Source organism: Pleurodeles waltl, chromosome 3_1 (genome assembly GCF_031143425.1).
Source record: "Pleurodeles waltl isolate 20211129_DDA chromosome 3_1, aPleWal1.hap1.20221129, whole genome shotgun sequence".
In the NCBI taxonomy this organism is placed as follows: Eukaryota; Metazoa; Chordata; class Amphibia; order Caudata; family Salamandridae; genus Pleurodeles; species Pleurodeles waltl.
In genome coordinates this window covers 411,726,393-411,798,481 of record NC_090440.1, presented here as the reverse complement: position 1 = coordinate 411,798,481, position 72,089 = coordinate 411,726,393, and the positions used below count along the sequence as shown (strand labels likewise).

The 72,089-nt window shown below is 46.8% G+C and overlaps 1 long non-coding RNA gene across 1 annotated transcript; it reads left to right on the top strand.

The window, feature by feature from the left end:
• Positions 1–14,347: 14,347 nt before the first annotated feature.
• On the top strand, positions 14,348–50,903 carry LOC138284164 (uncharacterized). The gene is made up of 3 exons (XR_011201354.1): positions 14,348–14,363; positions 19,046–19,117; positions 50,891–50,903. It is a non-coding gene; the product is annotated as an uncharacterized lncRNA (long non-coding RNA).
• The last annotated feature ends 21,186 nt before the right edge of the window (positions 50,904–72,089 follow it).

Here is a 72,089-nt window from a genome sequence, read left to right as displayed (position 1 = left end):
GATGAGATCCATGGGGATTTCAGGTGCCCTTCAGGCGTCACTAATGAACATGCCATTTGATGGCACTAGTCTCTTGGGAGACAAGGCAGGCTCAGCCCTGGAAAACTTCAAAGAGAGCCGAGCCACAATGCACTCCCTTGGCCTTTCTGCACCCATGTGGCAGTATGCCGAGTAGGTTTGGAAGAAGCTTAGTGCAACAACAGTGCCAAGGTCCACTTGTGCAAAAACAGGAATTGAGATCCAGTCCACAATGTCCAGGCCCTCCGGTTCAAGGTGGTCCATAAGTATTTTCAGTTTTCTGTACTCCCGTCAGCCTCAGCAGCATCCCCTGGGTGTTCACAAAAGTGGTATTAATGATCGCAGCACATCTTCAGAGGATAAGAATATCAGTCTTTCCATATCATGACTACTGGCTACTGAAGGTAGTTTAGCCACAATCAGCCATAGGCCACCTCCAGACAATTGTGCACCTCCTCACATCTATGGGGTTCTCGATAAACATGCCAAAGTCACACCTGACTCTTTCCCAGGGGCTCCTGGTCATTGGAGCTATTATAGATACAGTGCTCTTGCAAGCCTTTCCTCTCACTCAATGAGTGCAAGACATTTGGTCTATAATCCTGATGTTTCAGCCTCTATCCTGGGTCCCGGTGAGAGAATCTGAGGCTTCTTGGTCTTCTTGGCTCCTGCATCATGCTTGTGGAACATGCTAGATGGCATGTGCAGACTCTGCATTGGAATCTGAAGTCTCAGTGGACGGATCATCAAGGAAGCCTGTTGAATTCCACCCAGGTTTAGAAGGAGACTGTGAACGGCCTACCTGATGGATGCTGACTGCAACTGAACTGATGACATATCCCTCTCCCAGCCCTACCGAGAGTTAACATGGATGCATCACTGCTGGGTTAGGGGCTATCCAGGAGGGCTGGAGATCAAATGAAAATGGTTTCCAGTGGAGACCTGCATCCACATCAATTGTTGGAGTTGCTGGTGATTCAGTTGGCACTAAAGGCATTACTCCCATTCATCAAAGGGGAGGCTCATTTAGGTTCTCATAGCCAACACCAAAGCCACGTGGAACTCCAAAAAACAGAGCAGAGTGGGTCTCCTCCTCTGCAAATGGCTGAACCACCATGACATCTCCTTGGCAGCCAACCACTTGGCAGGGTCTTGCAATGCCTGGGTGGACAAACTCAACTGGCGTTGCCCATCAGATCGCGAATGACAATTACACTCAAAGGTGACGCAGGGCATCTTCCAGCAATGGGAAGAATCCTGGCTCCATCTTTTTGCCACTGCTGAGAAGGTACAGTGTCCACGTTTTTGCACATTGGAATTCCCAAGACAATTCTCCCTCAGGTGCACTTTACAACTAAATTGGAGCTTGGATCTCCTGTATGCCTTCCTACCTCTACCTCTCCTGCCCAAAGTTCTGAAGAAGATCAGGAACAAATGGAGTCAAGCCATCTCAGTGGCTCCGTAATGTTCCAGGAGAGTATGGTACCCAGAACTTCTGGTGATGAGTGTTAGACCTGGCAGCGTCAGGGTGGTCTTTCACCCTAAATGTTTGCCTACCTCCTCTACTTTTCTGACCTTGTTTTTTCTGGCTTTAGGACTCTTTGCATTTTCCCACTGCTCATGTGCTTGTGCTCTCTCCTTAAGACATGGTAACATTGGCTGAACCCCAATTGCATATCTAATTTACTTATAAGTTCTTAGTACAGTGGTATTGCATATACCCAGGGCCTGTTGATTAAACACTACTGCAGCACTGATTGTGCCACTGTTGCTCAAATGAGATTTTACCTTAAAAAACAAGAGACAAGAGGCATCTGGAAAACAGGAAACGATTTGTTTAAATAAACAGTACGGCCAAGAGAGCAGTTACAGCACTGGGATCTGAAGACTGTCTCTTGTAGAACATCGAAAGGTCACTGTGTGTGCTGTGTGTGTGCTGTATCCTAATTGGCTGAGTGTACCTAGCTACGTGTGGCATCTGACTTTATGGTGTTTTGGGAATGCATGTGTCCCTCTGGCCATTTGTGCCTTACTGGTGCCAATCTTAGGGGACCATTGTAGTGTTGCTTCCTATCTGTGGTATCTGATCTGAGCCTGTGTGTTTGGTTGTCGGCTAAGTGTTACTCCACCTATGACCTGTCAGTCCTTAACCTTCAGTACTGGGTCACAGAGCTTGTCTGACCACGTACCTACATGCTGGGGTTGACGCAGAGTTCATGACAGGGGAATCCAACAGGGGTAATGTGACTTTGTTCATGTATGAAAGTGTATCGCTCGGGTATAAAGGTTTTTTGTTATCGTGTATAATGAATGATCCGATCTCAACACTGATGTTAACATTCCCCCTCTAGCTGAACTTTCAGCTACACCATCAAGCACCATATGTCAGTGTTCATACTTTGTTGTTCCACCCCCCTTGATACTTGTTCCCTACCCAATTTGGGGACTGTGTTTTTACAGCAGAAAACTCCCAATTGTACGAAACCACACAAAAACAATAACATGAAGAAAATGGGCAACAATGGCGTGCACAAATGTGCCAGCCACCGGAGAAGCCAGGAGAATCAGTTTGTGAACCATTCCTGCTCAGTGGCACCTTCCTCCTCACACATGTCTCTCTGCAGTCGGTTCAATGCTTGAATGACAAGTATCAAAGTTCCATTGTCCATATCATTGCCAGGTATATAGGTGCAGCATGGTGACCAATCTTGGCACACATCCCACCCCCCATTGCGGTCATCAAGTCCAAAACATACCAATGTTGCATCACCATGAGGCGATTGGCTCTTAGCTCTTCTCTATTGGCATTAGGGACGAGCTCAGTACTGTTCATAATTTTGAGCATCTCTCACTGTGTTATCTGCAACCAGCAGGCATTTACTTTTGTCTGCAAGGTGAAGAAGGGTATAGACCCTCCCGCTGACACTTGCGCTTCAGTTAACCATCTAAAATCCTCAGGAATGTCCTTGTATGGAGCTCAACCATAATAATCAGCACGTCTTCCCCTTCAAGCCTAATGCGACAATGTTGTTTCCTTCCTCAGCGGGTGTTGGAACAGTTCAGACAGATCTTCTCTGGGGATGAACAGGCTTGCAGTGTGTATGGTGACAAGGGAGCAGAGGTCACGCCATCCAGAGATAAGCTGGGTATAAGCGAACTTGCCGCACTGCCAGTAGGTGCCCATCAGCATGGAGGTGCCCCATTGTAGATCCAGAATGTACAGTATCATGCCACAATTCTAGTTCATGACCAGTGGAATAGTTCCTTTGCCTCTGAAACATAAGGAATACAATGTGAGTTTTCATACAACAAAGGGTTGCCCCTTCCTTCTATCCACGTGTATCTGCCTACCTCAATGTCTCAGCTCTCCTGACACTGGGTGTCTTTGCTGTTGTTTACCCCTTCACTGCGAGACCCATTTCCCTTCATGTCATTGAGGTGGATGGGCGTGCACTGAAATTCCATGTCTGGCGTCCATTTGTTGTTAATGAAGACAGCCCCAGACACGATAAGAGTAACCCTAGGACCGTAGATAGACGTGGGAGCGGACATGTTTGTGCACAAGTTACGTGGTTTAGCTACCACCAAGAATCTCTTCTTGTGAAAATCCCTGGGCCAAACAGTGTCCTCCTCTATAGCTCCCCTTCCTACCTATCAGATCTAGCTAAGTTTGGATGGCGCTAAACTCGGTCTGAAAGTAAAGCACTGTAGGATTGGAATCATAATGGGTCATATATTTACTACTATCCTATGGGGCTTTACTCTAGTAGATTGCATTGTAGCTCTAATTCTACCCAGGTGAAGATGAAGGAGGCATTTTGCATTTTCGGGGGCTACCTCTTAGGGTAAGTACAATCTATCTGCATCTAATGCATGTGGTATCAGCGAACAGACATAACATGACCCGGTAGACATCTTAGAACCCACGGCGGACATGTGCTGATACCGCGTGTTGTGTAAAAAGAGCACTGTGTAGTGCGTATGAGATTCTAGTGTTAGGTGCAGTGTAATTAAAGGTAATGCGAGTGAGGTCCCTGAGAATGCATGACAACTATTGAATAGACTTCAGTAGATCAGACTGTTCATTGGAAATACATAGATGCGGTAGCATCCCTAGAAACCAGAGTATGTATAAATGCAATATTGCACATAACTTAGGCATCAATGCAGTTCTTGAAGTGAAGCTGAGATGGCTTGTGGTTTCCAAACAGCTACAAAAGGTTGAAACAGTGCTTGTGGCAAGGTGTGGTTTGGAACTCCGTTCGGGGCATGGATGTTAGTACTCGGGTGTGTTGTGGCTCTTTATCCTTTTGGATGCGAGAGCTCTTTGGAATGGTCTGTGTCTCTTGATCCTGCTGGCCATTCCGGTGCAGCTGCTGAGCAGATGGTGATCCAGTGTAGGGTGGTGCACTTATCGGCTCGACTGCAGACCTTTTGGGCAAGAGCTATGTTTGATCATTATGAAAGAAGAAACATTACATATCTTTACATTGCTTCTTGACCCTAAAAAAGTTCTAGGTTCTCCATGTATTTTGGTGTAGCACCGGGAGCTAGGAGACGTTGGGGGTGACCTGGATCGAGTTACCTCATTCTGGAGAAAATAGGTTATTTATAAAACATTTCATTTTCACACATCGTCAGGTCTCCCTCCCCCTCTGTGCTTTGCTAAGTATATGTTTGGATGGTGTGTTTTACTGGGTTATTCTCATGTAACAGGTGATTTGTAACCTTCTAATTGGTGCTATGTTTGTGATGCCAGCCCTTTAGTGCCCTGGTGTTTGCACAGGGCAGAGTCAGCGATGCAAGGTGGTGTTTCTAGCCTGCACGTGTGGAGGGATGCAAAAGGGAGGGTTTCGCACTGAACGTTTGTTAATGAACATAATGTGCCCTGAGGCCACATCTGCACCCCTTTGATCTCAGCTTGTGGTATGCCCTGTGATCCTACCAAGTAGTGCTAGGTGTCCTAACCATGCCCTTTTTCTCAAGGCTTCCTTTGGGCTAGCTATGGGCTCCTTCATTCTGTCCTTGGGCATTTCCCCAGGCCTCTGAACTTTTACTGCCATGTGCTGGTGGGGGTCAGAGTGTGGCTCCGTGGCCCTTGACTTGGACTTGTTGCTTCCTTCGAGCAGTATGAGGGCTCGTGTGTGGTCCTATTGCTAAATCTGCTGTGGTGTGAGCGTACTCCTGCATTCTGCTCTGCTCTGGGCTGCAGCAGATGTTTTGGACTCCCCACCCTAGCACCCCCCCCCTCCCTTGGACCACATCTTTTTAGGCCTGCTGTTCCTTGCTGCTATTTAGGAAGCCCTGAGGGTAACGAAGAGGCAACAAACATTTCTGTGAGGGGAGTCTGGAGCAAGGCTGTAAACTTGTTGGAATTTTTTGCCAACATTATGGTGATGGACTGGGGTGGCTGGGTGGCCCCTATCTGCTCATTCAACACCGTGTTGTGTTTTGTTGGAGCGCACATGTGCGCTGTGAGTGTCATATGATCTTCACTGTCCCGAGCGCATGGAAGGCCTGGCTTCCGACACTAGAGAGACAGCTTCATTTTGGAACAAAAACGGGGGCCCCCATTTGGCTGGGGGCCATTGAGGACGCTATTGCTGCTGGGGTGACAAAGGAACTAAGGTCCAGGCTGGGGGCCCATGAATAGGGACCTTTTGAACTGGTAGTCGGAACCTATCACATTTGCTTATGGGTTCAAGGACCTGGGGTGTCCACCATTTAGGTGACAGTTGGGGAGCCGCCCTGCCCCCACAAGTCAGACTGTCCTTCCCCTGGGCAGTGGCGGGCTAGCACTGCTCTGAGGGACCAGCAGCGGAGCGAGCCCAGGTTCCAGTGGGCACCCCAAAAATGATGAACTCCGGTGCCGATTTCTGATTGACAGCCGCACAGCATCCCGGGATGGCAGAATCTACCAAGGACACCTGGTCGACAGCCAAGCAACAACCCTGAGTGTCCCAAGTAGAAGAAAAAAGTTGAAATGCCTAGTGTTACTCTCATTAGCCTTTTATTTTGAATCCTACTAATGTAATACATTTTCAGATGTGCTCAAAATGTAAACTATGTATTAGGGTGCTAAGGCTCACTGCGCATTTGGCTTTTGTGTCTGTGCATAAGCACTGCTTCCACAAACTGTTACCCCTCCCTGTTGCAACTGCAGCCTGGATCCATGATGGGCCGAGTTCTCTGGCTGATGCTGCCATGCGCTGGCCCAATTTCCTGATCCCTGCTGCGGTGGTGTGGCAGTGGACTCATTTCTATGCGACTGAGTATAAGGTGCTGTTACGTTTCCCTGGGCCTGAATCTGTGGTTGGGAGTTCTGCAGGGCCTGGCCTTGGCTCATTGACTTCTGCACCTGGTTTGCTCTTAGCCAGTATTTGTCGGCCATATGGCCGATTCTACAAGTAGCATTGTATGCTGCAAGCTACCCCAATTTGCATTGCTGTAGCCATTTTGGAACCCTTGGGGGTCCTGCACCGGAGTTCCCTTCATGACTGGTGCCATTTGCACACTTTCTGCCAATGTGGCCCTCTTTAAGGCGGTCTTCCTTAGCTTATGTTGGATCAACTCAGCTTTTTTTCCCTCTGGGCCTGTTCCTGCTTCTCCTTATCTTTCTCTTATTTCCTCTTGTGGAAGTGCAATATGTGGTCTTGTATTTCTCTCCAAGGTTTAGTTTCTAGCCCTACTACATTGTCCAGACCGTTTTTTTATGTAGGAGGGCAACCCCTTTTTGAGGATGTTATAAAAGAAAACAACTTGAGGGCCCGTGTCTGTCCACGGTTTTCCTGTCTCTTGTCCCCAACATTTTCTAATCCTATCTAGAAAGGATATTATGGTCACACCAGGTCTCAGTTTCTGTCATTAACCCACCTACGTCTGGGCAGTGTGGGAATATTTCCCTCAGGGACAACCATATCTATAAATAATGTATGAATTAAATGCGACCCTGTCATGCTCCAAGTTGGTCAATGTGGCTGACGGGATGCGAGCACGGGCAAACACCATGTTGGTCTGCTCACTGATAATGCTACTTAGCAGACTCTTAAAATCGCCTGTCGCTAGAGTGATCCCTGCGGTGCTGTTTGCAAAACATGAGATCCATTTCCCGGCTCCATCCAACAATGACGGTAGCTTGGCTCTTAGCCCTTCCTTATCCACTTGAGCCTATGGCACATAGATAGTCTCTGACGTGCCCTTCTGTAGTAACTGGCATATTCTTGCTCTGGACATCTCTACTGGTTTTCCCTCTACATAGTGTTCCCATCTCCTCAGACACTCCTGCATGTAAGGGAAGTTCCACTTGGGATCTCCCCCTCCGTGCAGGATGCAGTCTTTGACAATCCTTATGTCCTCTGGTTCGAAGGATTCCTCCGGCCAGGGCCTATCGCACTGATTACCTTTCTCAGTCCAGGCTAGCTGGTGACAAAGGGGTCGGGCGAATATTTTGCCTTTTTCCTGAGCTACTATGTCCCTTGGAATTGGTTTACCTGTCCTTCGTTTTTGGGGGGAGTAGGTAACATCTTCATCGTTGATCTCCTTGTGTGCTTGCAATGGGGCCATGTTGGTCCTCCTGTGTCTAAGTTGGGTCCACCCCAGGCTGCTTTGGTCCTTAATCTCCTGGTCAGCCCCTCTCCTTTGCTGGTGCTCTGATGAGGTATGGACCCCAGTTAAACGTTTCCCTTCTGACTCTAACTTGGATTCTTTCATGACTGGGGTGCTTCGTACCCCTACTCCCACTCTCCTCAGGTCGAGGGTGTTCTGCTCTACTCTCTCTCTGGGCTTCCAGAGTGTGAATTCTCTCTATTTCCTCCATTCACACTTTTTCTCTGATTCTCATCTACACTGTCTCCTTCGCTCTGAGCTATGTTTTGTCCTTTAAAGTTGGGACCTGCTCCCATGCCGCTCTCTGTGCTTTTCCCAGCTATCTGAGTGTACCTGTGGCTCCTTCCTCACTGCCAGATCTTGGAGAGGTGTGACCTCTCCCCTCACGCTCTCTAGCTGTCTCGCTATCCAAGACTGTAATAAATCTTCCCTTCACTCAGGTGCATGCTCCCCGTGCTGCAGATGCCCTGTCTGCCAACTGCGATGGATGGGGAGGGGGCATTGAGCAATGGGGCAGTGCAGGGAGTGTCAGGGCCTGTTGGTCTGCCACACCAGAACCTAACAACCTGCTGTTCGGTAGGGGCCTGCTGTGCTCCCTCAACCGGTGGGTTAGTGTATCTCAGTGCAGGCATAGCAGGCATTGGGAGAGTACCTCCATACCTACATGTGGCCGGGGAAGTGCGGACACCTTGCTTACCTCGAGTTAGTCAATACTACACTTCCTGAAAGACAGCCCATAATTCCAGCAATGCTACCCTTCTTTCTTTTGCTCTGTGTATTTTGTTTGCACATATGTTATAGTGTGCTCAATGGTGCTGGTGTCAAATTTTCCCTCTTTGGGCCAGGGGAACATGTATAATTCATGGCAGAGCTTGCTAAGCTTTTTGGTCGGCGTGGGGAACTTACTCTGCATGTGTTCTAAAGGCGATCTCATGGTGTATTGGAGTAGTCTTTTCAGGGGACAGTTACTCTTCTGGGCTTGTGCTCTTTAGGGGATTTTAAGTTACACGCATTCTAGTTTTTGTTTTTTTAATAGGGTTTTTCTCTCTTTCTAGTTGCTGACTTTTCTGTTTTTATAGGTTTCTAAAGTTTACTCGGTGATGGGAAAATATGTACAAGGGTATCACTGGATCTTTCCGGTAATGGGAAACTATGTACACAAGGGGTTTACCGAACCTAATCCAGTGGTGGAGGACATACATATGGGGATTCCCAGATGAGCTCAATGCTATTCACAGATGCCTTAAAATAAATATTCAACAAACACTTCATGAAAAAACGTAACCCTAGGAAAAGAGTGCAATTGTTAGTTTACAAACAGCCTGCAATTTGGCAAAAAATAGTGAGTCTTACTTTGGCATCAAACAACAATTTGCACAAATCAAAAAAAAAATCATGTATACATTAAACATTGACAACAACCCAACACTCAACATTTAAGACAAATATAGCGACATTGGTCTACCAGAGTCATAATATCAAAACAACACCATTTGAACTGGCAGGGGAGATGCTGACTAGGCCCCAACAATATCAGGGGAACAGCCTGCCCACAAAACTTTAGCCCTGCCCACAACTAGTGCATGTTATGTGACCAAGGGAAGCTATGCGCTGCATGAAGCTAGGGGAGCCTGATGATCTTTGCCTATTACAGATCAGGGGAAAAGACTGCAAAAATGTTAGTGCAGAAAGAAAGGACTTATTTCAATTACCTTAGACCCTTCTTAGCAAAACACAGCTATGCCTAATCTCCGGGATCCCAATCGTACCAAATTCCCCCTTGGTACGACAATCTGTGTCACACCCAGCAGTCCAAGTGAAGCACGCATCTCACTCCTTTCAAATATCTCCAATGGCACTAAGAAATCCAAGATAGACTAATAAGATTGAGATGTGGGCCCTATATAACCCCCAGAGCCTATGCGTACCAACTGCACCATACCCAGTGGTCCAAGCAAAGGCACTTCTTAAAAAAAGAGAGCTGGCCCTATGTCACACCCAGAGACTTATGCGTACCATCTGTGTCATGCCTAGTGGTCCAAGCGGGCACCAACTCAAAAGCCCTGTGTTACACCCAGGGGTCAAGCACACCTTGACTACCTCCCACCTCCTTGCTGATGTCAGGCCGTTCCGGTCAGAGGTATGGACCTGCACTCTCCAGAGTGCCCCTGGGGTACTCTGAGTCTGCCTCCTTCTCTCCTGACACCCGTGCCCCGTCACAGTTGTTCACCCCAGCGAGTGGCTGTTTGAGCCACAAATCAGTAGGGTATCTTGACAAGAAATCTGCATTGGATATTAAGGAGCCTGGGGAATGATTCACCTGAAACATAAAAGGTTGCAACGATAAGAACCACCGTAGCACCCTGGCGTTCATATTCGTATGTCTGGACAACCAAGTCAAAGGAGCGTGATCAGTGAGGAGAGTAAATGGTCTCCCTAACAGGTAATACTGGAGGGATTTGATAGCCCATTTGATAGCTAGACATTCCTTCTCCACGGTGGGATAGTGTCTCTCTCTAGGCAACAGTTTCCTGCTAATGAATAACACCGGATGGAACTGCTTATCCTCCCCTTCCTGTGACAACACAGCCCCTAGACCCTGATCGGAAGCATCGGTTTGCAATTGAAAGGGCTTCTGAAAGTCAGGACAACTCAAGATGGGTTCGATGTAAGAAGGTGTTTGAGGGACATAAAGCGTTAATGCTGGAGATCAGAAAGTTTAGCTATGTTGTTCGGCCGACCTTTTTCCAGTAGAGCTGTGAAAGGGGCGGCTATGGTAGAAATAAGGGGAATAAAACGTCTATAATAACGACCATCTCTCGGAAGGCCCTTATATCTTTTTTTTCTTTGGGGCAGGAATCCGTCTAATGCCTTCCACTTTATCCATTTGCGGTTTGATCAACCCTTTTTCTATCACATAGCCCAGGTAATTAGTTGAGTTTTTCTCTATTTGACATTTTTTCGGGTTGGCGGTTAGTCCGGCTTTTTGTAGGGCCTGTAGGACTGCTGAAAGCTGATCTAGATGGTTCTCCCAGGTACTACTGTATATCAAAATATCATCTAGGTATGCTGCTGCATATTTCTGATGGGATTTCAGGACAATGTCTATTAGTCCCTGAAAGGTAGCTGGGGCCCCGTGTCAACCGAAGGGCAAGACAGTGAATTGATAGAGTACCGAGGGGGTGGAAAATGCAGTTTTCTCCCTATCTGATTTCAGCAGAAGAATCTGCCAATATCCCTTTCTTAAATCCAATGTGGGCAGGTAACGGGCTTGTCCTAATTGTTCGATTAGCTCGTCGATTCGGGGCATAGGATAGGTATCAAAATAGGACAAGGAGTTGAGTTGTCGAAAATCTATGCAAAAACGAATTGTTCCATTTGGTTTGGGAACCAAAACTACAGGAGAACACCAAGGACTGGAAGAGGGTTCAATAATGCCTGCTTTTAACATCTCAGTGACTTCCTTCTCTACAAGCTGTTTCATAGCTTCCGGTATGCAATAGGGTTCTTGTCTTGCCACCTTCCCATCGATGGTGCGGATGTTATGTTGTACTAGGTGGGTCTTATCAGGATTTCTAGGGAAAACTCCCCTACTTGCCTCTACTACATCTTCTACATTCTTTCTTTGGTTTGTGGTAAGTTCTATGCCATATTTAGGATCAACTACTTGGTCAGGTTCGATAAGGATAGGAAGTACTGGAATGTCCAGAGGTTGGGTTGTGGTAATGCACAAGTTCAACCCATTGTTCCCATTATGTTCCTCATCCTCATACCATGTTTTCAACAAATTAATGGGGTATACCTGGCTCTTGTTGGACCCTGCTGCGATTTCGATCCGGTAGTTACCGGAGTCACCTTGTCTATTATTATGTATGGTCCCTGCAATCTGGCTAGCAGTTTATTCTCCATGGTGGGTAAAAGTATTAATACCTTCTGGCCTATGGGTAAATCACGTAACTTTGTTCCTAAGTCATAAAGAGACTTCTGTCTCTTCTGGGTCTCCTCAAGTTGGGAGTGTACTTCCTCTCACACTGAGTCAAGGGTCTTTTTCAGTTCTCTGCTATAGTTAAGAATGTCTTTAGTTTATTCCTCAGTTTCTTCCCACTGTTCTGTCGTCGTGTTTAATATAGTCTTAGGCTGTCTTCCAAACAGTAGCTCAAAGGGACTATGTCCAGTTGATGATTGTATATGATTTCGTATTACGTATAACACTAAGGGTAGCTTTTTATCCCAGTCTCTCCCGGTTTCATTTATGGATTTTCGTAATAAATTCTTGATCGTTTTGTTATAGCGTTCTACGAGTCCATCGGTTTGTGGATGATAAACTGATGTTGGTATTTGTTGGACGCCCAGGGTTTGACATATTTCAGTCATTAATCAAGACATAAATGGAGTTCCCTGGTCTGTCAGAATTTCTTTAGGAAATCCCACCAGGGAGAAAAACCCAATTATAGCCTGAGCTACACTCTTAGTCGTCATGCTGGACAGGGGTATAGCTTCTGGATATCTGGTAGCATAATCAACCAGAACCAAGATAATTGGTGACATTTGGAGGCAGCTATTGGGGGACCCACCAAATCCATCCCTACTCGTGTGAATGGGGTGTCTATAATGGATAAAGGGAGGAGAGGAGCCTTTGGCTCTGATTTAGGGTTCAGTAGCTGGCATTTGGGACAGTGCTGACAATGTCTACGTATATCTCCATATACCTCTGGCTAGTCAAACCATCTCAATAGGTATTCTTCAGTCTTCTCCCGTCCGAGATGCCCTCCCCCGGCCTGCCCATGTGCTAAATGTAAAACCTGAGTCCTGTATACCTTGGGGACTACTAACTGAGTTTTCTCACTCCCTTGTTGGGTGACACCTCGATACAATAGATTGTTTCTGATCAGGAAATAAGGACCTACCGGATTGCTTGTATCTGTGAGGGCTGTGTGCCAGGCATTTTTGAGGGTAGGGTCATCCCGTTGGCATTGTCTGAACTCTCCAGCGACGGATAAGACCCTCTTCACTTGGTTAGTAAGTTCCTCCTCCTTTTTACTGTTCCCTATTTGATATGTTTTCTTCTGAGCTCGCTTCTGGGCCTTGGTCAATTGTTTCTTACACAGGTTTTCCTCTATCTCTTCCTTACAGAAAGGGGCTTCAGCCTACCAGGATTCTAAAGTGTTATTCAATGTTACGCTGTCTAGAAAGTCCTGAAATGCAACATAATCAGTCCCTATGATGACATCCTCTACTAGTTCTGGGATTCCCCCTACTACAACTCATTCTTTCTCCCGCCACTTCACCTGTATGGCAGCCCCTGGATATGTTTTACTGTCGCCGTGTACACAGTTGATGACTACATACTCTCCCTTCAACCACTGATCCAGTTGCACGTATTCTCTGTTTACCACACTCTGACTGCAGCCCAAATCTACTAATGCCTGTTGTACTTGGTAGTTTGCGATGAGGTTGTAGGTATACCGGGTTGTTGTATTACCCAACCACAAGACCCTCCCCTTGGCTATTGCTATTTCCATCGGTTCTACCTGGTTCTGTTTCTGTGGACAATAACGTGCAATAGGTCCCCATTCTGTGCATTGATAACACAGGTGTGGTCATGGGTAGTCGGAAAGGAGAACGTCTTTCAGTGTTTGACCCTGTCATAGGTTTTGTAGCGGGTAGATGAGAAGTGGGTTTGGAAGGCAACAGGAATGTTCTTGTCGTATTACCCCTAAACTGGGCAGCCCTATGATAAGCACAGGCTAATTCGATGGCAGAGGTGTTGTCCATACCGGGGTGTTGTCTAACCACGTTGCGAGTGGCTCACAGTAGGGCTTCCAATTATTGTTCCAGTACAATGGCTTGGAGCATCTCTTCTTTTGTGGTCGCAGTAGGCCATTTGCATGCTTCATGTTGTACTCTGTAATATAGGGTCCGCGGGTTCTCAGCGGTTATCCATTTAGTGCGTCGGAACCGTAGTCTATAGCTTTCATGATCGAGTCCAACCCTTTCCAGGATTGCCTTTTTAATGTCGATATATGGGGTTATACCACCGGGGTTTACCACTTGATAAACTGCCTGCAAAGTACCAGTAAGGAGAGGAGCGATATAGTGGCCCCATCGCTCCTGTGGCCAGTTAGTGGAACTCGCTACCCTCTCAAAATTTGTGAAAAATGCATCTGGGTCCTCTTCCTCCTGATATTTCTGTAATATGGTGCTAGGGACAGAGGGGTGGACTCAAGTGGTGGCAATGGTATCCATGAGTTTCACCAGAGCTGTTTTGTGTACAAGCTGATTGTTCGTGATGATTGTAGCCTGGCTTTTTAATGCAGTCTGTAGGGCATCCCGGTCTTCTCTTGCCTCTTTTATTTGTTTCTCTCATACTAGCTGTAGGTGTCTCTGGCCCTCAGCAAACTGGGCTATCCTGTCCGCCAGGCTTGGTTGTTCCTCCATATTATCTTCCTGTCTAGATTGTTTCTTTATCCCACTTCTGACACCACTGTGACAGGTATGTAATATGCCAGGATATTGCACCCCTTTCAAATCTGAACTCTGAATAATTTTTGGCACTGGTAGGGTAAGTTTTCTGTGATATTTGGATTTTATTTCTCTAGTTATTAATCCTCTGCTCCTCTTTCTTGCAGGTTTCTAATGTATGTTCCTTCTGTTCTTCTTCCCAGGTAAGTTGTCACAACCTCCGGCACCTCATCCAAATCAGGAGAGAGAGAGAAAAGAAGATACAAAGCCTATATTAGGTAAGTGGATAGGTTGGTATGTTATTGTTTCTATTTCCCTCTCCCCTGAATGTTTCTCTTCCTGTTCTGTGCTTTTTGTGAGAATTGAGTTAGTAGGTATTGGTTGTCCATTGCTTACTTCGTTAGCAGTGTGACATTTCTAGTTATATTATTTTTTCTTTTCTTTTTATTGTGGTGGTGCATCACCTTCTTTCTTTCCTCCACCTCGTGCTGCTTTCCTCATGTGTATTATCTTTTCTTTTTATTTTATGACATTAGTGCCCAACATGCTGGTCTCTCCCTCCCTTAATTTCTCCTTCCTCCCTCTTAAGTGGTTTCTACTCCTTCCTCTGCCCGCTCCCGTACCTGTGTCAGCCACGCTCCTCCAGGAACGTGGCTGGCTTCTTCGCCTGTCTCTCTCTCTCGTCTTCTCTGAGGACAGTCCCCGCTCCTCGCGGTGTCCTCGTCCAGTCGTCTTTTGTCCTTCGTTCTCCATCGTCTCCGGCACGTCTTCCCTCCACGTCCCATAACCTTCTCCTCCCTATCCCCACGTTGGCTTCTTCTCTGTGTTCACACAGCTCCTCCCACCTCCTGGCTGACGTCAGGCCGTTCCGGTTGGAGGTATGGACCTGCACTCTCCAGAGCGCCCCTGGGATACTCTAAGTCCGCCCCCGTCTCTCCTGACACCCATGCCCCAACTCACTCACCTTTCTTGTTTACGCAAATGTGAATCTGTCCAGAGTGGGGTCTCCTTCCTTTGGTCGCAGTCGAGTTCCAAGAACCAATCATCTCCTATGTGGCTCACCAAAATTTTGCTCAAATGAGATTTTACCTTAAAAAACAAAAGAGAGGCATCTGGCAAAACAGGAAATGGCTTGGTTAATTAAACATTAAAGCAGGGAGAGCAGTTACAGCACTCAGGTCCGTGGATAGTCCCTCGTATAACATCGAAATGACCCATGTTTTATATATTGATTTGACGGCAATAACCACATAAACATTCTTTTCCTGGTGAAATATGCAAACTACTTATAAGGAGTCACAGATACAATATCCAGATAAGGATTGCAGGTGGGCCTTGATTTGGTGTGGACACCATGTGTGCCAATGAGTACATATACAGATGTCTGGCCTGAGGGGCATGTGGCCACTGTGTACCTAGCTATGTGTGGCATCTTACTTTAAGGTGTTTTGGTGGGAATGTATCCCTCTGGCCATTTGTGCTTTATGGGGGATCAATCTCTACCATTGTAGTGTTGTTGCTATCTGTGGGTTCTGAACGGAGCTTGTGTGTTTGCCTTTTGGCTAACTGTCACCCCATTCTGTGACCGGTCAGTCATTAACTTTCAGGCCTGGGTCACAGAGCCTGTCTGACCACATACCTACAAGCTGGGTTTGACTGAGAGTTCATGAAGGGGGAATCCAACAGGGGTGATGTGACTTTGTTTGTGTATGAAAGTGTATTGTTCAGGTAAAGGTGTTTTGTCATCATGTGTATTGATTGATCCAATGTCAACACCGTTGTTAACATTACCCACTTAAGTAGCCCTCTAATCATGCCATTGCAGAGCTTGTGTGCACAGTTTTACACTGTCATGTTGACCTGGCAAAATAACCCTTTTGCCAGGCCCAAAGCTTCCCTTTTGATACATATGTCACCCCTAAGGTAGGCCCTGGACAACCCAAAGGGCAGGGTGAAACATATTTAAAAAGCAGGACATGCACTTTTTAGTTTTACATATCCTGGTGGTGAATAGCTCCCAAAGTCATTTTTCACTATAGCTAGGCCTATCATTCCCATAGTATAACATTGGTACTACTTTATTCCATCTTTTAGGGGTAACCTGTAATTTTGAAGAGATACATCTTTTGAGTTTGGTGTCTTTGGAAATCACAATTTAAAATCCTAACTTATGGTGAAGTTGGATTTTAAATTGAACTTTAGCTATTAGGTGTCGGCTGCCTGTCTCTGATAACTTGTCGGGGTTGGTGACAGCTGGGCTGCTGGGCTATGTGTATTACTCCTAGACAGTCGCAGCTTAGGTGTGACATGATGGGCCAGGATAGGAGAGAGGAGCTGGGCCCAGCCTCACTTACATCTGAATAGGATGTGTCCTGTCCCCAAACAAAGGGCTGCATTCCCCCCCTGTAGTGAGTCTGGAGCCAGGGTATAAGTACTGGACCTCTGACACCACCAGCTCAGTACACTTCTGGACCTGTGACTATTCTGCCAGGAAGAAGGATCGCTGCTGCTCAAGGACTGTCACTCTGATATACTGCTGCCTTGCTGGACTCCTGTCTTGCTATGCTGCCCTCCTGCCTGCTGTTACCCCGCCTGATGAGAAGGACTAGACTTGCATCACTTGAACCCACAGTGACTCCAGGGCTAGCTGACTGGCCTCCTGATCTGAAGTCTGAGGAACATAAAGGACTTGCAACCACCCTGCAGCTGGACTCTACCACCTGTGAGTCTGCTCTGCCAAGTGCTGCCACCCCAGTCCTGGACCCGTGGAAATGGGCCTAAGGTGTTTGCGCCAGCAGCGTCAACGTTTCTCCTCTGCTGCAGGAGCAGAATCAACGCATTGCAGCTGTTGCAAGGAACAGAACCAACACAGCAGCAGTACTGCGTGGTTGGAATTGATGCAACTAGACTTATCTCTGCTGCACCTCACATCTTGGGACTGGGGCCTCGCCTTCAGAACCGTCATAGCAATGCTTTTCCTAGCACAAGGTCCTTACATCCCCGTTGATGGCAGCTTCATCGATGATGGCAAAACTCCGCATAGCAGCCTCTGTGCCGATCAGAACAGAGGCATCGGCTTGATTGCACAATGCAGCCTCAATACCATTCTTTGCTTTGCAAACCCCTGCACCTGGTTGTTGACGCAGTAGGACCTCGCACCACAGCCTTTCCGCATTTCTGAGCAGACGCATGACCGCCGCACTGTGTAGCAGAACTGACAGATCGCCTCTACTGAATGTTTTTGTAACCGAAACAACGACTGGCAACCAGGCTTTAAGATACTTTGGTTAAGCAGGCGTAACTGGGTACCTGTAGCCGCCCATGCTCCATCATGGTTGGCCTGAACTTTTGACTTTGTCCTGGTCCAGTGCGACCAGATTTACCCCTTTAGCGCTTATTGCTTCTAAGCGCTATTTCACAGTTTAATTTAAAAAAAATCATAACTCAAGTTCTACTTATTGGATTTTTGTCGTTTTGGTCTTGTTTTATTTATTAAATCTTACTCTATCTGTCTAACCTGGTGTGGGGTTTTCACTATTTTGATGTTTGAAGTGTTGCACAAATTCTACACACATCGCCCCTTTTAAAGCATGACTGTTCTGTGCCAAGTTACCAGAGGGTGAGCACAAGTAAATTTAGGGTTTGACTGACACACCCTGACTAGGATTGTGGTTGCTGCTTGACCAGAACTCACCCCCAGCCAACCACAAACCCATTTTCTAACAATGGGCATCTGTCTACTGATCAGGCTGCTGCTCTAGGAGATTTTTCTGTCACAGCAGCAGGACAGAACCCTACGCCTGGGCCTGCACAGCCTACACTTCCAAACAATGGAGGTTGAGCAGTGACAGCTGACGGATATTGACCTCCCCCCCTCCCCCCTTAGGTAGTGGATGTCATCATGGCGGCCAGACATCTGTCCACAAACAACACTTATGCTGGAAGTTCAGAAAAGGTTTGTGGCTTGATGTACCTCTCGGGAGCTAGAACCGCTGAAAGCCAAATTGTCAGATGTGTTCCTGTTTGTGCTATCTTTGGCCCACAATTCTTGCTGTTGCCATGGTTAAAGTCAGTCTGTTGGCCTTTTTACTTTTACTAGATCAACAATAATTTTTTTAATCACTTATTATGATCTTTTTTCTAAAAGTGGTACTCCACATTTTCCCCTAACCCTTTTGTAATGCCACAGTGTGACCTTAATTTGGTTCTTACGTACTTGATGTGTAACCTATCTGAGTCAATGCAGTTTCCCTCTTCATCTTTTGACTCTGAAGACAATCTCTCATAGCGATAAAATCAGCTTGTCATGTGAGTTAATTGCAAACGTTGTCTGCCCGAACAACCACATTCCAGACTAGGGTGGCATTCCTGCCCAAAGGTGTTACACCTTTTCATGTCGGACAATCCATCACTCTTCCGACATTAGTCACTTAAGCTCATCCCTTGAAAGAAGGAGGAAAACTCATTTGTTTGGATCCCAAAAGATCATTAAGTTTTTATATAATTCGCACCAAACACCATCAGGTGCAAGATCAGATCTTTGTGGGGTCTGCAGGAGCAAAGAAGTGCAAGTAAGGCAGTGCAGAAAAGAACCATTTCAAGGTGAATAGTCTTCAGCATACAAATCTGCTATGCAGCTAAGAGGCAGCCCACAAAGGGCTTGAGGGCTCATTCTACCAAGGCCAAGGCTGCTACCACAGCATCGGCACGCTGAATGGACATCTGTCAGTCTGCAATGTGGTCATCAGTTCATAGTTTATGAAGCACTACTGCCTTTGATATCCAGGTCCATCAGGAGGGACACTGTAGCAGTGGGTCAGGTGATAATAAGGACTCGGATGCTTGGGTTGGTGAGAAACAGTGAATTTATTGAAAGTTCTTTAAAGTTATTTGCTTTGTTCAAAATTATAGGGGTGGTGTGCTCCTCCTCATAGAATGTCTCTTCTCTCTCTTTTCCCAGGTCCCCTCTTGACCGGCGAAGATTTTCTTCTCAGGCTCCCAGACGCACCGGAAAAGAGGAATGGAAATAAAGGTAAGTCTGGGTTGTATAGGGGTATAAGTCGTATTAAGAGTAGAAGAGGGAGGGAGGGAGGGAGGTAGGGAGAGAGAGAGAGAGAGAGAAAGAGAAAAAAAAAAAAAAAAAAAAACTCCCAGGGACGTGTGCAGAGTTGTGAAGTTAGCGGGTGCGTGAACAATCACCTCTTAGTATTCTTTCAGAATTAGGCTTCTATCCCAAGTGCTCTTTAAGTTTGGCTAAGTTAGGGAAGTCTTATGTCTTTAGCACCCTCTTCACCTTAGTCCTGCCCTTCTCCTTTCTGTCCTCTCCAGATTTTTCCCTCCCTTCTCCCCTCCTGCTGTCACTCTCCCCTTTTTGAAAGACACTGTCCTTTATGAAGGACCGTACCTTAGTTAGCCACGTCCCTCCTGGGACGTGGCGGAGTTCGCGCGTTTCAACTCTCTTCCTGGCCCAAGGTTGGCCGTCTATCTTCAGGGGAACCTCGCTGTTTCCGTTCCTGCTCCCGTCTTCCGTTTCTTTGCTCCTCTCCTTCTCGTTGTCAGTGTTTTTTCCTTCCTCCGCGCCCTGCTTGCAGAGTTCGTCGTCCTTTTCAGTACTTTCGGGATCCCGGATATCCGGATTCCCTAGGTGGTTTCCGGCATCCCCGTTGCCCTGGTAACTGGGCGAGTCGTCGTCCCCGCCGCAGGAGCGGAACACCGTTCTCGACTCTGCGTCGTCAGGAGCTGCGTTATCAGATAACCGGCTACAGACACTTTGCCTATTCAATCCTACAGGATGTTTTGGTCTGAGCTATTCCACAGACTTGTCACCTGGGAAGGTACTGCTTTTGTATCTATTTTAAGGGTGAAGGAATCTGCGGTTAAAAGAACCCATCAGAAGAACAACCGACTTGCCTTTGGTAATGCTCTTTCTGGTGGATATTCCATCTAACAGAAGATTCAGCACTGCCCACCCACCTCCCTGTTCTGTGGGATGGACTCATTCACCATCTTTAAAAAGGTACGTTTTAAGAGAGCTGCACACTGTAAATTCTGATCAGTCAGGGGTACCGTGTACAATGGTGTAGACACTGTTCAGAAAGAAATTCACATCCATCTGCAGGGGTAGCAATTATGTGTGGCTGCTATGAGATTTCCGGGGCGTGGTCTATGGTTTATTATGCTCACTTGCACCACTCCTTTCATGGTGTTTGCAGACAAACATATTCTTCCTCTTCAGCTGCTGTGTGGCCTGGCGCATTGCTTTCTGGTGCCAGCCTAGCTCCTGGCAGTAAATGCCATCCACCAAGAAAATGTTATGCCTGCACCGTCTCTAACACTGCACGTTAATTGCTCTGCAACTTCAGAATACTGAGCCACAAATATGTTTATAGTTTGGAAAAATCTTGTAGAATTTAGTTTCTCGCCAGGAAATTCTTCAGGGAATATCATACTTCTAATTAGTTATCACCTTAAATTACCAAAAGTAAAATGGTAATTTTTTCCTTCCTGTTGCTCCACAAGTTCACTTCCTGAATTGGTACTATATAACGAGTTCAAATTAGTTCCAACCTGTCTTTTGCCTATTACTCGCTCATTGGGCTCGTGTGATTCCTTTATTTCAGATTTTTAACTTGAATATTTTTATCTGTTTGTCCTATTGTTTGTCCTGCCTCGGTGGATGGCTTTTTTACTGTCTCCAGTATGTTTTTCCTTCCTGCTCAATATTTCTCCGAGTCGCAAGTCTTCACATTCTCTTGCAATCTGAGGTAGCCTCGGAAGGGGTTGGCCATTTCTACATTCCAAGATTAGATTCAAACCTTTAACTTAGAAGACTTGCCCTTGACACACTAGAGGTGCCTGAGGGAATTGTTGGAAATAATTCTCCGGATCCAGTCATGCGTTTACTCAGCTGTTTTGTACATTATGTTGCTGTTTATCTGGGAGTACTCAACCTTAAAGTCCCAAAGCTGTTTGGTACTAAAGTTCCATATTTATTATACACAGATGGAGCACTTTTAATTTCTATGAGAACAAGCTGATTAATAAATTAGCTAATTTCTGTAGGGAAAAGAGCTATCAGTGCGCCTAAAACATGTAATGTTGGTGACATATGCTGTATTTCTCAGAAGGCATTTCTCTGTGAATGGATTGTTACTTGAGAAAGTGGGTTAATTCAAGTATCAAGTGCTGCAGTGGGTTCTGCCCATTTAATCCCCCTAGATATTTTTGCTTTGGCTACCTGGTTTTTGGACTTATACTGTGAGTAAACCTTAATACCGGAGTCTCATCAAGGATTGGTACTGACCTGGGGTGGACCTTATGATGGGAGTGGGCATTCATAATGTAGGTCTGTAGTGTTTACTGTTTGTCAGTAACTTAAAACATCATGTAAAGAAATCTGCACTAAAGTACAATTTTACACTACTTAGACTTACGGGGTCCGGCAAGGTATCAATCTACGACTTAACATGCATTCTGAGTTTAAGGCAACAGCTCCTAACATCTCAGATATTCTCCTTCTAGCACTTTATGAGCTGTGCCAGGAAATTATGACGATTCTCAATCTGATTCTGGTCTTTTGTTCTCTCTACTAGGCTAAGTTAATAGTCTGGGCAGAAGGGGGGGGGGTCAAACGTCACCCCTGACAATAAAGCTATTAACAGTACTTGGCCCAGTTCCTGGGAAAAGGAAGTGGGGAGGAAATCTTCATATGTTAATTAGCTTGCCACACTTCAACTGGGCTGGGACTGCCCAGGCCCACAAAATGAAAGGAAGTCCAAACCTCTGGACTTCAACACAGGACAGGCATGCATTTTAAGTTTTGATGGGAAGCGATCGGGCAGCTGTGTCAGTGAGGGGGCAAAGCTAAAACTCTCAGGGAAGCTTTCTCCACAGACAAGATGAAGGCGCCATGTTGGAATGTCCTACAATGATGTACCGGAGGGTTTGAACAGAGATGGAGTGATGAGGCACCCCAGGATTGGCCAGGGGTGTCTAGCTTCTGGAACTTTCCACCCTACACTTAAAAACAATTACAAAAGGGATTGTCAGATGAGAAGACACTGGACCTACAAGCAGTGATGGCAAAAGGATGCGCAGCTGGAAGGAGAAGTCACCTGATCTCACTGCAAGGATGGACTAAGGGACTTTTGACTCCATGTGACCACCCAGGACTAAAATGGATCTCTCCAGGGCCATTGGTCCCTTATGTACATTGAGGGATAGCTTGGCTTGTGTATCCTGAGTGATCAGTTGGGGGATGGATCTGCTGGAGGCCTTGTAGGGGTTCCCTGAGACTTATGTGGACTGGTGTTGCATCTGGGTGACCCAACCAGGAGGATTGCCCATGACTCAGTTGGCAAATGGGTGCGCTGCAAGATGGCCAAAACTATGGAGCTTGAGGAGTGAAATAGGGAGGGTCTTCCCCTGGTTTACAGCAGAGGGGCTGTGCAAACAGGCCCACAACCAGATGAGGGCACCAGGAGCCAGGGCAAGGACAGGTCCTGCTCCCAGAGCCATACAATCAAGCTCTAGACAAAGAGTAGCCTTCAGAGAGCAGGATGCTCACAATCAGGATCAAAATGACTCCTAGATTGTCCAGACCGGTCCACTAGAGCTGGAGAAATCACCAGATGAAGCTCAGACCCCCCGGGGGACCAACCAGAGAATACCTATTTCTACATGACAGTCCTCTGGGGTAGGTGCATCCTTAGAAAATTACTTTTTATGGAGGACCCATACCCAAGTCAACTTTTGGCTCTGGGGTCTTTACCCACCAGCGCTTGGTGTCCAGAGAAAAGAAGACACAGGATGAGAGACACAGCCACACCACCTAGATAACTGTGTGCCGCCCCCTCTGCCCTAACTGCCTCACGAGCAGGAGAAATTGACTGCCGGCTCCCTTACCAACACCAGAAGAGGTACTGGCCGAGCAGGAAGTGGGCGAAGCACCGTGGCAGCGCACTCCCCATGCTGCCCTTGCAAATGGCACACTCTGGGTGCCTCGTTGAAGGAGGAAGAGGCACCTGGTTCAACAATTAAGCACAGTGCAAGGCCATCATATGAACCAACAAACACAATGTGAAGGCCACTAATTTAATTTATAAGGCCTCGGGTGAGGAACGCCCCATAAGCCCCGGTAAGGACTCCCAGTTTGCATATATCTCCTCAAGGAGCCCCACCAATGTTTATACATGAGTGTTTGTGGGGCTGCCCACTCAGAATGCTTTTAAAAAAAATAATTCTCACCCCAAGTCTCCCAGACATAGAATCCCTGAACCCAAGAGAGGTTTGCCCGACGCTCACAGCACTTCTAGAGCTGGAGCTTTTGGTTATATGTTCTGGGCAGTGACAACTCCTATTGGTTGGTCCCAAAGCTGGTATAGCAGTTATTAAAAGTGGAAGGAGTCCGGGACACATTATTCAGTTTAATGTTTTATTGACAAAGTTAATGGTTGCAAATGCAAAGTCTTACAATATAAAGAATAATACAGAATATTGGTACTCCCCCTATTAACTTCAATGGTGGGTTATTACATGCAATTGCATATTGGTAGTCTTTGTATCGCAATGGTGAAATATCACACGTTGCTGCTTTTACTGAAGTGGGGACACGCTGGAAATGCCAATACGCCTGCCTTATTGATAATGACACCACCCTCTTACATTGTAATATTGTATCTAGAATACATAGGAGTTATTGTGATCATATGGTTTAGGACCCGCTAGAGGTGTAAGGTGATAAGAGTGTGTCACCAGAAGTATTTACATCTACCTAATTATAAATATTTGTATCTTAATGCATTATATTTAGTAGTATGAGTGTAATAAAATTACATTTGCTTTTTAAAAGAAAAAATAATTACTTGACAATCGTTTATTGAGTGTTGTTGTTGTGTCCCAATGAGCAGGGGTTGCTAGCCCACACTAATGCCCCGAATAGGCATTGGACTGCTCTGCTTCGCTACCCAGAGAGTGTCAAATGCTACAAGCAGGGCATCGTTCCAAGTAAAAAGACAACTGCAGACTTCTTGATTGTGAATCACTAACATCCTTTGCAACTAATGACCCAATTGGTTGTCCTAAGTATTAGGTACCATGCTAACTTCACATGCATAAAAAGCTGCAGTTGTACTAAAAGAATCTTCTAGCGCAATTTTGAGGTTTGTAAATAAAGCTGCTAGTCAACCGCAAAGTGTAATCTTGCAAGTATATGTGCAAAAGGCACTTGTGGTAGCATTGTAAGTCACTGGGATTTGGGGTTACACCAAAGCCAAAGAATTACCAGTATTACAGAACAAGTTGTTGCACCCGCTGCTAAAGTTGGGTATGGCACAGCTTTAATACCGTTGTATCTGGAGCTGGGTATTAAATCTATCTCAGATATGATTGCCCTATACCTAGTATCATACTGATCTGATTGAATGGGAGCCACCTTGTCATACCTAAGAATTATGCTAGAACAGATGGTCTCCAACCTTTTATTTAGTAAGAGCTACTATTGTTCAATGAAAATTATCCTGAGCTACTAATATTATTAGTAATGTATTGCTGTAATAGTCACCACATCAGGCAGGATTACTTTAGTGGCCACCCTATACAAGATTAGCTCCACTGATCACCTCATGGCATGGGGCATGGTTGCCAACAGTAATGTAAAAAAAGATTTGTCAATTTGGAATGCCCATACATGGAAAATACATGAGTCATAACCACAACGCCTCTGGCACCAAGATAATAGTATTAATAGTTCTCCCCCACACAAGATGATTTATAACTCAAATTTCAGCTATAAATACATTTTAGAAATTCAACCATTTTTCTCCTAACATCAGATTAGGAGTTCTAAAGATACACACATTATTGTCTTGAATATATACCCTTTTCAGTTTTGGTACATATTTATTAATACAGAGAAGCAAAAGCTCCTAATTTAGTACCTGTGCTGCACAGAGGAGAGCTATTATTAATGATACTTACAAAGCGCAAACAGCCACCCAAACAGGGTTTCCTGGCACTGTATGCCACAGTTAGGAGAGCTAACTACAAAAAATTGAAAGAACCATGCCTTCAATTGCTTCCAAAAAGTACAAAATCTCAGTTGTAGTGGTACGATATCCCACAGTCTGGGACCTATAGTGGAAAATGAGCAGCCCCCCCATGTGAGTAAGTTTAAATCTGGGCACACAGCAAAGACATAGGTTGCAAAAATATAAATTCCGGGAAGGCTGATACGTTTTGATCAAGTCAGAGATGTAAGCGGGGGGGCAGTTCCTGCTCTAGCTTTGAAAACAAAGCATAAGGCTTTGAACTGAATATGATTTTCCACGTCAAGCCACGGCAAAGAGCGGTAACAGAGGCAAATTTAGGTAGCCAATAAATAACCTTTTTCACTGTATTCTGTACCACCTAGAGCCATCTCAAGGAGGCCTTATCAGCCCCCAGAAAAAGGATGTTCCCATAGTCTAGATAACATTGAATTAGCACCTAGACTACCGTCCTTTAAGCAATCAAAGGGAGCATCCAAATGAATTTCTGAAACTATTTTAGTATGACTAAACAGGCTCCAGCCACCTTAGCTACCAGAGTGTAGAGAAGACCCTCTTTCTGGCATGGTTACCCCCACTTTTTGCCTGTTGTCAGTGTGCTTAGACTGTTTTCACTGGGATCCTGCAAATCACGACCCCAGAGATAGTGGCCTCTCCTCCAAATTTGGTTGTCTTGGTACTCTTTACACCCTCAATTGACATACTGGTGTACCCCTGTAAGTCCCTAGTACATGGTACTGAGGTACCCAGGGCATTGGTACACCAGGGGTCCCCCATGGGCTGTAGCATACATTATGCCATCCCTTGGAGCCCATGCAAACTGTGTCTGCATGCCTGTTATTTGCAGCCTGCGTGAAAAGATGCATTCACCCTTTCACTGCTGGCCACTACACCAGGTCACTGTAAGTCGCCTCTATGGCAGGTCCTTCCAGCCCTAAGGGCAGGGTGCAGGTCCCTGTGTGTGTGGCCAGCCCTGGAGGAGCAGAGGTACCCCTATGAACTCCAGTACCAATTCCCTGGACTTTGTGAGTGCGGGGAATCCATTTTAGCTATGTACTGACCATAGGTCACTACCTATGGTCCAGCTACGTAATATTAACTCCAAACCTAGGCATGTTTGGTATCAAACATGTCGGAATCATATTCCTATACTGATGCTAGTATTAGTGACATGATTCCATACACTCTGGGGGCTCCTTAGAGTACTCCCAGTATTGCTCCAACCAGTCTTCCAGGGTCTGCAAGCAGCCCATGCTCCTGCAGCCCCTCAGACATGATTCTGCCCTCCTGCTGCTTAAACCGCTCATGCAGGGGAATGCAGAACAAAAGATTTCCTGTGGGAGAGGGGTGAGACCTCCTCTCCCTTGGAAATAGGTCTTACAAGGCTGGGGAGGGGTAGCCTCCCCACACCACGTGTTTGCTTTGAAGGCCACATTTGGTGCCCTCCTTCCATAATCCAGTTTGCACCAGTCCAGGGACCCCTGGTCCCTGCTCTGGCACGAAACTGCATATAGTAAAGGGGAGTGACCACTCCCCTGCCCATCACCACCCCAGGGGTGGTGTCCAGAGCTCCTCCCCGTGGCCATTTCATTCTGCCATCTTGAAAACAAGATGGGCGGAGCCCCCTGGTAGCATCTGTCTGGTCAGGTTAGGCAGATGAGATCAGTGACCCTCTCTGATAGATGGCCACCTTGCAAAGAGACCAAGCCCCTTTTTGGGCTATTTAGGGACTCCCTTGTGGGTGGGTCCCCAGATTTGGCGTGCAAGACTCCACCAGGACTCCTCTGCAACAACCTCTTCTGCTCCTGGCCACCAGAACCGCTGCTGGACTTCACAGGAACTGAACTAGACTGCAACACCTAGAAAACCTCTCCTTGCAACATTGTTTCCGCGGCTCCAACCAGCAACCTGCAACATCTCCGCAGCTGTGCATCCTCTGGGGTTGGCAAGACTTAAGGAGTCACTCCCCTGCATCTGCAGGCACCTAAGGCAAGAACATCCAGCTGCTGGGATCTCCTGTCCTCTGGACCTGCGAAGACTCTCAAACACAGGTGGTGATTCTAAGGGGTCCCCTGGGCCCTCTCTGCCTTGTATCCATCTTTGGAGACGGTGAGCCGTTGCCTCTTCCTCCAAGACAGAACCCCTGTGCACCGCGACTGTTGCAGTAACCAAGGCTTGTTGACTCCTGCTCAGAGGGAACTTAAGGATCCAAGTAGCCCCAGCCCCCAGCACTCGACCTCGGCAAGGGCAGTCTCTTCTCTGCTGCTCCAGTGACGTGGGATTCATCTTCAGGTGTGCTGCCTTGGGCGTCACTGCGACTTACTGTGCCTGCTGCCATTGATTTGCTTGTGGGGGCTTTGGCTGCATCTGCTGGCTCTCCTATCTTCTGAGGGTCAGCCCAGACTCCCCTTCATAGGTTGAGTCCCCAGGACCTTGCTGGTCCTCTTCAGCTCTGCAAATCTCCAACAGCTGCAGTTGCATTTGCTTATGCTTGGTGGTGGTCCTCCTGGCCACTGACCCGTCTGCAATCCGGCGACCATTGACAGACAACTCCTAGGTGACTTCGGGTACTCCTGTGCAGCTCCTGGATTTCACAAGTGGTCTTCTTCCACCATCATTGATCGGATATTCACCCGCAGAAGGAGGGGCATTGCCTCCTGGCCCACCTGGACACTCCTGCGTGTCCCCTTCTTTTATAGGTCTTCTTCATGCAGAATCCACTGGTGGGTGTACCGGCTTGGTCCTGTTCTTGCAATATTCCATTTACGAGCCCCCATGATAGCCTATGGGATGACCAGGTAACGTACCTCTGGTCTCCCGGTCCCTGGGATTCTTCTAGATACTTACCTCTTGGGGTTCCACTCTCCCAGCCCTTGGCTAACTACTCCATATCCTCTTGTGGGGGACACATTCTCGCATTCCACTTTTTTAGTATATGGTTTGCCCCCCCCCCCATAGGGTCCTTGCTATTTTGTGCTATTTCCTAATATTTACCTGTGCCTATTTTGTGTTTACTTACCTCCAGAAAGGGTTTTGCCTATAGTAATCTAGTTTGGTGTTCCTGTAATAAAGTACCTTTATTTTTGCAACACTGTGTGGTTCCTTTCATGTGTGAAAAGGTTCTGTGTTAACTACTGTGGTATTGCAAGTGCTTCACACTCCTAGATAAATCTTGGCTGATCACCACAGCTACCACCAGAGAGCCCTGGCTACTTCGACACTGTAACACTATCTAATAAGGGTTGCCTGGACCCAGTATAAAATGTAACACCATAGGTATCCATCACAGACTGGGCCAGCCTCCTACAATGGTGACAGTGGTGGGATAAGACACTTGCAATTGCTTTACCACTCTGTCACCAGTAACTTTCCACAGAAAAGGTCACTACTAGTCTTTAGGAAACACTACACTTGGCATTAGCGATTTCTAGACCTCTGGTTTAGGAAAGTTGGGGGCCTAGCATAGCCCTTTCTGTAATCTTTTAGAAAGTCTAGACACTCAGAGTAGGTAGGTGCACCCACACTACTCTGGGTAACATGCCTTCAGCAGAAGACACAACCCAGACCCCAGAAGCTAAGTACGAGGGACCCACTTTTCAGGAGTTGAGGGAGTTATGTGCCTCTTGGAAGGTGGAAACAGGGAGAAATCCCAACAAAACTGTTCTCCTGGGATTGCTCATTCAGTCTGACCTTAAACATTCAGGGGGCCAGGAAGAGCAAGAAGTAGAGACTGACCCTTCAGTGTTAGACAGGATAGACTTAGATCCTACTCTGGAGGGTCAGGAAGAATCTGGGCAGGTGCGGCTTCTTTGCATGGACGAAGGAGCGTCGCCCCCTGGCTAAGCCAGGAGATAAAAGATAAAACGATATTTAATTATCATTTTATCTTTCATCTGCTGGCTCAGCCAGCAGTGTGTTCAGAGTGGGGCGGGGCTGAGCTGTGGGAGGTGGGGGTGCGGAGGAGGGGAGAGTGCACTAAGTGCTCATGTGTGTTTGGCCGGCCGTCTCAGGCCGGCCAAACACACATGCACAGCCAAGCTGGAGAAACAGCACAGACGCCAGTCTTGTGTCAGAGTGACACTCCGAGCCATTCACACAAATCCTGACGCTGCTTACATGCTATATTTAGGCCAGAGGAGCAACGTGGCAGGAGGCAACGACGACAGAAAAAAGGAAAGCTTTTTTATTTTTTTATTATTATATATTTTTTTATTGACCCCCCACTCCTCCCCCCACCCCTCCCCTTGAGATTTGCAGTGGCTGCCGCTAAATCTAGGGAACACCACATTCCTATTGGGAGCACTCATGGTAGTGAGAATGGGGGGACAAACAAGTAGGCCTACTTTTTTGCCCAGGGGTTTGGTGCAAAGGGTTTCCAGGAGGAGGGATAGATCCTCCTCATCAGTCTACCCACATGTCTCAGCAGCATCTGATGAGACTAACCACTCCGGCTCAGGAGGGGAATCACTAGATAGGGAATTCAGTAAACTGAGACTAGAAGAGAAAAGAATGAGGCTGCAGCAGCAAACGTTAGCCCTAGATAGAGAGGCCTTGGCAGTGGAGAGGGAGAGACAGAATTTGGGGGTGATAACCCATGGTGGCAGCAACAGCTTTAGAGAAACCAGGATCAGGGAGGACTCCTATGAGTCTGCAAAATAGTCCCACCTTACAAGGCTGGGGTTGACACCCACAAGAGGATCACTGCCTTGGAGAGGGCCTGTAGAGTACAGAAGGTCCCTCAAACACAGTGGGCAGCCATCTTCTGGCTTTCCTTTCCTGACAAGGGTAGGGGCAAACTCCTTACTGTCAGGGAGGAAGATGCAGTCAATTATCAGGCACTTAAGGATGCTCTCATTGAGGGGTTTGGGTTGACCACAGAAGAGTATAGAATAAAAACCAGGGAAACCAGGAAGTAGTCCTCCCAGGGTTGGGTAGATTTTGTGGACAGCTATGTCAACGCGCTGGAAGGCTGGTTACATGGCATGATTATCAGGGCTTGTACAATCTTCTTATGATTGCGCACAGTCTTAATAAGTGCATTTCTAAAAACTGCATCAACATATGGTAGACTCAGATCTGACCACTCCCCACGATTGGGTAAAATGGCAGACACATAGGTTCGCACCAGAATGGGTAAAAAAACTCACACTGGGGGTGACCAGAAAAAGAAGGATTCTTCCAACAATCAGGACAAAGATGGGGACAAATCTAATGATAAAAATGAGTCTTCACCAGGCCCACAAAACTCTTCTGTGGGTGGGAATAAATCCTCTTCCTCCTTCCACAAAAATCTTGGTGCTACATCTGTAGACAAAAAGGCCACAGGGCAGGTGACAGCATCTGTCGTAAAAAGAGCACCAAACATGCTACAACCACTACCACTTCTACCCCTGGTGTCCCTACCAATAGCACTGGTAGTAGTAGTCAGTCCAAGGGTGTAGCTGGGTTCACCTTGGGGACTGTAGTGGGTTATGGGTTAGTCAGGGAGACCACTGATGCAGTGTTGGTCTCTGAGAGTTGTACAGGCAGCATGCCCTTATCAATGGTGTTGAGGTGGAGGCCTACAGGGGCACAGGTGCCAGTATCACAATGGTGACAGAAAAACTGGTGTCCCCTGAACAACACCTACTTGGTCACACTTACCAAGTCACTAATGCTCAAAACAACACTCAATGCTACCTCATTGGTTGTTGTTGACCTAAGCTGGGTGGGGGGGGGGGAGTTACTGGCCCAAAGAAAGTTGTGGTATCCTCTGACCTGCCTGTAGAGTGTTTACTGGACAATGATTGGGATACTCCAGCCTGGGCTGAAGTGGATTTGGAAGCCCATGCAGCAATGCTGATCATTCCCTGGGCATATCTTTGCAATAACAAGAGCACAATCCAAGAGACATGGAAAGCAAGGAGCACTGGAGCCTGGAAAAATGGCCCTGGAGACTCAAGCAGGGTAAAAAATTATCCCCTGTCCAGGCTTCAGGTGAGGATCCCACTCCTCAGGGAGAGGATTCTGGCCCTTGGGTGGAACCTACACCAGAGGGTCTTAAAGCTGATACAGCTGAGCTCTTACGTGCAGGGGACCCACCAGGGAGGAACTTAGCCAGGGACAGAAGTCCTGTCCTTCTCTGGAAAGCCTGAGATAGCAAGATGCTGCTCAGGAGACAGGGGATATCAGTGGGACCCGTAAGGTCTACTGTGACAATGGCCTCCTTTATTCTGAGGCAAGAGACCTGAAACCCCAGGGAGTTGGTCGTTCCTCAAACGTTTAGGGAGTTCCTATTGACCTACGGACATGATATTTGTCACTCCTGTATTACCTGACAAGCCAGTGGTAAAACAGGCGGCACTCCAAAGGCCCACCCAATTCCACTACCAGTGGTTGGGGTACCCTTTGAGAGGGTGGAGATAGACATTGTTTGCCCCTTAGACCCTCCGACTGCATCTGGGAACAGATTTATACTGGTGGTGGTGGACCATGTCACCAGGTACGCAGAGGCAGTTCCCCTTTGGACCACTACAGCCCCTGCAGTGGTCAAGCCCCTCCTAGGAATTTTCTCCAGAGTGGGCTTTCCTAAGGAGGTGGTGTCAGACAGAGGTACAAACTTCATGTCTGCATACTTGAAAGCTATGTGGGAGGAATGTGGTGTAACATATAAATTCACCACCCCTTGCAATCCACAAACAAATTGTTTAGTTGACAGATTCAACAAAACCTTAAAAGGCATGATCAAGGGACTCTCTGAAAAACTCAGGAGGAGATGAGATGTCCTGTTGCCTTGTCTCCTTTTCGCCTACAGGGATGTTCCACAGAAGGAAGTGAGCTATAGTCCACTTGACCTGATGGTTGGACACCCAGTTAGGGGCCCTCTTGCTCTTATAAGGGAGGATTGGGAGCATCCTCTCAAACCCCACAAGCAAGACATAGTGGATTATGTACTAGGCCTAAGATCTAAAATGGCAGAGTACATGAAGAGAGCCACCAAAAACCTTGAGGCTAGCCAAGAACTGCAAAAGCAATGGCATGACCAAAAGGCTGTGCTGACTGTTTATCGGCCAGGACAGAGAGTGTGGGTTCTGGAGTCTGTGGCTCCCAGGGCACTCCACGATAAGTGGAGTGGGCCCCACACCATTGTGGAGAAGAAGGGTGAGGTCACCTATTTGTTTGGCCCCGGGCACTCGTAGAAGCCCCCATAGGGTGCTTCATGAGAATCGCCTGAAGCCTTATTATGACAGGACTGACATGATGAAGGTCAGGCAGAAGAGAGTGACCCTCTCTGACCTCTTTTCCCACAACCCAGTTAATGGTTCAGTGAAGTGAGTAGTTCTTGCTGATTTCCTCTCTGACCAGCAACAATCTGACTGCAGAAATCTCTTCAGTCAGTTCTCACAACTGTTTTCTTTGACCCCTGGACAAACCACCTGGTATGAACATGATATGGACACAGGTGGCAGTCTGCCTGTAAAAAGTAAAATCTATAGGCAGTCTGACCATGACAGAGAATGAACCAAAGCAGAAGTGCAAAAGATGCTTGAGTTGGGAGTCATTGAGCCTTCAGAGAGCCCTTGGTCTAGTCCTGTAGTGTTGGTACCCAAGCCTTACTCCCAAAATCGAAAAAGAGAAATTAGGTTTTATATTGATTACAAAGGCCTCAATTCAGTCTCCAGGACTGATGCTCATCCAATTCCAAGTGCAGATGAATTAATAGATACTTTGGCTGCTGCAAAGTATCTCAGCACATTTGACTTGACTGCAGGATATTGGCAGATCAGGTTATCTGATGCTGCAAAAGCCAAAACAGCATTCTCAACACCTAGTGGGCATTATCACTTCCCAGTGATGCCCTTTGGTTTGAAGAATGCCCCTGCAACATTTCAAAGGTTGGTGAACAAAGTTCTCCAAGGCCTGGAACTCTTCAGTGCAGCTTATCTAGATGATATAGCTTTCTCTAGCTCCACCTGGGAGGATCAACTGGTCCACCTTGGAACTCTACTAGAGGCCTTATAAAAGGCAGGCCTCACTATCAAGGCATGCAAATGCCAGATTGGGCGGGGAAACGTGTTTTGTTTGGGCCACCTGGTAGGTGGAGGCGAAATTCAGCCACTACAGGGCAAAATCCAAACCATCCTGGGTTGGGTTGCCCCTACCACTCAAACCCAAGTCAGAGCCTTCTTGGGCCTAACTGGGTACTACAAAAGGTTCATAAAAGGATAAATGACCTCACATCCAAAAGGATGCTAGCTGCTAGCTAGCTGCCATAAAGCCTTTGATGACCTGAAACAGGCCATGTGCTCTGCCCCCATTCTAAGACGCCCTGACTATTTAAAACAGTTAATTGCCCAGACAGATGCTTCTGAGTTAAGGATAGGGACAGTACTCTCTCAACTTAGTAAAGAGGGCCTGGATCAACCTGTGCCTTTTATAAGTAGAAGGTTGACCACCAGAGAAAAGAGTTGGTCGGCCATTGAGAGGGAGGCCTTTGCTGTGGTCTGGGCCTTGAAGAAGCAGAGGCCATACCTGTTTGGCACTCACTTCCTTGTTCAAACAAACCACAAGCCACTCCTATGGCTTAGGCAAATGAAAGGTGAAAATCCCAAATTGTTGAGGTAGTCCATCTCCCTACAAGAAGCAGGAAAGAATCTCCCTTAGAGTGAAGGAGTCACTCCGCTGCATCTGCAGGTACCTAAGGCAAGAACGTCTGGCTGCTGGGATCTCCTGTCCTCTGGACCTGCGAAGACTCTCCAACACAGGTGGTAATTCTGAGGGGTCCTCTGGGTCCTCTCTTCAATCCAACTTGGGAGACAGTGAGTCCTTGCCTCTTTCTCCAAGACAAAACCCCTGTGCACTGTGACTGTTGCAGCAACCAAGGCTTGTTGACTCCTGCTCGGAGGGAACATAAGAATCCAAGTAGCCCCAGTCCCAGCACTCAACCTCTGCAAGGACAGTCTTCTCTGCTGCTCCAGCGACCTTGGACTCATCTTCAGGTGTGCTGCCTGGGCCTCACTGCGACTTACAGTGCTTGCTGCCAGTGAGTTGCTCGTGGGGACTCTGACTTCTTCTTCTGGCTCTCCTGTCTTCTGAGGGTCAGCCTGGACTCCCCTCCAAGGGTCAAGTCCACTGAATCTTGTTGGTCCTCTTCAACTCAGCAAATCTCCAACATCTTCAGTAGTATTTGCTTGTTGTTGGTCCTCCTGACCACTGACCCATCTGCAATCCGGTGACCATGGAGGACAGCTCCTAGGTAACTTCAGGGACTCCTCTGCAGCTCCTCTACTCCGCGGTTGGACTTCATCCACCACCGTCTACCCGGATCTTCACCCACAGAAGGGTGGGCATTGCCTCCTGCCCCACCTGGAAACTCCTGCGTGGACTGGACTCTGACCCCTTCTTTTGCAGGTACTCCTCATACAGAATACACCGTTGGGTTCTGGCCTGGTCCTGTTCTTGCAATATTCCATTTAAGAATCCCCATGTTAGCCTATGGGATGACCAGGTAACTTACCTCTGCTCTCCTGATCGCTGGGGGTCTTCTAGATACTTATCTCTTGGGGTTCCACTCTCTCCCAGCCCTTGGCTAACTACGCCATATCCTCTGGTGGGGGACCCATTCTCGCAATCCAATTTTTTAGTATATGATTATGCCCCTCTATAGGGCCCTGCTATTTTGTCCTATTTCCTAATACTCACCTGTGCCTATAGTGTGTGTACCTACCTCCAGAAGGGGGTTTGCCTATAGTAGTTTAGTTTGGTGTTCCTGTAATAAAGTACCTTTATTTTCGCAACACTGTGTGGTTCCTTTCATGTGTGAAAAGTTACTGTGCGACTACTGTGGTATTGCAAGTGCTTCATACTCCTCCTAGATAAGTCTTAGCTGCTCACCATAGCTACCACTAGACAGCCTTGTCTACCTAGACACTGTAACACTATCTAATAAGGGTTGTCTGGACGTAGTATAAGGTGTAATGACATAGGTGTCCACCACACACTGGGCCAGTCTGCTACACTGAGGCTTGATGGAAAGCTTGTTATCAGTTAAGAAGCCTAAGTCCTTGGCTTTGGTTACCGATGAGAGAGTCTCCCCCAGCGTAGATGGCCAGTGTTGTGGGACCCAGAGACTGGGAGTTTTGCTTCAGTGAGTTGTTATTCATACAGGTAGCCACCTGGGCTAAACAAGGATTTAAAGAGTTGGATCTGTAACCCTGTGGGGATGAGAGAGAGAAAATAATTTGGGTATCATCAACAAAGGAAAAAATGGTAAGACCCTTCTACTCTGCCATTTCTAGCAAGTGTCGCACATAGATATTGAAGAGGACTGGATTTACGGTTGATCCCTTTGGGGCTCCAGGTGCAATAGCATGGCATTTAGACAGAGTTTCATCAAAGAAAACTTGAAAGGAGCGATCACTTAGAAAAGAGGAAAGCCAAGATAGAGCTTTCTCCTGAATCCCCAACTGCCTTAACCTTTCCAACATTATGGCATGGGACATGGTATCAAACATAGCACTAAGGTGTAAAATAATCAAAGTGGGAGAACCATTGCATAATTCCGCTCCAACGGAATAGAATCCTGTTGCAGTGAGCAATTAACAAGGTTAACCAAGGAAACCAATATGTCGGGATTTAGAAGACAAAGCTTTGCTGGAGGAAATTAATCCTGTGTAGACCTTTGTGAGAAAAGGCCTCTTTTTGACATGGTTAGCCCTCACTTTTTGTCTGATGTTGGATGTGGCCTAGAAGTCGTACTGCCCAAGGCCCCCTCCTAACCAGGTTCCCTGGGCCACAGCTCTTTCCCTAAAACTGTGATGATGCATTGGCACAATTGGATACACCCTTAACTACCACTATAAGTCCCTGGTAAATGGGTACCTAGGTACCCAGGGAATGGGGTACTATGGGTAGGCCCCAGAGAGCAGCAGCACTGATTGTGCCACCCTCTAGGGCCATGCATTCAGATGCACCCAGCACTTCCATTGCAGGCTGAGCATCCTGGTGCAAGCCTAAAACACAAATTCGACATGGCACACTGCCTGTGTGCCCTGTCCACCATGCACTGCATTTTCTGTGGGTAAGACACACCTCTGGCAGGCTTTAGAGCCCTAAAGCAGGTTGCTCCATATTATATCTGAGGGCATAGCTGCATGAGCAATATACCCACACTGTGTCCTTGCCACACCTGGGACATGGTGAGTGAACAGAGCAGCCATTTTAGTGCATGTGCTGGACACTGGTCAACATGAGTTTCCCTGCTACATGATGGCAACTATGAACCCTGGGTTGTTTGGTATCAAACACCTCAGAATGATAAATCCAAACCGGTACCAGTATTGGATTTATCCCTAGACGTACCCAGGGGACACATTAGAGGCACCGCCTGCAAAAGCTAACTGCCCTGGCATGGTTGCTGACTGGTTCTATCCAGCCTGCCATCTCTAGACACCCAATATACAAACCTTGGGGGAGAGCCCTGTATCTCTGGTTTGCTAAACAATGCCCTTCCTGGGTGGAGGAGCTAACGCCCCCTCCCTCAGGAATGAGTACTGCCCTGGCGGTGAGCTTCAAAGGGCTTACTGCCTTTGAAACTCGACCCACAGGCCTGCTGCTAGAAGCCGATGGTCATCCCCTTTGCAAACCCCCACTTTTGGCGGGAGCAAAGGCAGGAAACCACAAAAAGGGTAGGAGCAGTGACCCTACCTGGCATGCACCACCCCTAAGGTGTTGCTTGCAAGTTAGACACTCCACTTCATTTTCCTCCATCTTAGATGTAAGGAAAATAGCCAATCAGGTTTAGGGAAGTGACCCTTCCCGCATGAAGTGGTTATTACATAGGGTGTAGCCATCCAAAGGTAAGTGTCCCATTGGACACTACCAGGTACCCCCTAAAATGGCCACTAAATTCAATATTTAGTGGGCATCCCTAGACCAAGAAATCAGATTTGAAGGACACAAAAAACACCAGCACAAAAAAGATCCAAGGCAAGAGAACTGTGGACCTGCTGCATAAAGAAAAGGTGCCAAACCCTGACTGCTGCACCCAGGACCCGACAATCGCCACTTAGGAGCTGCTGGACAATTGGACTGACCTCAAGAAACCCAGAGGACCTCCAGGCTTCACCAGTCGCAACAATGCACCTCCAGAGTGCAGGTACCATTCTGCAACAACCAAAGAACCAGCAACCAAGTGAGGGTCACTTCACTGACTGGCCACTAACTCCAGAACCAGAAGTTGCAGCAAAGAACAAATGCCACATCAACAACCAAAAGGACTAACCCTGTAAGTGTGCCACGTTTGGTGGCACTCTCACTTAAAAATGCTCCTAGAGGAATTATTTAGATATTATATGCGTACATATGATCCAGTCTTCAATTAATGAATAAGACAACTCTGTACTGTTAAAATCCAATATATTACTCAATAGGATTCAGGAAGTTCAAACAAATGTACAACAGTTCCAACAAATGTCCATTTCATAAACAACAACACTGTATATAACCCCTCTAGATCATAAGATTGAATCCCAACTGCAGATCCAGGAAGGGGTTATAACCCTCCTCATGATACAGTTCTGAACAATAATTGCCTGGTTTTCAGTCCCAGTTCAAGCAATATCATGGACTTTCAATTCAGCTTGTCAAATGAGAAGGTCATGTCGACATTTCGGCCTGTAGTGGCAGTCAGAGGTCTATCAGACCATCATCAGGACTCAGTGTTGTTAAATAATACCTACACATAAGAAACATTAATTAAATAACAGTACGTGCAATCTATTAAATCACACAATGTGTACCACCTGTTGAACCCAAAAAAACACCATAATACAGGTGTAGATACTAGTATAAGCCACCACCTATATGACAAGGAAAGTTAAAAATACTTTAAAAACATAGAAAACATGCACCATAAAGTACACTGTGTCAGGCTCCCAACCAGAATAGCTATGTTCTGCTACTTACAAAAGGTTGCAAAAATAGGCTCTGTAGCAATACACCAGGGGACTTCAACCTACAAGCCCAAGTAAAAAAATCTACAAAGACTAAAATATTAGAATTGCTTAACTGTCATAGAACATAAACTCTAGAAAAACTCTGCCTCCATGGCAGCGTACTCATACCTTTTAAATATCAGACCGCTAGCGTCTGTCTCCATCTACATCCGCTCAACACATGCGAGTCAGAATCAAACATTGCTGGCCTTCCTGGTGATTTTAAATAAGGAAGTGAAAGGTCATGTGACCACTCCAGTGACTATGGCGGCCATCTTAAACTGGTAAAAATACCTAACCAATACCGAGAGTTTGGAAACTGTTGTAATTATTGTAAGTATACTGTTGTGGACCTCAGTAAGTTAACAAATAAAATATCCATCTTGGCCATCAGCGCATTCCATGTTAGTAAGATACACACGCTGTCTGTCTCCCTATTACAGAGCATTCAGGTAGTCACATGTCACATGACCAATGCAGTAACTGTGGCTGCCCTCTTTAAATGTAATAATGGCCCATCTAAATACTCTCCAATACTAACTCTACTTTCACAACCCTGCTGTATGTAGCCCCAGAGTCTAGCTTCTCCATAGAACAGATAGAAAAGACCCAACCAATTATTCTCAGGGCATTATTAGCCATCAACCACAACAACCAATACAGCTACATGTCAGAAATGAAAGTACAGATAAAGGGACTCAGCCCTCATACCAACCATAAGAAAGGAAAGGACACAATAAGAAACCCTGAAAGGGACCATATCCTCTCTAGTAGAGCTGCTGTATATCGATCAGGGCCCGCAATTGCAGGCACAGAACCATGAAAGGCAGTTAAGATCCATAACAGTCTCTCTGGAATGCATCACACTAACTGTTCAGTTCACGATAGTCTAGCTACGACGTTGCTAGTATTTGCCATTCCACCTGTTGATTCAGACCCTTTTTAACTGTATCTGCAAGCCAAATCCATCGGTTTTCTTTAATGGTCTACAGGTGGTCCACATTTACACGTCTTTTCAAGGGTTTTATAACATCAAGTACAAACCAGTGCATATCGTTGGGGGCATGTTTCATAAGATTGTAATGTTCAACCATAGGAGCATTCACAACATTACACCATATTCGTGATTGATGTTGAATAATCCGTTTTCAGACCTCCTGAGTTGTTTTACCAATGGAAAACAAAGAACATAGGCATTGAATACATTAAATAATATTTTTAGAGCCAAAATTAGAAAAATGTTTCAGCTGCCAAGTTCTCTCATTTAGACAACATGTTTTTACAGTTTTAGTGGAAGCACATGCACTGCAATTCCCACATGGGTAACGTCCAACCCATGGTGTTAGCCCTCAGATGTTACTCAGTGTGCGTGGTTCTGGTTCAATGTAGGCCCTCACTAGACTGTCTCTCAAGTTTTTACTCCTTTTGAAGACAAAGAATGTTTTCTCAAGTAGAATATCAAGCGAGTCTAATAAGTGGCATTTTTTTAAAATAATCTTTTAAATTCCATTTGACTCTAAACCAAAAGTTGTAACACAAGTCATATGAGAGTGAACAGCTTTCGCTTTGACCTGGAGTAAGGCTTGTCGATCGTAATACCAGGGACGTTTCAGGGATTTTTTAACCAGTCTACAGTATATGGATAGCCTCATTTGATCAATTTGGACATTAGAGTCTTGGCTTCCAAAAAATAGTCGTCTTTCTTGGTGCAATTGTGTTTAATCCTTAAGAATTGCCCAAACGGTAAAGTGTACCTTAAATTCCTGGGATGATGGCTATTACATCTCAGAAGCTCACATACAGCTCACCCTCATCAACTGAAATTCTTAAATCGAAAAAATGAATGGGATGGGTATCATACTCCAGGGAAAGTTTTAAGTTGGTATTTTGATTATTAATCCATTAGGGAAACTGTAGTAAGTCAATTATTGGACCATGCCAAATAAAGAAGATGTCATCTATATACCAGAGCCATTTTGTGATGTAACTGCCATAAGGATTATCTCTGTTACAGATGGTGTACTCTTCAAAAGTGGCCACATATAGATTTGCAAGATCAGGAGCAAAAATAGCTCCCATCGCTACTCTCTTTATTTGTGCAAAGAACTCATCATTAAATAGGAAGTAATTGCGTTCCAATGCAACCTGAGCACAACTTGTCATAAAATCAGTGGGGACCCTATGAGGTCTTGGTCTAGAGTCAAGAATGGTGGTAATTACCTCAAGTGCCTCACCTTGTGGAATATTGGTGTATAGGTTTTCTATATCCATTGTAACCAAGATGTCACCCTCAGGTTTAAAAGAAGCCCCTTCTATTTGAGTGATCACTGGCAGACTATCTGTTGTGTATGACTTGGTTAGGGGTACAAACGGTTTGATGAAAAAAATCAACACATTCTGCAAGTGGTTGTAAAACAGACTGGCAGCCAGCCATGATGGGTCTTCCTGGTGGTTTCTTAGTATCCTTGTGGATTTTGGGTAGAACATAAAAGGTTGCTATGGTAAAATCATCCTTATTAAGGTAGTCATATTCCATTTTGCTTAACCACCCACCATGCAGACCCTTATTGGTCACTTCGCAAATTTCACTGATGGATGGTGTAGGGTCTTTCTTTAATTTGTTGTAATGTGAAGAATTAAGTAGTTGTTTTAAAACGTCCTGTTCATAATCTTTTCTATCTTGAATAACAATGCTTCCTCCTTTATCAGCAGGTTTGATAACTATATTTTTATTGCTGGCTAGGGAGGATAAAGTTTAATTTGGAGCTCTAGTAAAGTTGAACTGCACATATTTATGTTCTTTGAATACTCTCTCTACCTCAAACAGAACAGCATTCTCAAATGTTATGATTTCCTTTGGCATCAAGTTAGTCGGAGGAAAAAATGTAGAGGCACATCGCAAGCCTGTGATACTTTCTGGACTCACATGTGGATTTTTGGTAAACCACAATTTAAATCTCAAGGTCCTAAAAAATGTATATAACTCTATTTGAGTACAAAATGGGTCATTCCTATGAGTTGGCACAAAGGATAGACAAGTACTCAGAACTTCAATTTCTTTAGAACCTAACTCGTGGGAGAACAAGTTGAAGAGTGGTACCTCCTCCAAACCAGGATTATGTGTCATATTGTCTACCACTCCTAACATTGATTCCTGGTTTGTCTGAACCTTGGGGTGTATTGGTTCCTGAACCACCCCGCCTGAAGTTCCTTACCCTTCCACATGCTGGTCTCTGGCCCCTTTCTAAAAACGTTTGTCTAGAGGTGGAGGCAGACAGAGTTGTCACTGTCAGAATCACTCGTAGTATCTGAGAAAGTAACAATATGTTTCCAAGTACCACCAGTATTTACTGTACCATGTTGGTAAAAATCTTTGTTTAGATATGGATATATGCACTCCTTACTATCTCTCCTAATGTCTTTTTGTAACTTATCTTTTTTCTTCAGGATATTAGTTCTTTCAAAATCAGAAACGGGAGCTTCTAACGTTTTTAGAGTTTCCTTAGCATTGGTTATAGCTTGATCCTCCAAGAACTTTTTTCTAGCTCTGTAATCTCTTTTTAAATCCTTTCTATATGTTTTAGAGCTGTTTCTATGCTGAGGGCCATCCAACTTCTTGAGCATTTGTTTGAAACAAAACTGAACCCAATTTTAAATTCCTCATCATCCACAAAAATAATCAGAATATTCCGTTCTTGTAATCCCACCAGGATAATATTTGCATTTAAACAATCTGTTAAAAACTTGGCGTGTAGGTCAGTCCTTACCAGTTTCTTATGCAATTTTTCTAGTTGGGCCAAAGTGGAATCCTCTTGTGTATGTAAAATTTATGTCCTCTGTTGTCGCAAAAGAGATGGGCTGCTGGCTTGGTGGCACTGCGCCCTCCAGTGGCCGTACCGTGTCAATACCCTGAGTACTGGTCGGCTGATGTCGAACACCAGGAAAACCATCCCACCCGGGGCTGAAAAAGGACCAGGAGGAAGCCCCAGTTCTGGGACTTTAGGAACACCCTGGACCTCCTGCCAGAGTGCCCCTGTTGTCTTGCAAGTGACCCTTCAAGAGACCTACCTCCAGATCCAAAGGGCATCTTTGCACACAGCTCCTGGATCACCAATTTGCTCTGCACCCGGCCGCCCTGTGCCCTGCAGCAAAGAATGTGCTATGCCCTAAGGGTCCCTCACCCCTTGCAACCTTGACACTTCAAAGGGGCCTCAAGGATCCACCTCTAAACTAACTTGTGCAGTGCCTTTCCAAGTGATCCCCCACAGTGGCCCTGCACCAGCTCCAGAACATTTTCCAAGCTGCTCCCGCCAGAACCAGGAGCCACCCAAACTTCTCCAGCTGGCACAGTGTACCCACCAATGACCTCGACCAACCTGCAAAAGCAAAACTTGGTAACTCAACTACACGATTTTATAAGTATTTTTAAAGATGGCTTCCATTGATTCCTAAGGTGCGTAATTACGCACAGAAAGACTATTTTCTTTAAACTTCAAAAATCTGTATCTCCAAAAGTACTTAACCAATTTTGAGAATCTTGGTTTTAAAATGTATATAAAAATCTGAAGTGTTTTATAAATTGGTCTCGAGTTATTCCTTCGAATGATACTGTGAGAACAACAAATGCTTTGCACTTCTCCAAGACTGTCCCAACCGCTCGACCAAGCTACCATAAACATTAGAGCATTAGGTGATCTAGTTTTTACTTCTGTAAACCAACGTGTGGTTGCCTAGACCCCCTGCACAGTGTGCCTAGCTTTGCATACTACCTAGGGGGCCAGCCTCCAACAACCCTGATTTTATTGTTTGAATCAAAGACATGAATGCGGGTAGATCAAGACTGTCCCAAGAAGTCAAACTATGACTGGTGGCAAAAGTAATGCTTGAACGCAAGGTATTTGTGGCTGAAAGCAGAAAGATGGGAGCTGTATAAAACAAATCTCAACTGTCTTTCAGCGGAGTCCTGAATATCCTGCACTAACGAAGAAAGAAGCCAGAATTTCTCATTGGGCCTGTGATAAGACAGACCTGAAGATGTCCTACCTGGCTCAAACAGCTCTTTAACTATTTTTAAAAGAGTTCTAAAGCTGTTGGGTGCTGAGGTAATCTGATCGGCATAAAACAAGGCCTGAGCCACTGCATTGGCCATAATAATTCCTTGGTGCCAACATATATATGTGTTTTACTGTATCATCATAGTTGTGTTGCCAGAGCCTTTCCAGCCTCTTTCAACTAGTTTTTTGCAGCTATAATTCCTCCGTGTACCACCGAGCTGGTGGACAGAGCCTGACGGAACGCCGCACACTAAGTGGAAGGACAGTGTCTTAAAAATTACGCAGCCATTCCTCCATTAAATTCTGATCAGATATAGTATCACCCACTGCTACCTGTGAGCTACTCACAGGTAGCAGGAAAGCAACCAGTATCTCACAAGATACTCATTAGAGAAGCCTGTGTTAGAAGCTATCATTTAAAAGAAGTTGACGGCAAAGCAACCAGTATCTCACAAGGTACTCATTGAGGAAGCCTGAGTTAGAAGCTATCATTTAAAAGAAGTTGATGGCTTACGCTGGGCAAGGCATGTGACCATTCTGCTTACAGATTTGAAGATCTCCAATGTATGGGATGGCCCTCCCCTAATTGGGCCTGATACTAGTTGGATTGTTAAGGAGGCATATTGGCTACATAAGTCTGGTATCATAATCAGTATAATCAAAATTGGTCCCATCTAACTATCTGGCTATTAACTCTACTGAGATCAGTCTTACCTTGACCAACAGCAACTGAATCACAATTTACTATACATAAACTTTAGATTAGGGATCTGTTAGAAATGGGGTCTTTGGTTGGAAGTCAGGTTACCCCGTGTCCAAGCAAGGACCCTCACTCTATTCAGGGCAAAAGAAAAACACACATGGTTAACCCCCACTCACACCCTTGCTAGCTTGGCATGAGCAGGCAGGCTTAACTCAGAAGCAATGTGTAAAGTATGTGTACCAACACACACAGTAATACAGTGAAAACACTGCAAAATGGACACCACACCAGTTTAGACAAATAGGTAATATTTATTTAAATCAAACAAGACCAAAACAACAAACATCCAACATACACAAGTCAAGATATGAATTTTCAAAAGAATAAGAGTCTTACTCCATAGAAAACAATGGAAACAATGATTTTACACAAAGTACCTGGTTTGTGTAAAAAAATAAAGCTGCACAGGCAAGCATGCGTTGGAAAAGTCAGCGATGTGTCGATTCCTTACTCGCAAGTGAGACCGCGTGTCGTTTCTTCTCCGGTCGGGTTGGCGATGCGTCGTTTTTCTCCCTCGCAAGAGAGCAATGCATCGATTTCTGGACGGCACACCTCGGATCCACGCAGGTTCGGGATGACTTTGACCCCCAGGGACCATGCCTGAGAAATCCATTCACACAGTGTTTGAAAGCAGGTGTTGCATTGTTTCTCCAGCCGCAATGCATCGGTCGCCCAGCCGCAATGCAGGTGGAGCATCTATTTTTGCCGCAAAGTGTGTAGCGTGCCATTTTTCGGCCACGTTGCAGGTGGTGCATTGAAAATTTTCTTGCACGGTGTTCTGTGCATGGATCTCAGTCCTTGTTCTGTCAGCTTCACCTCTCAAGGGCCCAGGAACTGGATGGAGCACCACTTGGCAGGGCAGGAGTCTCAGCAGAGAGTCCAGGTGCTGGCAGAGGAAGTCTTTGACAGCCTGAGACTTCAAAACAGGAGCCAAGCTCAGTTCTAGCCCTTGGAGATTCTTCTCAAGCAGGAAGTCCAGTCTCTGTCCCCTTTCACAGGCAGAAGCAGCAACTGCAGGATAGCCCAGCAAAGCACAATCACAGGCAGGGGCAGCATTTCTCCTCAGCTCCCCTGCTCTTCTCCTTGGCAGAGATTTCTCTTGATCCCAGAAGTGATCTAAACATCTGTGGTTTTGGGTCCGCTACCTATACCCCTTTCCGTCTTTGAAGTTGGCAAACTTCAAAGGAAAGTCTCTGTTATTCACAGGATCCTGTCTTGCCCAGGCATGGCTCTAGACACACACCAGGGGGTTGGAGACTGCATTGTGTGAGGGCAGGCACAGCCCATTCAGGTGTAAGTGACCACTCCTCTATCCACTCTAGCTCAGATGGCACATCAGGCTATGCAGGCTACACCCCAGCTCCCTTTGTCTCACTGTCTAGAGGGGATTCACAAACAGCCCAACTGTCAGTCTGACCCAGACAGGGAATCCACATACAGGCAGAGTCACAGAATGGTTTAAACAAGAAAATACCCACTTTCTAAAAGTAGAATTTTCAAACTAACAATCTAAAAACCAACTCCACTAAAAGATTTATTTTAAAATTGTGAGTTCAGAGCTAACAAACTCCATATTTCTTTCTGCTCCCAAAGGGAATCTCACTTTACAGTTATTTAAAGGCAGCCCCCATGTTAACTTATGAGAGAAATAGGCCTTGCAACAGTGAAAACCAAGGGTGGCAGTATTTCACTGTTAGGACATGTACAACACATCAGTACATGTCCCACCTTTAGCATACACTATACCCTGCACATGGGGCTACAGAGGGCCTACCTTGGGGGTGCTTTACATGTATAAGAGGGGAAGGTTTAAGCCAGGCAAGTAGGTTCACTTGCCAAGATAAAATTGGCAGTTTTAAACTTCAGACACTCCAGTGGCAGGTCTGAGCCATGTTTACAGGGCTACTAATGTGGGTGGCACAACCAGTGCTGCAGGCCCATTAGTAGCATTTGATTTACAGGCCCTGGGCACCTCTAGTGCACTTTACTAGGGACTTACTAGTAAATCAAATATGCCAATCAGGAAAAAGCCAATTACACATACACTTTACATAGGAGCACTTGCCCTTTAGCACTGGTCAGCAGTGGTAAAGTGTCCAGAGTACCAAAAACAGAGTCCAGCACACAGTCGAAACATGGGAAGCAGATGCAAAAAAGACAGGGGAGACCACACCAAAGATGGCAGGTCTAACAGGAGCCTTCCATATAAACCTGTACAACGAACTTGAAAACAATGACCTTTGTAACTGTAGTCTGGGAAGCAAAACACTATGTTATATTTTTAGTTTATTTGCACTAAAACTCAAAGGCCAATGCAAAAATGGTTCCTCTCACTTTGTAAGAATTAAGGCTTATGATCTTACCCTGATGCCTTTGCACTATGTCATGGAACAGATGAAGCTTTAATTTTTGCTTCAGCTGCCTCTGTTGCAGTCTGCGTGGCTAACGGTGAAGAAGAAGCATAGAGGCATTTTAAGAAACATTATTTGCATTTTGAATTTTAACTAAAATTCATTCCATAGTTAATAATATTTGTATTCTTCGTGTGTGTAAGAAACTGTTTTTTTTTATTGTGTCATGTTTTTGAGCTTCTTGGAACTGTATTTTTGTCATAACTATCTTAACATATTTAATAATTATCTACCTTATATTTACATCTAAAATAATACATTTAAACAAATTGTATGCTGTTATCTGTAGGAAGAGCTCCAAGTGGCTCCTGTAGAGGTTGAAGACTGAATTCCGGGGACCTTACAGCAGACCATCCGTCCACTTTGCTACAGGAGGTCCAGGCTCTTTTGGAGAAAAGTGCCACAAAGAGGGTTCTGGTCTCGGAAATCAGAATTGGGTGCTTTTTCCTAATGCTGAAGAAGGGTGTAGTTTTTTGCCCTATTTTAGATCTTCGACCCCTCAACTTCTTCCTGCGAAAGGATAAATTCAAGATGCTCACACTGGCCCAGGCTCTCTGTGCCCTGGAGACTGCATGGTGGGGTTAGGCTTGCAGGATGCCTATTTTCATGACCCTGTCCTCCAGGTCCACAGAATCTACCTGCGATTTATGGTGGGTAATGAAGGTTTTTACAAAGGCGATGGTTGTTGCAGTGCATCTTTTGAGGTCATGGGTACTAGTGTTTCACTACCTCAACTAATGGCTGTTGAAGAAGGGCTGGCAATACTGTTATGTTATGCATATTTGAAAAGTGCACTATCATTAACGACGGTATCGGGGGCTGAGCAGGTGTGCTGGACTCATCCCGAGGTCTTGGGGAGGATTACTTGAACAGCACAATCTGGAGGGATCTTTGAACGGTGGGGCAGACGAGTGCAGTTGACATTGCCTTGCAGATCATGAACGGTAACTGTAGGAAATTGGGTTATTTAGTTGTGTGGCCTGTACAAGTAATAGATCCATGTTGGACATGGCACTTCTTGGGGAATTTTCCTAAAATGTTTTGCTTTTTTTTTTCTCCCAGTGTTTGCTGACTCTCTCTGAGTGACCTAGGAAGCCGGGCACTTCTCCACTGTATGGCAGTGGGAAAGTGCACAGGACCTTTCTACATATGTTAGGAAGGGGCGGGTACGGCATGGCTGAAGTGCTGTACCCAGGAGGCCCCTGTAAAAAAAGTACCCTACATACTCAGGGCAGGTACAGCCCTGGCTACTAGGGGGATGTTAATATTTGAGTGTCACCCCCAAAAAGACTATCAACCATGTCTTAGGCCCGATTGGGTCGGCCGGTGGGAGCACTAGTGTGCCTCCGCTTAGGGTGGTAGCCCCTATGTGGGGGCCACACCTGAGCCAGGCTTATGCCTCCCCTGGAGGGCCCTGAAGATGGGCCAGGTGGTAGGCATAGCACTGGGCAGGTATAAAAAGGGTACTCTGCTCTGGTAGTGAAGACCCCACGTGGGTGTTCCCTACCTAGGAGGGGTCTGCTGCACCCATCGGATGGGTGGGTTCCCTAGTAGTGCCTTTGGGCCCTGGGCACTGTCTCTCTGTCGGTGCAAGGTGGAAGTGAGCGCACATGTCCTTTACTGGTTAAGAGGTGGCGCTGACCAATGTTGCAGAACCTGCCATGGCAGGCCCCGGGGTGTTCACTTGCACCAGAGGACCTTTGGAGGCACCGAGCCTGGCCCAATAGGTATGGTGTGCCTACCTACACAATGGTGGATTTATATATATTAAGTCTGGCATAGCTGGCCTCAAGGTGCCCACCTGAACCAGGGCGTCAAACCAGTGGTGAGTTTGGCACTAGCTTGTGTGCACATACGGACACATGGGTGGTTTTCTATATAGATATTGGTTCTGGCATCACGTTCCAGGGTGTGCACACTTGCACACGGGGATTCTAAAATGGGTTTGAGCCTAATAGCGCTGGCCTGTATAGGCACACTTAGCCCCTTTGTGGTGGTTGTAACCTAAGTGTCCAGCCTTCCTCTGCAGGCTTGTATGTGCTCAAGGGCACATGTGCCCTGGGGTTGTGGAACACCCATGCCTCTTCACACTGCCCATGAGAGATGCTCTTCCCATAAGGTAACATGGGAGAAAAGAGTCTTATTAGATTTGGATGTAATAGTGGATTACAGAGGAGCAGCCTCACAATGTTTGGTATCAACAAACCTCTTCTAATGGTAAAGGTGGTTTTATTATTAATGCCCTAGAAATGCCAGTTCTATGTTCTAAAATGCTTTGTGTGTCCTGTAAATTCAGCTTCATTCCACTGGGTGCAGGGGAAGACCACATGTATATTCCCCAAGCAACGTCTATAAAACTTGGGCATCCAGGACAACAGACCCCTGCCATTTGGGGCCTAGGATAAATCGATTGGTGGGAGAGGTTTCTGACACTTCGCCTCTCTGAGCCAGAGAATGGCCACACTAAAAGATAAAGGTCTACATTCCACGTCCTCGTGGTGGGTGGAGAGGAAATGTAGGAGAGACATCTGTGGTTCAAAGGAGAACCCTTTGAGCCACCTCTAACTTCAAAGGCACACTTTAATATAGCTAGGGGTACTATCCTTCAGCAAGGCAGAGTTGCATCTATGGCAACATGGGATCGGTGCTGCTGGACTGCATGGTGTACACTGCCAGAGGAATCTGTTGTGCACAGGAGGATAACTGATCCGCACACCCTTCCTGTATTGTGGCTGGCCTGAGCCGACTCCCTGCTGTTGTGTCATAACCCGAGGTGTGCTCCCCAAGGGCAGGTTGGCTGTCCCCTGTTCTCTGCAGAGGTCTCAGGAACATCAAAGACTTCTTGTGAGGGATTTACATCGTCTGGCCAAACCGTGTGGAGAGCGGTGCCCTTTTCTGCCCCTACATTGTATGCTGGAGTCCACCGGGAAACAGTGACATCAGCGCAGACTAAGTATTGTGTCTGGAGACCGGAGTTGCCTGGTGCGGAGCCTGCAAGTACTGCCCGCACTTCAGGTGAGTGGCCCTTCATCGTGGGGCCACTACATTCCAAGACACATTCTGCTGCGAGTGGGATCACCTGTTGCGGGACCCCGAGTAGCCCGCTGTTGTTGTGTGAGTCACATTTCCCGTTGAACCCTCAGTTGCATGTGCTTTGCGTGCTGTGCCCCATTCATAGGCTGCAACCCTCCAAGGTGGGGATGCAACTATAGTTGTGCTCTACACTGCCTTGTTTGTGATGGCTGAACTTGCATTGAAGTGTGTAACCGGGGAGTCTGGTGCGACTAAATTCATCACGCACCAGACGTTGTGCTCATTTGAGGGAGGTAGGGAAATGAAGTTCCATATATGACCGGATGATCTAGACCGACTCAAGTCATCGACCTCTAAACGTGCATCATTCCAGAGAGGTGCAGGATTTACGTACTTTATGGGAGCATCCGGGAGTGTCTGGAGCAGTTTAAGTCATCATGCACCAGACTAGTTTCTCCTCCTGGGAGGTACCACATTGGGAATTGTCTTTGGAATGATTGTATAATCAGGGGCGAATTAGGTCATTGGGCTCCTGACGTTGTGCCTGATTTTTGTGGATGTACAGCACTGAGCACTTTTCACTTGGGAGAGTAACAGTCTGGTGTAACTCAAGTCTTTGTGCACCAGACACAGCGCCTCCTTGTAAAGGGGGTGCTGACCAAGTAACTTGTCGTGTGCAACCGCAATTGTCGAGGGCAACTCAAGTCAACACGCCCCGATGGTGCACCACCGTTCTGGAGGTGCCGAAATTGGTAACTATTTTGTAACGCTGACTGTCTGGCTGGGGTAGGCGCTGCGGTGGCTAATGGGCGGCCTCAATGGCTCTCCCCATGTGTGTTGCAGACCTCTGAGTGAACCTCCCACTGGGAGCCCAACTGTCTACTTGCTAATTGTTGCCAGATCGGCTGTTGTCTTTCCTTTCCCTCCTTCATTTTGTCGCAGGGATCCTGAGTAGTGTGTCTAGGGCTATGAGCGGCCTAGAATCCAAGGGAAGGTTGAATCAATCTCTGGTTTGTGGTGGGGTGGGATAGCCAAAGCTAGTTGGTGGGTGGAGGGTGGTTTGGGGCCCAGGGTGTCTGCAAACACAGTGGCATCCACTAGCCAGATATCAGGGCACCGCATAAGGGTGCGTGCCGGGAACGCTTGTGTACATGTGTGAGTGCACAAGCTGACTGATACCCATTGCACCGCCAGGCAGTACAGAGTGTTTGTGCAGGTGTAAGTGTGGGTGAATGCAAAGGCAGCACTGTGGTGTTGCTGGTCATGTTCTTCTTCCAAGGAATTCCTGAGGTTGGCATTACAATGTACTAGTGTGGCCTAGGCTGCAGGGCTATGTAGAAGTGTTACAACCTGTCGTAGGCTGGCCGACATCAAGCACACAGGACTAGTTGAGTCTATTTGTAAGTAGTGTTTATTTTGTTTTACAGAGCACTTTATGGTGAGTAAGTCTGTGGTATTTGGTGTTGAATGTCTCCTCCAGTCTTGGTGGACTAATCTCGTCTTCTTCTTTCTGTTTTCTCCATAGGCCTCTCGGGAAGCATTTGGGGACAGAAGAGGAATAGGTACGGTAAGTGATTGGGTAAAGCGCTCTTTTCCTCTCTTCTTTTACTCTCTCTCTCTTTTTCCTAGTTCCTTGTTTCTGCTCTTTCCTTTTCTTTTCCTGTCTTCCGCTCTTTTCTTCTCTTCTCTTACTCTTTTTCTCTCTCTCTTCCTTGTCCCTTGTTTCTGCTCTTTCTTTTCTTATCCTGTCTTCGGTCTTTACTCAGATCTGTCTGTTGGCGTTTGATTCTGTCTGTTTTCTCTCTTTCTTATCGTATATGTTCTTTTCTCTTTCTATTTTCCTTGTTCTCTTGCGTCTTCTTCTTTATAACTGGGTTTTCTCCCTTTCTTCTTTCTGCCTGTACCTGAACCCTGTTTCCTTCCTAGCAGTCACCTATTTTTGTGCTTACACTTCTCGCCCTCCCACCTCTTTATTACTGTACCTCCCGCCCCGGTGACCGTGCCAGTGTTATTTATTTGTGTATATTCACCCTCCTATCCTCCCTAACCCTACCCGTTCCCAGCCCTGTACCTGGCTTGGCCACGCTTCTCCTGAAGCGTGGTGGGTCATAAGGGTCTGCTTCCCGGGCCCGCGGTCTTCGTCCCGAGTTGGGACTGCGATGATTCTTGGGTCTGGTCAGGCTCTGTTCTCCGGTGTTCCCGACGGTCCTAGAAGTCTCCTCGTTCTCTGGGTCCTCACGAGCCTTCGGGTTGGATCCTCCGATGCCTCCTGGATGTTTTTCCTCTCCAACCATCCATGCTCCTCTGAACTCCGCGTCCTGGCCTTTTAATGCCACAGGTTCCCGCGGAGAGAGTCCTGAACCAATAGGAAGGGTTGACCTCGGGGTCACTTCTGGGTCATCCCAGGCAGTGGCAGCACCAGTCGCGATTGTGTGCGGGTCGGATCGGTCCGAACCGTCACACAACCCTTGTATGTACTTATTGCTGCTAGCCTTGGGAAAAGGGATGAACCCTGAATTTAAGTGTTAGATCAAAGTTGGTAAATTTAAGGCTGGGTCTTGTGCTGACAACATTTGGAATGAGGGTGCCAGGAGGGAAAATATTGTTTTGTCACTTGTACATACTGTTGTTACATACAGTTGGACACAATATTGTGAACTTTATGCTAAACGTGATTTATGCCCAGATTTCCATGTTACTCATGCTGTGTTGACAATGTGTGTGTTGAATATAATTTTTATATACCTACACGGTATGTGAAGTCCCATTTGTGCCACTCAGCGTGGTTGTGGTGGGAAGTACTGGGCCCTTGCTTTACACAGTGCCTCAGTGATAAGCCCAACTGCTCTGTGCCAAGCAATCCAAGGGTGAGTGCAGGTCACACAGCAAATGTAATCACCCACACCTGATGAGAGTGGTAAGATGCTTCCTGGCTGGGGCGTTGCCACAGCCAACCAGAACATGCCACCTCCAACAGTCCACTAGTCCCCTTACTTGGATTGAAGCACCTTATTGTAGCGCTTGACTCTCTCTAGGTAGAAAGGCATAGCAGTGCAAGGCCTAGTCAGGGAAGGTGTTGTGAGCTAGTAATCACTATTCCCTGGCATGCAAAAATAACACTCAATAAATTATTGTCCGGTCAGTACTTTTTCTTTAGAAAAATAAGTATGTTTATTACACACACTACTAAATACTACACAATACAATTGCATGCAGGATTGTTTTTGTGCAGGAGGGGTACCTTCCTGCACACAAACAATCCTGAGAGGTATATTCTTCTTTCTATGTGTGCTGTAGAATGCAGCACAAATAGAAAGAGGAAAAAGCGAGGAGAAATAAACATATTTCTCCTTGCTCTGCCTCCCTTGGGGAGGCGTAAGATTTTGGTGCATTCCCAGGTTTATAAATCCTTGTAAATCTGGGTATGCATCAGAATCCATGAGTGTTGCGTGGGAACCCGCATGGAACACCTCCCATGCGCAGAGTAAGGCAACGCAGCAATTTGCCCTGCCTTACTCCATATCTGTGAGGCCATTCAAAGCCACACAAAGTGGTTTTGCATGGCCTCATAAATATGAGTTCAAGGTTTGTGCCGCTGGTGCATCCCAAAAAGTGACACAACAGTGGTGCAAGGGGCTCATAAATATGCCCCTTATTTCTCTAGTAAGCATCAACTCAGAAACCCCATTGCATATTTATGAGCCCCTTGTGCCGCTGTTACATCAGTTTTTGTGATGCAACAGCGGCGCAAACTTTTACAGCACAAGCACAGAGAGATAGGACAGGAATGCACCGTATGCCATAGATAGGGCACATTACTGCCCTTTCCTTTTGATGCAGGGCAGCGCAGCAAGGTGACTTGCTGTGCTGCCCTGCGCCAAAATCCCACAAGTATGGGCCCTTGTCGTAGAGACTCCTGTTATAGAAACGATCCTGCGCCCTGTGACAGCTGTCGACTGAACCCTTCCAGCTAGCTAGCAGCACCTCACCAATACCCAAGAGTAAAAGTGATTTGTGGCAGCCCTTCTCACAACATCTAGATTTCTCAGGCAAACTGCAGAGGAACAGATCTTACCCCTTTCTCTCAGTCTCACACATACAAAGGCAAACCGAAGCAGGACTAGGCGCAATAGGTTTTGTTGAATCAACTGCATTCTATGCAAAAAAGGCATGTATTGCAATTATAGGGTTGATAAAACATAATAAAAGCAAGACAGTGACAAGGAAAGTGAAACATAAGAAAAGTACCACCATAGTGTCACAACAATGGTTCTAGAATCCCTACCTGCACTACTAATATTCTATACAACAGCATGGCAGGGTAAGCCCTAACTTGCCCACCAGGCCCCCCGGAAGGAACTCGTCCCCTATACCTGTGTTTGAAGGTAGAGAAGAGGTCTGTTGGTCTACTAAGAGTCCTCCCACATGGAGAAGGCGTCAGGTCTCAGCAGAAACTGAAAAGGCGACGTGTAGAGTGCAATGGCAACTGGATGAAATTCCCCTCTATCATGTAGGAGGCAGTGAGGTGTTTTGTAATAAAATATCGGGGCAGATTTAAGGAAAGCGGTGCTGAACCCAGTGCAGCACCACTTCCCTTGCGCCCCTTAGCGCCCCCTACCACCACCATCTGTGCGCCATATCTAAGATACGGGGCCCCATGGCGCAGGGTAGGGGGCAATTGGGTCATTTTTATTGACGCAATTGATGTACTCTGCAAAAGTAGCGTCAAAATATTGGCGCTACTCCTGCAGAGCACACAGGGGCCCATTGTATTAATTGGTGTGCCCCCTTTTAACACCTGCTCTGAGCAGGTGTTAAAAGTGCAGAAATAAATGACGCAAGGAAATCTCTTAGATTTCCTTGCACCATTTTTTCGGCCCCCCCCTAATGGGGGAATGCCCCCTTTTCATACATTATGCCTGTCGAAGACATAATGTAGCGCAAAGTGTTACAAAGTAGTGTGAGGATTTTGGCCATCTAACAAAACATTAGTATTTAATAAATGACGCTAATGTGTCGGTAGATGGCACTAGGGGCTCTTAAATATGGCCCCTGGTGTTCTGAGAAAACTGCCCTTGAATAAAAACACCTATATTTCTGTGTATGAAAGTTGAGGACATGATAAACGCTTTGTGCTGGCAATAACTAGTAATTTATCAGATTCGGCCTTGAGTTAAGCACAGAGTGAAAATGTTGTGCAGAGAAATAAATAAAAGAATTCTGCGCAAAAGGACAAACTGATAAAATAATAAAAACATATCCACTAAAATGAAGCCTGTACTAAAATAATAGGAAAAACAAAAATGCATGTATCGGAGAGAAAGGGCACAAGCTGCAGACCTAAGCTAAAATAACGTGCCTGTGTAATAGCTAAGTAACCTCACGACATCTTCCGGTTCTCTCTCACCTTGACACTACCCACCAAACATTTGTTGAAGTCATGTCCCTGTGGGGATCACTAACTTACTACTAGCAACGATTCCCGTGAAACGCAGACACACTCATTTTTTTTTTAAAAAACAGGCTGATAAATACTTTAATAGGATCTTTGTCCAAGAATATTTCGAAGCTCCTTTAATCTGTATCCAATATCCCTTCCCTACATTATCGCCTCAATGGCATATAGGACCCACATGACGATGCCTTTATATAGCACACAGAAGATCGCGAGGTTGCGATGGGACTTCCAAGTAAGAGATGAGACGGGGCATTAAGTGAAGCTATTACATGCATCCCTCAAGAGGGTGTGGCATACTGGTTCTAAGTGGGTAGCATTTTTCCAAAAAAGGTGGACAAAATTACTTTAGAGTGGAACTGGAGCAAATATAAACACAATATATACGGGTGAAAATTATATTATAATGCTTTTAGTAATTTTTGCACATTTAAATAAAAACCCCAGCAGACTGAATTTACAGACGTTTTATTTACAGCCTGAAGCACTGAAACTTCCATTTTCTAATGCTTCAGGTAACCACAGTCAATTAGAACATTTTCCTAGAGCGGTCAGGCTGCACTGACCAGACTGAGAAAACGCCTGGCGCATTCCAGAAGAACCTGTACTGGAGGTAACACCCATGGAATGCTGGGAATGAAGCCAGGGCGGGCCCTCAACACTGCAGTGCTGTGTTCTGACCGAGAACAATAACTCACTTGTGCGAGCTTAAGCTAGCGAGAAAAAACACGACCGCCGGATCAAAAAAAAAAAAAAAAACTGGCATTGCTCTTGGTTGTCCAAAGACTAAATATAGAGTTCGTATTGGACTTGTCCATTGGCCGGACCCCTTGCATGAAGCATACCTGAAGTGTGCATATTGCATACTGTTCATAAAAAAGCCCTGGCAATATTGGCACTGGACTCTTTCAGATACATCACTCAATATACAAAGCTCGCCCTGCACGTACACCGGTATTTTCACTCACGGCACCGGCACACAGCTCTGCCAGCACCCACACACAATGCTCAGTAAGCCAAGCACAGCTCACCGTGCACTCATACAGACGCCTCTCTCACTGCGCTCACACAAGACACCGGGCACCCAGGCCCAGATCTCACGCAGGCAAACTGCTCAGGTGCATTCACACAGACATCCTTCAGTATACAACATTCACCGTGCGCTTACACAGCCGCACATGCTGCATTCACAAAGGCGTAGTACTCCTCCATCCACTCGCACACACCCTACACTCACGGGCACACCGCCTGCGACACACTCACAGTTTACTCAGCACGCCACAGGCAAACCCTTCACGCACTGCTCAGTGCTCAATAATGACCTAACACTTAAAGGTCACGCCACTCTTGATACACTCACACTGGAATGTCCATCGCCCACAGGCGCCTCTGAATAAACAGTGCTCGCACAGCGTTTAATGACACACCCATCCCCTTCTCCAGCTACTAGGGCACCAGGTGTCTTACGCTACACTCAGAGAGGCACACAGCTTGCCCTGTACTCACACGGGCTTACTTCTCGTCCGGGACTCGTACAGGCACACCTCATTCCTTCTATTCACATAGACACAGCTCTTGTCCTGCACCTGGACAGACACGCCCCTCCATCGCACTCACCATGGGAACCACACCCTGCCCTCTATACACACCGTTCACTCTGCACTCCATACGCACTGCTCACCCTGCCCTCCATACGCACTGCTCACCCTGCCCTCTATACACACCGTTCACTCTGCACACCATACACACTGCTCACCCTGCCCTCTATACACAACGTTCACTCTGCACTCCATACGCACTGCTCACCCTGCACTTACGAAAATACACTGCTCATTCTACTCATCCACAACCCTCCTACATTCACTCTCCTCTCCCTCCAATACCAGAAGTACAGTTCTCCACACATCTTGCCTGACACTGTTCCACAGGGATACTCCTCCCCGGACTCAAAGGCACTCGGCTCACCGTACACTAACACCTGTCACCGTGCACTGTGCACTCTCAAAGGGACGCCTCTCAATCGGCACTCTATGCAGACTAGTCAACCTGTACTCACACTGCCCACCTTACACTTCCACATACACATCTTTCACCCTGCAGTCACACAGGCACATCCCTCATCCTGAGCTCTTCACCCTGCACTCCCCCAGGTACTCCTCACCTAGGGTGACCACCTGGCATTGATGCAAATTCTGGACAGGACTGTAAAGAATTCAGGACAAAGGGTCAAAATTCGGGACACAAATTCAACAACAAACGTCAGTTTTACAGACACGCACAAGAGAGGCCATGCCTCACTATGTTGTCAGTGAATTTATTTATTTTTTAACATAGCACTATTTATTCACTGTGGTCTTTTTGTGATTGCCTCCTGGTATGCTACATTCAGGTGTCACATTACATCCTTTTTCAGTAGTAAATTAATGCCCTTCAGTACTGCAGCAAGGCCATCACCCCTACCCAAATCTACCCAATCTTTCTTGAGGAGAAAGTAACAGCAAACTTTTGATTATGTTTCTGAACATTTTAAAACCCCTGGCAAAGAGTTTGGGAAACATTAAGGTAATTAACCTTATGTAAGTTTAAACACATTGAACAAAAACATCTGGCTTACCCCAACCACCCATGCACTTTCAATCTAAAAAAATATATAAAGCGGCAGGGCCGACAGTCTCACACCTAATGTCAGGATGGGAGGTAGCCACAACTTGTCTGTAGTCTCACAGCACTAGAGTGTATGCCTGGGACTCTACATTTATCTCACGAGTCTACTCTGCACTCTGACACTGCACCACTATGCATTACTGCACTCTCTGCCACTCTATTGTATGCCACTCCACTCCACTCCACTGCACTCTATGCTACACTACCCCATGCTACTCTATGGCACTGCACTCTGTGCCAATACACTCTAAACAACTGCACTGTACGCCACTGCACTCTACTCTGCACCACTGTACTCTACGCCACTGCTCTCTGTGCCACTCTACTCCACTCTACATCACTGCACTGATTCTACTCTGCAACACTGCACTCTAAGCCACTGTACTGTACACCAATCTACTCTGTACTACTGCACTCAATGCCACTGCACTCTATGGTACTCTTCTCTGCTTCACTCCACTCTACGCGACTGCACTCTACAGCACTCTATTGCTCCACTCTACACTACACTACGCCACTGCACTCTCTGCCATGAGTCTACTCTGCACTCTATACCACTGCACCACTCTACACTACTGCACTCTCTGTCACTCTATTGAATGCCACTCTACTCCACTGCACTGTATGCCACTCTACTCTGTCCCATGCCACTCCATGCCACTGAACTCTAAACCACTGCACTCTACGCCAATGTACTCCAAAAAACTGCACTGTACCCTTCACCACTGGGCTCTACGCCACTGCTCCTATGCTGCTCTACTCCACTTCACTCCACACCACTATGCCATTAACTTTTAGCCATGAACAGCAGCCACTCTGATGTATAATATGGCTAAAACACATTGGCAAAGCCAATGACTCTTGCGCAGACGAGACCTATTGGCTTTGCCAGTGTTTGTTAGTACTATGAGGTACTGAGGCCCCTGGAAGAACTGTGAATGTGTAAGTCCTTATTTTAAACATGCATTCAACGCTTCGTCAGGGATAGTAAGTACTATATAAATACAATTACATCATAATACAGGCTGCTACAAAATGCGCAAATACATTTTGGTTAAATATTAAAAAGTGCTTCTCAAATACAGATTTGAATAATATACTTTTTATACCTAGTACTAACTTTTTTTTATAACACTCCATTAAAAGCACACACTCCACAGCTCACCTTGGGAACACCCTTAAGGAACCTCTCTAAAAGAAAAAATCTTTGCCATCAGAAAGCTTTAAGTGACTCCTTTGTTTAAAGTCAGTGCAGGTTTTCAAGCCCCTTTACATTTGCAGATTTACCAGTTTGCACATTTGCATTTCTTTAGGGGAGACACCCTGGCAAGAAGGACTTTTCTTATCTGTCTGCCCCTCCCTCCGAGCACAGGAGACCCCCTGCCTTTCAATCCAGCTGGGGAAACTAATCTACCCGTAATTTCGCCCTGCCTTCGGTTTCCTTTTGGTGAAAGGCTAAAATTGCGGACAAATGCCATCCGTTAAGGCTTTCATCACGGACAACGGACGGCAGGGTGAAATTACGGACAGTCCGTGAAATTTACGGACGGGTGGTCACCCTATCCTCACCATGCTGGCACTTACACAAGCACACTCCACCATGCTCTCACACAGGTCCACTTCTCCTCCTGCACCCTGACCTCACACTTACACTACGCTTACCATACACTCAGAGGCACACTCTGCACTGGCAGAGGCTCGCTCCGCACCCTGCAGGCACAGCCACACTCCTCACCCTGGCATTCTCCATACCATGCTCTCATATGGGCACTCTCTTCACCCTACACACACAGAGACGTACTTGCAACACCTGTATGCTCACACGGGTACACGGAGTTCCCCTGTGTTATATTTCACGCACATACTCCTAGCGGCCAATGAATAGCACTAATCCAACACTGTATTCCCTGCACATTAGTTCAGAAGGTAGGGAAACCTGAAAGGACCAGGTGACTGACAGAAACGGAGGTCTATACTTTCAGGAATCCCTGTATTGTACGCAGTAAACCAGGCCATGGTTACACACAGTGCTCCTGGATCATCTTGGAACACAGCTACCATTGCATGAAAGGGAGGTGGTTTAATTAACCTTCTCCCTGGTGTCACCACTCACCCTCCCCACCACTACACTCGCGCCAAGGTTACATGAGAAATAGTCCACAGAACCTGTCCCTCCAACTGACTTACATTGGAGAGACAATATCTTGAGTGTTTTTTTTCTACACAAATGCTGAAAAAACAAGCTTCGAGCAAGGGAAACGGTTTGTAATGGTTCACAATCTTCCATACCATGCAGGAACACTAATCTCCAGTTTGTAATTGATCAATTTTTGGCATTTTTTTCCAAACACTCTACAAATTGGCATGTTGTTCTATGAAAACAGCCAAGGACAGTTAAACACTGCCCACATGGAAGATGTAAGGCGTCACTCAAGAAGTGAACAACTGACACCTCTCTTTTTATGGCTCACTTTTAGGTCTTGCCTGAGACAGAGCATGCACTGTCCCTTAAAAAATCTTTTGTTGACTTAAAAGGAGGGCTAAGAGCCCGCCCATTACTTACCATTGGTTGGCTTCATTGTCACTCTCATTTCCTTGCTTCCTTGCTTTTATATGGTCAGGTGTCCGGTTTCACTTTTCCTCCCTTCTGCTCCGTTACTTGTTGCCCCTGTCCCTCCCACCCCATTGCTTGTTTCCACATCCCCCCAGCCCTGTTCCTGGTTGCTCAGTGCTGCCAATAAAAAATTTTTAACAGTATGAAACTTTCTTTTTTGAAAGAAACAGGAATTATCCAGAGTACAAGCACAGATAACACCCAAAGGACAAAAGCACAACAACAATACAATAAGCTATAATAAAGCAAACTGAAAAACACTGGAAGGCTGGATGGCCAACTGTAGGGACCGGTTCCAGTATCTGGACAAAGTTTCAAGGGGCAAGAAGAAAACGGGAAGGGACCATCAGGCCCTGTGGCATCCAGTGCAGCAGATGTGGCTGGCGAGGCAAGAAAGGGAAAGAAGGGGTAGGGAAGTGAGGGATAGAGAGAGTGGAGGGGAGGAAGAGGGCACGGTTCTAGGACGCAGCCCTCATACTGTCTGCGCGGGAAAGACTGGGGTGAGAGGAGGTAAGAGAGAAGGTACAGAGTTGATCCGCAGTGGGATATAAGAAGAGGTAGGCAGGCAAACAAAGGGGCCAGGGAGCCTCAATCCTGCAACAGGCAAGAAAAAGGGCAACCCCCTAAAGTGCCGTATTGGGAGCGTTGCAGGAGCAACAGGTCAAGTGCATTGACCAGCGGAGGTGCAGCGGCCTGAGAGGGACCCAGGCCCGGCACATGGTCATATTAGGGGGTTGAGCAGACAGTACAGGACCAGTCTGGAGTGAAAAGGGCACCAGCCAGCGGTGATGGGGTGGAAAAAAATCAGTCAGGGATTTGGAAGAAAGGGTTCCTGTAAGAAACTGGCCCCTTGTTTGCAGCACCCTCCACTTTTTGCCTGATATCTGATGCTAACTTGTCTGAGGGTGTGCTGGGATCCTGCTAAACAGGCCCCTGCGTTCTTTCCCTAAAACGGTACCATTGGCACACCCCTGACACACAGCTAAGTCCCTTGTAAAAGGTGCCAGTGGTACCAAGGGTCCTGTGACTGGGGAGGGTCCCTAAGGGCTGCAGCATGTATTATACCACCCTAAGGGACCTATCACCAAACACATGCACACTGCCAAAGAAGATTGTGTGTATTGGTGGGGAGAAAAAAACAGTCAACATGACACCCTTCTCAGGGTGCCCACAAGCCACTGCCTTTGGCATAGGTAAGTCACCCCTCTAGCAGGAATGCTAGCCCAAAGGCAGGGTGCACTATCCCTCAGGTGAGGGCATAGCTGCATGAGCAATATGCCCCTAAATTGTCGAAGTCCATTCTTCGACATTGTAAGTACAGAGTGGCCATATTAAATACATGGGGTGGGGGTTTGTCATCACAAACTCCACAGCTTCATGATAGCTACACTGAAGTCCGGGAAGTTTGATATCAAACTTCACAGCACAATAATCCCACACTGATGCCAGTGTTGGATTTATTGTAAAATGCACATAGAGGCTGTATTTTACTCAATGCTTTAGTGCAGGACTGACCAGTCTGTGCCAGTCTGCCACTAAGAGACAAGTTTCTGACCCAAACCTTTGTGCTCTCTGAGGTCAGAAACAAAGCCTGCACTGGGTGGAGGTGGTTCACACCTCCCCATTGCAGGAACTGTAACACTTGGCAGTGAGCCTCAAAGTCTCAGGCCTCCTGTTACAGTTCCCCAGGGCACTCCAACTAGTAGAGATGCCCGCCCCCCGGACAAAGCCCCACTGTTCACAGCAAGTCCAGAGGGAAACTTAAGCAAAACAAGGACGAGTGACCACTTCAGCTAGGACCATCCCTAAGGTGTCCAGAGCTGAAGTGACTTCCTCCCTGCAGAATCCTCCATCTTGGTTTTGAGGACAGGGACCAATAGGGTTAGGTCTGTTTCCCTCTTTCCAAAGGGAGCGGACACTGGAAGGGTATAGTCACCCTCAGGGACAGTAACCATTGGCAACTGCCCGCTGATCCCTGTAATGCCCCTAAATCCAGGATTCAAGGGGCACCCTAAACAAAGCTCACCAGATTCCTGGTGACTTCAAGAAGACAACAAGAAGGACGAAGAAGGACTGCTAAGTTGACTCCCAGCAGAGAAGACTGAAGACACCAACTGACTTGGCCCCAGTCCTACAGGCCTGTCTCTAGCTTCTGAAGCCCTGCTACAAAAAGGTGACACTTCCTGCAGGACCAGCGACCTCTTAAAAGCCTCAAAAGGACTGCCTGCACCCCAGAGGAGCAAGATGTCCCATGGACGGCAGCCCTGTCCAGAAAGAAACTCCCTCTGGACCTAGCCTGCAGCATCTTCGTGACCCCGGGAGTCCTTTCAATGAAAAGCATTGGGAGCCAGACGCTGTGTTTGCACCCTGCACCCGTCTGCCCCTGTGTCGCTGAGGGTGTGTGTTTGGTGCTGACCTTTCCCCCACCCCCGGTACTCACCTAAACTCCCCAGGTCTGCCTTCCGAAGGCGCGGGTACTTACCTGCAAGCAGGCCTGATTCTGAGTGCCCCCGGTCTCTATAGGACTCTATTTTAAATCTTGCATCATCTTTGACCTATGCACCCGGCCGGCCCGTGTTGCTGGTGGTGGGTGTTTGGGGTTAACTTGAATAATACTTACTTGCAAATGTACTTACCTGCAAGCTGAATCTTGCGGTTCTAGAAATAAAGTAACAAAGTATATTTTTGCTCTATAAAAACAATTGGCCTGGAGTTAGTCATTGAGTTTGTGCTTCCTTTATTGTCTGTGTGAGTACAACAAATGCGTTGCCCTACTCTCTGATAAGCCTAACTGCTCGACCACACTACCACAAAAGAGAGCATTAGTATTATCTACTTTAGCCTCTGTTAATCCTCTGGGGAACCCCTGGACTCTGTGCACACTATATCTGATTTTGATATAGTATATACAGAGCCAACTTCCTACCGTCCCCATGTGTCCAAAAATCTATTGTAATGGTCTGTAAATCTGCCAATTATCCTCTCATAAGAGGCCACATGAAACAACTTGCACAGTCAATAATCTGAGGTCAGGCAGGTCGGTGTCATCCAAAACCGCAGGAGGCAGATCTTGGCGGTAGTCAGGGGAACAGCCAGATAACAGGATTGTTAATACAAGATGGCTGGGCATTGGGCAAAATCGTGTAAAGGAACAGTCTGAGGCTTCTGCTCCCCTCCAAGAGGCATTGTTTGCCTGATAGAGGTGGTGAAAGAGAAGAAATAGGCCGACACAGCAGGGCAGTCTCAGAGGGGATGGACGATGTCGCCATCCAGAGAGCCACATCCCAAGCGCGTGGCTGATGGAAGATGGAAAGATCTATGAAGTAGGAGTGGGCTAGCCAGCAGTGTAGCACTTTAAAATAATTGAACCTGAAGAAAGCCTCCCTGAGGAATCAGTCATGATTCGCAAGCAGGTTTCCCCTGACCGCCTCCAAGTACTGGAACTGCAGGCGTCCTGTTCACCACTCCCGGAGGGAGCAAGCCACGTCAGCAGAATAGAGATGGTCCGCCATGACCCGGTACAGCCTGGAAACTGCCCCCTTGTAGGTGCCCCACGTCTGTACATAGTCCATCAAGGGAGAGCAGGGCAGACCCAGGGGAGGGACACCAGGGCCTGGTGAAGGTAGCATTGCAGGTGTTGATAATCTCAAAAATGTCTAGCCAGAAGTTCATACTGGTCCTTGTCCTCAGCAAGCGTCTTGTACTTCCCCATCCTAGACTAGATAAGCAAGGTGGTGCAGCTCCTTGGATGCAAATTATAGCCAGAGGTGGTCTGACCACAGGGGAGCCCCTTTGGATAAATTGTGGGGTGGACACCCAGCAGCCGGTGCACCATCTGTTAGGCCTGGAGGGTAGTCACCAGAACAGGATGAGAGATGATTGTTAGGGGGCAGCCCCCATGTGCAGCAGATGTAACCCACGGAGATGGCCCAAGAGAGAGGTCCTAGTGGCACCCAGCTGGGTGTGTCCGGGGTGGTGTGGAGAAAGTATCTGAGGGATGCCAACTGGGATACTAGCCAAAAGCACCGAATGTTCAGCAGACGAAGGCCCCTCTGGTCAGCAGCTGTGTAAAGTTTGTACAGTTTTAGCTGTGGCTTTCGGCCACCCCACAGAAAGGTTCTGATGGTCTTTTCCAAGGCAGCCATCAGTCGGGCAGGGATGTGTAGGGGGATCATAAGAAACACATCACTCAGATGTGGCACAATGTTCCTTTTGAGGGATTATGTGCCTCCCTCCCCACCCACAAACAGAGAGACCCAGTTGTGACCAGTGTGTCTTGTCTCCCTGAATGCTGGCATGGAGGGGATTCAGATTATGTTCCACCATGAGGCGCAGAGCGGGTGTGACTTCTATACCCAGGTAATGGATGGAGGCAGGAGATCATTGTAAAGGAAGGCCTGCAAGGACAGACAGGTGAGTGGAAGCTGTAAGGTGGGGAGGGCTCACTCTTACTCCAGTTGATCTTTTACCCATAGATAGAGGAGAAGTAGGAAATCAAAGAAAAAAGGGCCCAGTGGGATGGGTGAGGGTAACCAGGATATCGTCTGCGTACAGAGCCAGTTTGTGTTCCCTGCTTGGAAGGGAAATTCCATGTATTTCTGGGTAGTTGTGGATTGTGATAGCCAGAGGCTCCAGGGCCATAACGACAAGAAGAGGTGACAGAGGGCAGCTCCAGCTGGTGCCTCAATGGACAGCAAAGGGGGAGGGGCAGACCACAGCCATCATCTGGTAGTACAACATCCGGACACAGGACAAGAACAGCAGGCCCAGGCCACAGCTATGCAGCTTGTGGAAAAGGTAATCACACTAAACTCGTCAAATGCTTTCTGGACGTCCAAGGACACCTCTAACTTCTTGTCTTGATCCTGCTAAACCTTCTAAAGGATGTGTGATGAAAGTCGAAGATGAGATGCTGAGGTGTGGTGGGGGACAAATCCAACCTTATCTCTATGCACCAAGAAGGGCATCACCCATTTGAACCTGTTGGCCAACACCTTGGCAAGCATTCTACTGTCGACATTGATCAGGAAAATTGGGCAATAGCTAGAACGATGAAGCAGATCCTTGCCAGGCTTAGGGATAAAAGTGAAAGATGCCCTGTTAGCCTTGGAGAAGACAGAGTGAGGCAGATTCACCTCAGAGTATGCTTTGCAGAACAAGGGAGCCAGCATGCCCTTATTGGCCTTATAGTATTCGGACGGGTAGCCATCCAGTCTCGGGCCCTTGCCATAGAGCATATAGTCAATTGCTTCCTGGATTTCTTCTGGGGTGAACTCGGTCTCTAGGACCAAGACTTGGTCAGCCATGAGGCAAGGGATCACATTGTGAGACAGAAAGAGGGTCTCACAGTAGGCCACAAAGGACTCTAGAATATCTAGTGCGTGAGTAAGGACTAATCTATCCTCATGCCAGGTGACAGGTATGGTATGAGAGATGTCCTGTTGTCGCAAATGCAATTCAAGAAGACTACCAGCCTTCTCGCTGCGTTCATAATGGCGTTGTGTAAGGCAGAACGGCACTGTCTTTGCACAAGAGGTGTAAAGAGCATTATTATCGTGTTTGGCCTAAAGCAGGGGCCATAGAGTAGCCTGAGAAGGGGACAGGGAGTTCTCAGTGAGAGAGGCAGGAGTATCTCCCTGCTGGGTGTGCTTACTTGCGGCCTTGCGCTTCCGCTGGGAAAACACCTGCATGAGGTCCCCTGGGCCGTTGCCTTGTCCACTGCCCATAAGCTACTGGGCGAGTCTATAGACTCTTCATTGGTGTCATGAAATGAACTGATGTAAGAGCACAGTCTCTCTTTGTGCGCAGGAGCTTTATAGTACGGGAGGTTGAGGTGCCAATTATGGTCGGAGACCCCGGAGGGGATGATAGCAGCCTTCACCAGGTGGCTGGCCAGGCCGCTCCAGCAAGGTTGAAGTCTATCCTGGACTGGGTATTGTGAACTCAAGAAATATAGGTACAGTCCTGCTCAGTGGGATGAAACAGCCCCCACGGTTCTAGCGGAGAAATCTGACATCAGATCACGAAGGAGACCCCTCTTCGTGGGGTTGTGGTGGAGGGCTTTACTAAGGTGTCTCACTTCTACACTCAGAGAAGTATGCATCAGACGGTGTGCCCCAACCAGCCAGGGGCTGTTTTTCCCACACAACCTACTATTATAGTGCCATAGTGGGTTCCAAGTCTCACCCCATGTAGACAGACACTCACATCACTTCTTGACACCCAGCGCTCCAGGTAGAGGCATTGCATGCTGCTGCACTTCCACCTGGCTCATGCCGAGGATGTGGTACTGTAATGTGTGATCCTCTGCATTGTAAACACCTCGACAGCTGACCGCAGATGTGTGCTCTGCTAGGCAGTGTTTGAGGCAATCACTCCAAAGGAGGCACTGAGAGATGAGTGTTATTTCTGAGCTAGAGCTCGAAGGGTGTAGTGGCCCTGCTTGAGGGGTTGGGGAGGTAGGCAGTTTGAGGTACTTGCATGCTGGAATTCAAGTATTAGTAACAAGGTTTTACTATTACTCTTTCCAACAAAGCATTGCTGGTTCGTGGTGCTGTGAATGACTCTAACTCAATGATACCATCTTTGCCAACCATTGAGGCATGAAGTGTGGAAATATTAGAACTGGCCCTGCCCACATCTTACCTGTAAATTTAGCAGTGCATGTTTAATTCTCAAAGTCACAGGGAGGGCTGCTCAGTTGGCTCATACACCGATATGATCATTTGTGGCTAGCTACATGGATTCACGAGAGTCTGGGACCTGAGTTTGTACATCTGGAACCTTCGTCCTGCTCATAGATCACCGATCAGAATCCCCAAATTTTCAGAACCACGGGAAGGTGTGAGTCACTCTTTCAACCTGAGACATTTGCTGGCAAAGCCAATAGGTTTCACATATTCACCATCTATTAACTTTGACAATGCGTTTAGCCATGTTGCACAGCACCCCAGCTGCTATGCAACATGGCTGAAAGTAAAGAAAAAAGGTGCTATAACGCGACTTTGTCAGTGTGTTTCACCATGGCTAATAACACATTGACAAAGCAATAGATCTCGCATATGCGAGACCTACTGGCTTTGTTAAAGCTTGTTATTGATTACATCCTTGTCCTCTTCCCCGGTTGTCCCCCTCCCTCCCAACTTGAATGCCCCAACAAGGCTTCTAAGTCCCCCTAGAAACCCAAACATTGTTAGCAAATGACTTGCTTCAGACGGTATTGCACAGAAGTTGGCTTAGGGGCAGTACTGACTTTAGGAACTGCTGCATGGACCTGGCACGATTGACAAACAAAATGAAAGAATAAAAACTGTCTAAAACAGACAAACACAACATGACTCTCCTTGACTCAGTAGTGTCAAGGTGGCTTCTGAGAGAAGGTTGCAGTGAGGGTCTTGGAATTCCAAGCACAATGGACACTGTGCCTATGTGCAGATGCCCCATCTCACAGAATGGGAGATGGATCGGTGTTCGTCCCCTAATAAAGTCTGCATGAGGATTCAGCCTCATTGTCTGTATTTCCCTTCTCTTCTTGCCAGTCATTTCTTCCCAAAGAAAAGAGGAACAGGAAGAAACCTAAGTCCCACCCACTGAGGTGCTAAAAGCTAGATTCCGCTATATCACTTCCTGTTTTTTTCTCCTGCCTCATTAATAAGACGAGGACAGAGGAAGGTGGGTGTGGGTTTCGCTACTCGCTCCCCTGAGTTGTTCCGTGCTGGGCATGCGAGTTTCAAGGGTAGAAGAATGTCTTTGGAGGATTTGCCCATGTGTGAGAAGGTTGATACTCAGAGTGGGAACAGCTTGGCAGGACCCCTGCCTGTGCTGCACCAGCGTTAAGTATTTACAGGCAGACAAAAAAAAATTCTAGCTTACACGTCAAGAGGTTTCAATTCTATTAAGGACACGGAGGCGAGGATTATGCTATCTCTCTCTTTACTGTCCAAATATAGCAGCCAATCAGTTAACAGTTAACGAAAAAAACTACACATCCCATGATGCTTAATACATGATCACACGCTCCTATCACCAGCCACAACCTCTGTCCATAAATACTATGACCCCAATAGTCACTTCTTCTTTCTTTGTCAAAGTCAGATAATTCTTAAAAAATCCGAACTGAAACTTCTTACGGAGACTCTGTTCCATCGATCCTCCAACCAGATCTTGATACACTAAAAGAGCTCAACAGGAGCCAGAAGTAGCAGAACTTCCAAAGGAACTGATTCGCATATAGATCACATCAGCTACCCTCAAACGGAAAGAAACTTCAGGTAGTCTTCTGACCAGACCCTATAAACATAAAATAATAGAAGGTAATATTTCATAAAAGTCAAAATAGTCCATAAAACTTTGAACTATCTAATATATAAAAAGGGATGGCAAAATAAATGCAACATTCTCAATGTGACATATATATATGTTTTGAGCATGACATAACCATGTATTGAAGGGAGGGATAATCCTCGCCTCCGTGTCCTTAATGGAATTGAAAATTCTTGACGCGTAAGCTGGAAATTGTTTTATTCTATTTCAGGACCTGAGGCTCCGATTATGCTCGTTTAAAGCTGCCCAGTTACTACAGAAGCAACATTTACCACAGGTTTATGATAACATTTACGAAACGTAGATTCAGAAGACCAGTCAGCTGCCTTCATAATGTCCTCCAAACGAGAACCTAAGGCATATGTTTTGGAGGCCATAGCCTCTTGAACAGAATGAGCTCCAAATTGACTGGTATCTATACCTGCTTCACTCAATAACCATTTCACCCATCTTGAAAGAGTGGCAGATGAAACTGGTTTAAAAGGTTTTTGCAAGAAAATTGGTAACTGATCATTAGCAACCTGTCTAAATTTGTCTGTAGCCACTTCATAATCCTTTAAACATTGAACCACAAATAGGCCCTCATTACAACCCTGGCGGTAAATCCCGCTTACCGCCGTGCTGAAGACCACCAACATACCATTGCGTCGGCGGAAATCCGCTACAGGTATTACGACCCACAGCTTGTAATCCGCCACAATACAGACACCCACACAAGTCCGCCACACCAAAGGTCACTGATAAACTGGCGATACCAAAACCTACATGTCACACCAACAAGAATATGCCCACACTATCACGACCCACGAATCAATGCGGCGGTCTTTCAACCGCAGTATCCATTGGCAGTACACACCGCAGCACTCAAAATCCACACACACTTACTAAACAAAACTATATTGGACAATTCAAAATATACACATCTGATACACATACACACACTACACCCACACACCCAATCCAATATAAAACACACACCCACATTACCCACAAATTCTTACAATAAAAAATTACGAAGAAGGCCAGAGAGAGAGATTAGATAACACAACACCAGCATCCACAGACACACAACACATCACTTATACAACATCCACGCACCTCAAACAACACACACCAACACATCCCCCCACACATCACAACAGACAGCACCTCACACATCACCCACACCACATCATGGCACCTCAAAGACACCCCAGGTTTCTGAGGAGGAGCTCAGGGTCATGGTGGAGGAAATCAACTGGGTAGAGCCACAGCTATTCGGATCACAAGTGCAGCAGACATCCATTGCAAGGAAGATGGAGCTATGGCGGAGAATTGTCGACAGGGTCAACACAGTGGGACAGCATCCAAGAACATGGGATGACATCAGAAAGAAGTGGAATGACCTACGGGGGAAGGTACGTTCTGTGGTATCCAGACACCAGATTGCTGTACAGAGGACTGGCGGTGGACCCTAACCTCCTCCCCCACAACTAACAACATGGGAGGAGCAAGTCTTGGCAATAATGCATCCTGAGGGCCTCGCAGGAGTAGCAGGAGGACTGGACTCTGGTAAGTCATATCTGAACTACTTTATCCCCCCACCCCACCTGCATGCCATCACATACTCCCACTCTTACCCTCACCCCATCACACCATCATCTCCACATGTCCCACTATCACAATCCACACATTTCAATACAGAGGCCCTGCATGCAGCACCTATGCATGGACCACCGTCACCAAAGCATGTCAAGTACAGATACTCACACACACCCCAAACCAACTATCACAAAAGGGCTAACACAATGACGCAAGCACAGGAGTAGAGGGTGCCTAACCCAATGCACAAGATGGCACACACAGATACTAAAACTATGCGTTTACACCCCAACAGGACCCCTACCCAACGTCACCGGACAGGAGGTGCCAGACATATCCAGTCCCCCCACAGAAGAGGCCCACAGTTATGACAGCAGCTCTGCACGCCTGGATCAAGATGACCAGCCCGGCCCATCAGGGACCTCATGACAGTCGGTTCCCATGACACAGTCCCAAACCACCACTGAGCCTCCCTCCTCAGGAAACACTGCCACAGCACCCACCCAGCGGGCCCATCCCTCTGTCCCCAGGACATGTCAATCAGCAGTGTGTCCACCACTACAGGGACCCCAGGCAAACCCACAACCCAAGAAAATCAGGGACCTGGGGTCAGTGGCAGTGGGATACGGTTCAGGGGACAGAGGCACAGGATAACAGGGAAGCTGGGAGGACTGCTGTGCGACAGGGGGAGGACAGGCCCAGGGAACCAACACTCCACGAGGCACTCTCCAACATCATGTGAGCATACCACCATTCCCAGGAGACCATGGGTACGGTACTGGCCAAGTTTCAGGAGACCAAGCGGCTGCAGGAGGAACACTACCTGGGGATCAGGGAAGACTTGAAGTCCATTAACACCACCCGGGTCACCATTGCAGGGGTGCTGGCAGACCTTGTCAATACCATGAGGGACACAGTGGTACACAAACAGGCCCCTGACACTAGCCTGGACGATGAACAGCCCACAACCTCCGCCGGCTCTAGTGGACAGGAGGCACCGCCACAGGAACAACAGGCCACCAGCCCCCTACCCCCTGCAGAAGGAGAACCACCCCGCAAACGGTCCCTGAGATCCAGGAACAAAACAGAGAACATTGCCAAGACCCCCGCCAGTAAATAAGACTCTCCTGAATGTCACCCTTCTGTCCCACTTTGTCACCCTGTCCACCTTAAACTGCCATAGCTCACCTTCCTATGCCCCATTGGACAATGCACCTGTGAGACCAAGAGACTGGACTCTGCCATGGACATTCCTCCACCATCACCCCAGCCCATTTCACATACCCCTCCACTTATTTGCACAGAAATAAACACCCTTGAATCACAAATCAATCTGGAGTCAGTCTGTGCTTTCACAAATGTGTAATTGCAAAATCTCTGGAATATAGCAATGTCAATGTACTTGTTCACATACCAATGTTACACAGTTGTAGGCCAGGAGTAAACATAGCAGAGGGCACAAATTGGGACCCAGATCTGTGAAATGGAAAGCCAAAGTGACAAGTCAGGGTCCATACACAGAGTGAAAAAGGTAGACTTATGCTAGGTCCTACAATAGTATGAGATGTGGGAAGCAGTTCCAGCCTCTTACCTGTGTGTCACTGGAAGTATTGCATGATGATGTTGTTTTGGTTGTCTACATCGTCTTCTTCTGCCTCCTCTTCTTCACTGTCCACAGGCTTCACAGCTGCCACAAGACCAGCATCATGCCCATCCTCCTGCAAAAAAGGCACCTGGCGTCGCAAAGCCAGGTTGTGCAACATACAGCAGGCCACGATGATCTGGCACAACTTCTTTGGTGAGTAGTATAGGGATCCACCTGTCAGATGGAGGCACTGGAATCTGGCCTTCAGGAGGCCGAAGGTGCACTTTATTATCCTCCTAGTTCACCCATGTGCCTCATTGTAGCGTTCCTCTGCCCTTGTCCTGGGATTCCTCACTGGGGTCAGTAGCCATGACAGGTTGGGGTAACCAGAGTCACCTGCAAATATCGAGGGACAACTGTTAGACATCCTCCAAACATTAGGGAATCTCCCATACCCAGACACCAAATGAAACTGTGTGGGGTCTTTAGGCTCACCTATTAGC